This window comes from Dreissena polymorpha, chromosome 3 (genome assembly GCF_020536995.1).
Source record: "Dreissena polymorpha isolate Duluth1 chromosome 3, UMN_Dpol_1.0, whole genome shotgun sequence".
Lineage (NCBI taxonomy): Eukaryota > Metazoa > Mollusca > Bivalvia > Myida > Dreissenidae > Dreissena > Dreissena polymorpha.
In genome coordinates this window covers 48,396,057-48,458,910 of record NC_068357.1, presented here as the reverse complement: position 1 = coordinate 48,458,910, position 62,854 = coordinate 48,396,057, and the positions used below count along the sequence as shown (strand labels likewise).

At 35.5% G+C, this 62,854-nt stretch overlaps 4 protein-coding genes and 1 non-coding gene across 6 annotated transcripts in view; 3 read left to right on the top strand and 2 right to left on the bottom strand.

The window, feature by feature from the left end:
* Positions 1-2,141: 2,141 nt before the first annotated feature.
* On the bottom strand, positions 2,142-2,213 carry Trnaa-ugc (transfer RNA alanine (anticodon UGC)). The gene has a single exon. It is a non-coding gene; the product is annotated as a tRNA-Ala (tRNA).
* Positions 2,214-6,650: 4,437 nt separating this feature from the next.
* On the bottom strand, positions 6,651-9,082 carry LOC127873193 (growth arrest and DNA damage-inducible protein GADD45 alpha-like). The gene is made up of 4 exons (XM_052416937.1): positions 8,939-9,082; positions 8,538-8,642; positions 8,001-8,287; positions 6,651-7,847 (listed from the first exon to the last, which is right to left on the bottom strand). Exons 1-3 carry the CDS (start codon positions 8,989-8,991, stop codon positions 8,032-8,034), a joined length of 414 nt encoding a protein of 137 aa, XP_052272897.1. The 5' UTR covers positions 8,992-9,082; the 3' UTR covers positions 6,651-7,847; positions 8,001-8,031.
* Positions 9,083-26,807: 17,725 nt separating this feature from the next.
* LOC127874051 (growth arrest and DNA damage-inducible protein GADD45 alpha-like) lies at positions 26,808-29,483 on the top strand. Its single transcript, XM_052418164.1, has 4 exons — positions 26,808-26,957; positions 27,228-27,332; positions 27,652-27,956; positions 28,560-29,483. Exons 1-3 carry the CDS (start codon positions 26,884-26,886, stop codon positions 27,923-27,925), a joined length of 453 nt encoding a protein of 150 aa, XP_052274124.1. The 5' UTR covers positions 26,808-26,883; the 3' UTR covers positions 27,926-27,956; positions 28,560-29,483.
* Positions 29,484-39,612: 10,129 nt separating this feature from the next.
* On the top strand, positions 39,613-41,776 carry LOC127874052 (growth arrest and DNA damage-inducible protein GADD45 beta-like). The gene is made up of 4 exons (XM_052418165.1): positions 39,613-39,775; positions 40,063-40,167; positions 40,364-40,665; positions 40,843-41,776. Exons 1-3 carry the CDS (start codon positions 39,723-39,725, stop codon positions 40,632-40,634), a joined length of 429 nt encoding a protein of 142 aa, XP_052274125.1. The 5' UTR covers positions 39,613-39,722; the 3' UTR covers positions 40,635-40,665; positions 40,843-41,776.
* A 19,851-nt stretch (positions 41,777-61,627) lies between these two features.
* The window catches only part of LOC127874049 (growth arrest and DNA damage-inducible protein GADD45 alpha-like), an 11,195-nt gene continuing 9,968 nt past the window's right edge, over positions 61,628-62,854 (top strand). The window contains exon 1 of one of the 2 annotated variants that reach the window (XM_052418162.1): positions 61,628-61,788. Coding sequence is in view for 1 of the 2 variants with exons in the window: in XM_052418161.1 (XP_052274121.1) it covers positions 61,785-61,792 (8 nt within the window). In the remaining variant the exon portion in view is untranslated. Of the gene's footprint in view, positions 61,793-62,854 lie in introns of both variants that reach the window. The other variant, XM_052418161.1, reaches the window with a different exon arrangement.

Below are 62,854 nucleotides of genomic sequence, written 5' to 3'. Positions count from 1 at the left end.
AGTGCGTAAATTATACGAAACTGGCGTTGCGCATGCCTTTTGTAGATTGCAGTATGCACTTAGAGTCAAAGGCTATGTGTTATATTTAAGAACTTTTCCTTGTTATGAAATTAATTCGAATTGCTGCAATTTTTAATTTCACAATGTGTAGTCATGCTAGATTAACTCACGTACTGTCAAGACGGCTACAAATCACTTATACACAAGTGTATTTTATACATCATGTTAAGCACAGTTTGAAAACTATACTAACTTGCGGAGTTTGATCAAGAAGATGGCAGGTTCGAAAAACAGTGCATCATTAAACAATCCGGAAATACACACTCCGTAGATGTATTGTATTGTATCAATACTGTCAATGGCAATAATGCTGATGCGCTTATCTATGCTGCAAGATAGATGCTGATGCTAACGACGACTACGACGATGACGATGATGATGATGATGATGATGATGATGATGTTGATGATGATGATGATGGTGGTGGTGGTGGTGGTGGTGGTGATGGTGGTGGTGGTGGTGGTGATGGTGATGATAATGATGATAATGATGATGATGATGAGGAGGAGGAGGAGAAGGACAAGGAGAGGGAGAATGAGGATGAGGATGATGAGCATCATGGTGATAATGATGATGAGGAGGAGGAGGATAATTATTAGGAGAATGAGGAGCAAGAGGAGAAGAAGGAGGATGATGGTGAGGAGGAGGAGGAAGAGGAGGAGGAGGATGGTGAGGAGGATGAAGATGAGGATGGTGATGAGTATGGTGATGATCGATTCAATTATTATTGTCTCTTAAGTTTCAATAATTAACTCAGTACTGCTTTATGCACTCAATCATGCCATTTTTGACATTTAAAAACAATTCATAAATCTTCAAATTACAACATTGGGCCACGCGTTATGCAAATTGTTATAAATACACGTGCATTCAAGTTTAGCGTGCAAGCCATGCAGTATATATCATTTTTCCGAGAAAATCCGAACGATAAAGAGAATTTCCCGGTACTTATGCGCTTCCACGAATCTCATGATGACGATAAGCGGTGTTTTAAGTACATACCAATGTTTCATAATTATGCCTCAGGTCTACGTTGGTACGGACAGCAAAATAAGCTTTAACAGGATTCCCAGCGAACCAGGAAATCAGGGAAACCTGGAAAAAGACTTTCACTTTTTCCAGTCAGGGTGTTTTGGAAAAAGTTTCTGAAATCAGGGAAAATTCAAGGATTATATATATACATAGTGCCAGTTACGCGGTCTTGGTACTGTTGATCTTGTTACTGTTTAGAAACTTTGAATTACTTAACGATATGTTCCAATTATTGTTGCAAAACAAACATTAAATGAAAATAAATGAAAGGACGAAGAAATGAAGGCGAGGAAAGGATGGCTGTGAGGGGAGATGGGAGGCCATTGCTTTAAAAGTACATAAATATAATACGTGTTATTGTCTGCAACTGCTATTTATTGAGGGAGTCTAAAACAAGAAATAGGTCGAAATTATGCTCCTGGAATTTTTTTCCATCAGGGAAATACCAGGCAATTTTGTTCGTACAAAAAGCTAGGAACTCTGTTTAAGGCGATTAAAAAATTGTGAATGTGGATATGGCTATATTAATTGGAGTAGATGGTGAGTGCAAATGCCCCTTTAAAACGTGCTTATTATCAAGACTGTTGTTTAACATGTTTTCCAATGTCAAGCCATAAGCGACATTTTAAGTTATGGAACACCAGTTATTCTTGAGCAAAATGCAACGACAGTCACATTGCAGTTGCAGCAATACAAAATGGAGTTTAATCGTATATACTAGTATTTTTGTAATGCCCCGTTTTAAGACTGGGCTTTAACACTTTTAAACCATTTGATATTAAAGTGCAAATGCAAATACACGTTTAAACAAAACACCAAATTAATTGAAATCTTTTTCACATGCAATTTTAGTTTAAAGCCTATTTATTTAAGCTCAATGTTATCGACAGCAGTAGTCTTATTGAAAAGAAGCTATAAAGTCAGTTTCCTGGATGGAAACTCTACTGAGTGTTTTTTAAAGGGATCTGAAGAACGCTGCAATACGGATCGAATCCCTGACTGCTAAAAGGACATCAATTCCACTACCGCTTGGGGACTTTAAAATATTTTGGAGATGCGGGGGATTGAACCCCGGGCCTATCACATGCAAAGCGAGCGCTCTACCACTGAGCTACATCCCCACAGAACATATTGGATAATAGATTGTTAAATATACCGGAACGATGCTATGTGTGCATTTATCCTTCAAATTAAAATGATAAACATATATAGTTACGATAATTTTGTTTTAAAGTACACAGTCCACTTCTATTTGATATCGCATTGGCCATGCCACTCAAATAATTGTAATAAGGTTAATATTTATAAGAAAGACATTGATTAAATGAAAGGCTTATTTCAGATTATTATCGCATGTTTGCAACCATTAAGAAAACTGTATTTAATATATAACACGATTGAATGCATACACATTTGCATACTTAAACATAAAAGCATATTTAACCTTTTTAAAAAGCAAATAATGACAATCCAATTTGCGTTCCTTGGCAAGATTTCAATTCTACTCTTGCGATAGTATCTACGATTCTCGCCAAGCTTGTTTGGATAGAGCATTGTATAGCATACTCGTAATTTTCGGAAATGAAGTTATAACCGATATTATTTTCTTGAAGTATTTCTAATCAAGTACATCTTGTTTCTGTCCTGGAATTATATCCATTCAACCATAAAAATGTATTGCAAGCGATAATACGTATACTAGTCAAAGACTTTATAACTACTTAAAGGGGGTATTTCTTGCATAATAAGCGACAAAATTTGCCGACCTCTAAACATTCCGCTTTATGTAGACATTTGGTTTTACGTGTAGTGCTAGTCATAAAATGCATCACCATTGTCAAACAACACATAATCAAAACCAACGTCATACAGTTAAATGAAGTTGTCAAAACTCAAAAGTGCATAAGCGCGAGTGCATGTTTTGTCGAATTCATCACAACAAATGAAATACGTCCAACCTTTATCATTTTACTGTATGAACGATTGGCAAAGCGGACCATCGCACCTCGGTCGGTCGGCCTTATTTACCTTTCGTTTGGGGCGTTTAACGCAGTTAATGAGTCATACGAGCATTTTCGATGGCACTTCCCCTTGAATCGTGAAATAAACATACATTAGTGCATGATAAGTCGGAAATAGTTTCAACTGCACGAAAAGTTCAGAATTATCGCAAACCGTCTAGCTGTGCCCAATAACCGCAGTCCAAACGAATGGTCGGCGTAGAATGAGTACGCTGAGCAGTCCATAGACAAGTAAAAGCAAATATAAGTATGACTAGCAATATTTCGGTCACTGAGTGCTTTATATGTGTCTGCTAGTGTGTTATGACGACGAAATGTGTGTTGGCTACAGTGCAATCTGGAATGTGCTAGTGAGTGTAAAAATAGTGCGGCTTGTATGAATGAGCCGCAGTCTGGGAAAACAGGGCTTAATGCAAGTGCATAAAGTTTCGTCCCATTTTAGTCTGTGTAGACTTATCAGGGAATACACTATTCGTTTTAAGAAAATCTTTTCGAAACGAAAAGCCATTCCATGCGGATAGTGCCAATTTACGCACATGCATTAAGATCTGTTTTCCTAAAGCGCGGCTAAAATAGTAATTGAAGGTCAATCCTGGTTCTGAGGTTATATGTTCAGAAAGGCAAAATTATGTAAACATTATATATCGACACATAGACACGTTGTTTCAAACCATGTTAAAAGCTATTGTGTAGTTCTAACGCGTGATTTAAATTAATTTGATTGATATTGTTTTTATTTTTTTTATACCGCATTTATATAGCGCCCTTTTTATACTCGAGATGTGCGTTCAAAGGCGCTTTACAGTTGTTCCCTGATCACTGGGTCATAAGTCGTCCGTTAACATATTGTATATGCAGTCAGGATATGGGTCGGAGGGAGGGGATACATATGAAGATACGCACAAATAAGTAATATTTCGGTCAAATGAAGATACCTCAATATAAATACTTACGGTCTTATCGAGGAAACAAATAACGATACAATATTCCATTGTGAATATCATCTCATAGTATATCTACTTCTAGTGCTAAATTCTAACAAAGCCCTACCTGTTTTGCAGAAGTTTCGAACATGTACTGATTAAATAACTCATGTATTAGCTCGTCTTATATTTGTTTTGATATTCGCCGGCTTCTTTGTGTATATTATTACCCATAAACCAGTTGATTTAAACGCAAAGTTAGCGCGATATATGAAGAAACGGTGACACAATTGAGAAAGGCTATGTACGTGCCCCGTGAGTTATAAAACCGTATACGATAAGAAAAATACGTATGAAGCGTCCTCAAAAATAAACCGTCGTACCTTAAACTAACCTCGAAATTCAGCAATTACGTAATTTGCGTTCTTCATTTTAAACCGTACGAGTACATTAATGTAATATTCGCAATCCTCAATTTAAACAGTACGAGTTCAATTTTGTTGTTTGATATTTTTAATGGCCTTCATTGTTGGACGTTTAACACGTGTTTGCTCAAAATGATGTAACATAAAACAATTGTGATCAATCTGGCCAGGACCATTTTCGTAGTAAAAAAGCTACTGTTTAACCCATGTATGCCTAGTAGACTCTCCCATCCTTCTAAATTGGATCAATTTATTTCCAAAGTTAGGGATGTCTAGTATACTTATTTCTATATTTAGAATATTTCTTACAGAAATTCCTTTAAGCAAACAGCGTAGACCCAGATGAGACGCCGCATCATGCGGCGTCTCATCTGGGTTTTCGCTGTTTGCCTATGCCTGTTTTCTAGACGCTATGCATAAATGGGTTAAGGTCTCTTTTTTGAATGCGAGATCTTGATTTTGGTGTATGTATGCATCGTGTCGGGTAGTGTTTCATTTTAAACTTTATGTGAACTTTGTTTGTTTACATGCTTTCACTTCGCATCACAAACAAAAGGTTAACGAACCGGAAAACGTAAACGAAGATTTCACTTAACGTTCACCGTTGTCTGGACGACCGTTGTGGCACCAACGGTGACCAAGCAACCAGTTCTCTCCATTCCTCTCGTCTATCGGATTGTCTCAAGGCTTCGCTAACGGTGAAAAAGACTAACTCGGTTAAAAGCAACGCATGTTTATGACCGTTGTTTGTTTTCAACCTTCACCGTGTTTGACCACATCCTTCTTAACAGCGTTGGTCTACACTGTTTGCTTAAAGGAATTTCTGTAAGAATTGTTCTAAATATAGAAATAAATATACTAGACATCCCTAATTTGGGAAATAAATTGATCCAATTTAGAAGGATGGGAGAGTCCACTGGGCATAAATGGGTTAAATTTGCTCGGCTTATCCCAGTTACTGACTTCACAACAACACGATATGATATAGAGCAGGTCTGTAAATCGTCATTCATGCCCCGTGTTAAGCATCAATTAATATATTGACGAATTTAAATGGCTGTATCAGTCACAGTAAAATGGAATTAGAACTTGTAAGTGGGATCGTGGTCAAGACAAAAAAATGTGCAAAATTGATGGTTCAAACGTCAATAAACAAGTCATTTTTTATCAGACTTGTCAGTTTACATAACCACTAAACTTTCTAATGAAATGAATATGTTCATCTCTCTTTTAATAATACTATGTTTACTACTATTGTAATTGTATATAGTAAGTTGTGATCATGTATGGTATCTATATGGCGCTATAACACCGTTTACCTTCGAAGAATTAACCTTCAAGGAAATAAGGTTTTAAAAGATAATTACAACATTTTCGGTTTCGGCTAACGCGATAGACGCGTCCCATTTCTAGATTCGGTTTCTATTTTCGATACAGATATTGGTTTCATGTTTTTGTGTACGAATATGAAACATACTTTAATGACCAAACCAAAGTTTAACTCTATTGCTATCGTGTATTTTAACTTCGTGAAAATTGCAATTTTAATAAAATGCAAAAAAATAATCATATGCTGGCATGTAACAGTCGGTAAATACCCTTCACGGATTTTTTTTCTATTATTGGCAACATATGCAGTTACTATGTTTATTGCCTATTAAACAAAGCGTTTCTTGATTTATAGATACATCGTCATGATTGTCATTTGTCAAAACAAAACAACGCAGTTAATGCATTTCAATGCGCTTAATAATGTTAAATGGATTTCTAACAATATGATACAAGTTTTGTAGTGCATAACTTATTTCGTCAGGCAGTCACATTGTCCGTAACGTTTTCCTTCGAAATTTGATTGCAATGTATTGCCATAACTTTGAACAATCTGCAAGCTTTATCGCTGAAAATGTATGTTCATATTTTATATATTACATGTCCTAGATTAAAGTATAGATACTTCAATTTTTACGAGTAATAGTTATCACATTCTGTGTTCGACAATAAATTAAAAGCATGCTCCAATCTTTTATCGATTAATGTACTGTATAACCCGACGTTGCGGTCGCATTGTTCTTTATGCAATGTCTGCAATCTTAAATCAAGAGTCTATTCAGCGGTTGAATGCGTTTAAATATTAGTCGGCTTTGTTCAAGAATTTGAGCAATGTTTGGAATGCAATGACAAAAAACAACAGTTGGTAACGTTTAATATGATTTTATCAAATTGAACAACCCGGGAATGATATAAAACATGAATATTCACATGCAAAACTATATTCATATTATGAAGGTATGCACAAATAAGACATAAGATTTAAAAGAATTGTTCAAGCAAGTTTCGTTAAAATACAGAACAATTAATAGGCTTTTATGTTACTTTAATTAACTATAAACTCTTTAATGCACAATATCCTAAAGTAAGCTGTAATATGACTACTGTCAAAAAATCATAACCACATGATTTACATCACTCGAATAAGCATGGAAGAGGCACGAGTTTGTAGAGCAAGTACAACTAGTATGACAGTCGTACGGTTTAACAATACAATAGTAATCCCGGCGAAATGAGTCAGTGTTATATCTTTTACGCACACAGTGTCAAGTATAGCAAGCGGTTCGACACATAATACCAAGAAACTAGGTTTCTCATGAGAACCTAGGTTCTCAGAATGAGAACCTAGGTTCTCGCTTGAAGATTGCACATGGCTTCAAGAACCCAAGTTTTCAAATGGAAACCTAGGTTTTCGTGAGAACCTAGGTTCTCATTTGAAAACCTAGGTTCTCATAAGAACCTAGGTTCTCATTCTGAGAACCTAGGTTGTCATGAGAAACATAGTTTCTTGGGATTATGCGTCGAACCGCTTGCCATAGTCAAGTACAAACAGCGACCGTATGACAGTTCGTGATCACGTTGCAAAAGTGATGATCTGTGGACGTGTGAAGCACTCGTGATATAAGTCCCAGATACTGTCATGTGCGCAAAATCAACCAATAGTCACACCAGATAACTGTTTCAATGCAAACGATTCACATTCGTACTAACAAACCAAGACTCCAGAAGTATGTTTTGGATAATAATGATGTTGAGATTCCTTCATGATACTAGTAATATGAACTCAACGTCTACCCTATAGTCATTTCGACGTCACTTTGCCTCTGCGTTGCTTCGAACGGTTTTGCGATGAGCTTGTTCGGTGAACCATCCATTTTCTCAGATGCTGTCGGTTGCATCAAATGTTGGTAAATAATTTTTCCCTGCAGCTTACAAGAGCAATCGAAGTATGTCAAATCATCTCATAATGCAGATCCCACACGCATAATGCCATCTGTTGCCAATATTGACTAGCAACAGCTGCCGTTTGTGGTTGTGCTGAAATGGGTTGGGCTACCCTGAAAAAGAAAACGGTGAAAAACACATTAGTTTTCATTGACATTGATTATTAAATGTTATTAATTCAAAAGTTAATGTACTTAAGCAAGGAAGATTAAAAGTCAAATCAAAACCAGACCAAATGTTAAGAAAGAAACATATTTGAAACCTACCGTTTAATGTCTGCCTGGTGACAGGTCATTGTCAACCAATGCTGTTGTTGAAATTACTCTCATTATCGCAAGGCCAAGTGGTCAACAAGACGCAGGTAAGATCGGTGATGAAGGGCGTCTTTTTCCTGTTGACCTTCGCAAGACTTTGGAGGGTCTTTTCTGGGATGTTGACTACTCTTATGTCGTTCTCCCAGCAATAGGCCTCGATCAACTTCTTCTGAATTTGCGCCGAGATGTCATTGCCTTGCTCTTCTGGCAAGATGCACAAGTCAACCAGCTCCGGGGAACTAGGAACATAAACGATTAATTCACATTAAGGATAACGACAAGACAGCTCTTGAATACATCGACATTTTAAACACCTATCGAAATGAACCGAAATTATGTAAACGTTATATTTGAAACACCAATTATAAAAGTATTGAAATTAAATTGAAGCAAATACAAATAATAATAGATACACACCTAAATGTGGAAACTACAAATTATAAGAGATAAACACCTTTATAATCAGCCATACAATCAAGAAATACTTACTGCTCGAGAAAGCTGGCGCACTTGAAGACCCCCTGAATGCATTTCGCCTCTCTCACCGCCTGCGATATAACCCCCTCTAAGTCATGCACTACTTCATCACATGACCTGTAACACAGAACGAGTACAACATGGTTTGTTACAGCCTCTTTCTGTTTTCTCTCTGGAAGTCATTCAGTGCCCAAGATTACCAATAAAATCCTTAGTTCTTACAACATGATCAAATGCTTTTCATCGGTCGATTTAAATTTTGTACCAGTTTATGGTTTCATCTAACAGTTCTTTAGTTATATTTATTGATAATAACAAACTTTGCTTAATCATCACGATAAGATTGATTATATAATTGTATCATATAATAAAATAAAATACAAGTTTAAATAAAATTGAAAGCAAATGCTTACATTTCACTGCCAGATCCAGATTCCTCAGATATATTCCTGATGTAAGATTTCATTGTCACAATAATCCTTTTATATAAACGTTGCACATATAAAAACGATAAACTCAATAATGTGGCGTAAAGTTGTTGCCGGTGTCTTGCCTTTGATATGTCGTAAATGTCTGCGCTCGCGAGCTTTATACTTATGACCTGAACGAGGGCAGTTACCGTGTTTTCATTGGTTGTTCCGACGTAAACAAAGCCACGCGGTTCGTTCGACTGTTTTGGTTCGCTGTATAGTTAGTTTTATAATGAACGGCCGTTGTCGCTATCGAGTGCAACGTTCTACTTTTCAATATAATAATTTTAAGATTGGATTGTATATAAACATATAAAGCAGTTTCTTGGTACTTTAGTGGGACTGTTTGGACGAATATGAAATATACCCAGCAAAATCTCTGTATGCCTTGGGTGCATCATAAATAATAACTTAAAGGCAGATATTGATTATGCAATTTGTTATTCTTTCCTGAAAGTTCGAGAAACATTTCGGACAAAGAATCAATACACAATTTATATAATGGCGTCTAATTTACATAATATATATTACGGATATATGCTTTATAATTAAAATGTTTAATATCAATAATGTTTGAGCTGTTGCAGGTTTGAAAGATAATATTTGAATATTCGAGGCAATGACCTCTAGCGCATTGGTTCAATTTAAGGCAAGCACATTAAAACCAACGACCAATAGCTTGGGGTTTTATTTACACGGATTTGATGCCTAAGACTTCCACTGTTCCATGTTCGACGACATGTGATTCATATGACATTTAAATATAGTTCATCTGTGGGTTCATGTGGTTATTGAAGCTGATGTTTGTTCCACTTTCGCCGTACTAGTCGCTTTGAATGACCGATATATAAGGTCCTCTTATCCATTGGCCTTTGTCGGTGTTTGCACAGTCATGATCGAAAACTCCGCAGAAACAGCCACTGCTGAGAATTGCACGTTTTTTTAAAAAAAAAAAAACCTGTATCATTCTACTGATGATTACTGTTGTTATGTGAGAAATGTGTTTATGTTTTCTTAAATTAATAAACATTTCTCCTGTTTTAGAGGATTTGGTACTAATATGGGGTGTGGTCAAAACATTCCAATTTCCAATTACAGTTGTTCAAAGTCTTTGGGAGTTGCTTTTTTTATGTTTGTTTTATTTGTAGATTTGCAGTCGACCCGAGCTCTGTGAATAACAGATGTGAACCCAGTAATACATTAACGAGTTCTGCATCTGATGGCTGGCAATTTTCCGTACCTTTTTGACCCTTCAGACAAGGAATGAACTATGTATTTGTCATTTCAATGTACCTTGGTTGTGCTATTGTCTTGCAAGTGTTTCCATTTCTGTCGCTCCATGATGACTAATATCCTTGTGTATTTGACAGTTCTGTGAATAACAGATGTGAACCCAGTAATACATTAACGAGTTCTGCATCTGATTGCTGGCAATATTCCGTACCTTTTTGACCCTTCAGACAAGGAATGAACTATGTATTTGTCATTTCAATGTACCTTGGTTGTGCTATTGTCTTGCAAGTGTTTCCATTTCTGTCGCTCCATGATGACTTATACCCTTGTGTTTTGACAGCGTGAGTTAGGTTTGAATCGCTTATTTAGGAGTTGTTTGATTTTCAGCTGTGCTTTTGTCATTCGTTCGACTTTCATCTGTGTTTCGTTACTAGTATACTAACACAGTGCCCAGTTGAACTTTTTGACAAGCAGTACGTTTCGAATTTACATTACTGTTATGCAAAGAATTGTAGAAAAAGTCCTCCTATTGTTTAAATGTTGCTGTTTTTCGTAACTGTGACAATAACGCCCGTAGCGATTGAACCATTCAGTCATTCGGTACGAATGGAATTTACCCGAGCATTATGCATGATATAGTTAAACATGCCACATTTTTAATTAGTACATTTTGCGTGAATAATTGGAACATTCTGCTTGTCAGCTGAAAAGCGTTCAATGTTGGGTTCTAGATTATCGATCAGGCGGTACATGTATTTAAATCCCCGTGTGTTGTCTCATATGAGCGCCATATTACCTGATATTACCCGGTAAGTCGCTTTGTAGTTTCAGATATCAGGAAACCACGAGGTCGAACGAAGAAGACATTTAAACCTACCTACATAAGGGGAATCATGTAGTTTACATAAACGCCGAGTTACAAGAATCGGTTATTCGAAATTGATCTTGGGTGTCGCCGGCCTGTCATGTTGATATGTAGGCAATCTAAGCCGAGCTATTTATGGTAAATCATTGTACAACCACCCCTTGGATTACTTCGATTGACGTCAAGGAGTAAATGGCAGGTTAAATACCAGTATAGCAGAAGAGACAAGTGTGGATTTCGTGCCCTTCATAACGTTACTTGTGGGATTTTGATAATTCGGCGTAGGGGATTTTCCTTCTTGCTGGTGTAAATCATTGTTACTGGGAGCGTCTTGTCAAGGTTGAAAACATCGTTGGGTATTTCCTGATGTTTTATTTTACGATTTGCAAGTATGCAGGATAAGAAACGAATTTGAAATAATCAAATATGCTTAAGGGAAGTTACTACCGATTACTTTCAAAAGTGCTTTGTGCATAAAAGGTTGGGCACGCATGATTGTGCATTATATTATCAGCAGTGGACATGCACTTAAGTCCGCTTATATATTTCATATCTTATAATGGTTAATACTGGAGATTGGTCGACTTATAACGGGTATCTCACTATAAGTGTATATATTGATTACCAGATGGTGTGGGATGGTGGCGAGAATGCTTCAAATTTGATCCTCGCTGTAGGAAAACGGGGCTTATGCATTTGCGTAAGGTATCGGCCAATATAAGCCTGTGTTATTCACACAGGCTAATCAGAAACAACAATTCCCGCCTTAAGTGAATTTTAGAAAGCAATAGACTTCCTATAAACGAAAAAAACATTTCAGTCGGAAGCTATCGTCCCTAATTAGCCTATGCGGACCGCTCTCCAAAGTCAGCTCTGATTTCATCTGATTGTGATTACGATGACGCCGCTGTTGATGCTGATGTTGCTGATGTTTAAATGAACATGACACCAATGATGGTCATGATGATCCACTTATTGATAAACTATAAAGGGGCAATGAAACTGTATGATACACATTTTACAATTTATTAAAACAGGTTTTCAAACTATGTGTTGATAAATAAGCATTCATCAATTCCCCCCTTAACAAAACAACATTTAGCTAAACAAACAACAACAAGTCGGTTTTTCAGTTAAGCAATACATATTGTATATGTTTTCTGCGTAAAAATTGTCACTACATGATTTTTTCCCTATTGTTTATGTTAACATATCAATTTCTACAGCCTTTTTCATAGTTTCAAGTTGTTATGAGATCATGCCTCTTTACAAGTTCAGACATTAATTAACGCAAACACAAACACTTCCAAGAAAAAAAACAGATCTGTTTATACCTTTCCAACTCAGAAGCACATTGACAATGGCTATGTGCAAACGGTATAAAACCAGAACAGCCTGCGAGTAACTCGCAGTTTTTTCAGGTTTTATGCTGGTTGCTGCTCATCAGTATCTAATGGTATGAAATGAAGCCTTTAAATCTTGAATCTAGTATGAAAGGTCTTAAATTAAATATAACTTTCTAAGGGACAACAAATGCGTAGAAATACGTATCTATGTGGTAAATGTTAAATACGTATCAAAGTGGTAAAGGGTTGTCAAATAATGATGGGAAATTGGGTGAAATATTTGGGTTTTCTTTATGTACGAAATATTGACAAGTATATCAGTGGCGAGTATGCATGATGGTCAAAAGATTAAATATTTGGATCTGGTGTATGTTTAACAACAAAGGGGGAACGATGCTGTTGACACAAGCCTTAGGCTGTATTTGCATTATTTATTTGTATCACAATGCTGATTAGCGTGTACATACCCAGTCCTAGGTTGTAATTCAACCAATCAGCAACAAGCACGCATAGAACACTGACCAATGGGATTCATAACTGAGTTTCACGGGGCAGATGTTAGAGGGAAACGAGGAGTTAGCGTTTAGACTTGGAGGCGTACGGATCGAGAAAGATACAATCATGTAGCAATCACAACGTATTTGTATAACCAAAAATATTAAGTATGTTAGACATTAAATTGGACTATAAACTGATATATGATGTTGTTGAATATTTTATCCTATATTATGCAGAGAAACCAACATAATAGGGAGGGACCGACTTGTCCCATGCGTGACGCGAGAAAATGGTAGTTAATGCAAATCTCGTCATCTTGGCAGTACGCGCATGACGAGATATCGAATGATAGGCTACACACCGGTAATTTAAGAGTTATGAACATTGTTAGTAACTGTGTGTCGTCCATGAACTATGAACGATTACGGGACACAGTACGTTAAATGGTGCCGTGATCAGGATCTTAACGCCCCGACACAGAAGACAAATATGTCATCGATATACAGATATCTTCGACGACGATGTATCCGTCGAGAAAAAGATGACGTAACAGACGACTTCAATTAGGATCAACATTGTCGACATTGATCCCAATTTTGAATCAGCATCAGTACCATACAACGAATGGACTGTTAATGGACATTTCACGCGTCGTCGAAAATGATTTTTAAAGATACGATGATATGAATGGACTTGATGATGAAAAATCGCGCGTACTTGTACATATATTAGGTGAAAATTTTATTGTCTATATACTTATATATATGTGTGTTACCTTAATTACGTGTCCATAAACAATTATTATGATGCTACAGTCATGAGCACAGACATTCTTCAGAACTATATATAATAAACGTTTGAAGTATTCTAAATCGTGCGACAACCGAGGACCAACAGCTTCTCCGACTGACAATCATCGTCTTCATTCGGAAGCCGCCGTCTTCAATCGACTTCATGTTACCATCTACAACCAGATGTCACATACTCTCCAACCGGACGTCTCATCTCTTCACCAAGACGCCACATCGCCTCCAGCAAAGATGTCAAAAATGGACACTATTTGTATTGGATTTCCCACATCAGTGACGCATTCCACTTCATTGTGATTGACATTGACTATTTAAATATTCCGACATTTTATTATTTTAGCAGAAACATTCGTTAAAAATGTCATTAATAATTTGCAGATTTTCATCATATATATGTTTTAGTCACTGATGTTTTCATAGTGCGTGTTTGATTTTTTCATCGTATGTGTTAATATGTTTTCGTTTACTTCCATACTTAACTTCTTAAAGATTTTTCTGTATCCTAAAAAACATAAAAATCAAATTGAGAGGATAAGTTGTGTCAAATAATGATGGGAAATTGGGTGAAATATTTGGGTTTTCTTTATGTACGAAATATTGCCAAGTATATCAGTGGCGAGTATCCATGACGGTCAAAAGATTAAATATTTGGATCTGGTGTATGTTTAACAACAAAGGGGGAACGATGCTGTTGACACAAGCCTTAGGCTGTATTTGCATTATTTATTTGTATCACAATGCTGATTAGCGTGTACATACCCAGTCCTAGGTTGTAATTCAACCAATCAGCAACAAGCACGTATAGAACACTGACCAATGGGATTCATAACTGAGTTTCACGGGGCAGATGTTAGAGGGAAACGAGGAGTTAGCGTTTAGACTTGGAGGCGTACGGATCGAGAAAGATACAATCATGTAGCAATCACAACGTATTTGTATAACCAAAAATATTAAGTATGTTAGACATTAAATTGGACTTTAAACTGATATATGGTGTTGTTGAATATTTTATCCTATATTATGCAGAGAAACCAACATAATAGGGAGGGACCGACTTGTCCCATGCGTGACGCGAGAAAATGGTAGTTAATGCAAATCTCGTCATTTTGGCAGTACGCGCATGACGAGATATCGAATGATAAGCTACACACCGGTAATTTAAGAGTTATGAACATTGTTAGTAACTATGTGTCGTCCATGAACTATGAACGATTACGGGACAGGGTGAAATACGTATCTCAGTGGTAATGGGTTAAATACGTAACTAAGTGGTAAAGGGTTAAACACGTATCTAAGTGATAAAGGGTTAAATACGTAATTAAGTGGTAAAGGGTTAAATACGAATCTAATTGGTAAAGAGTTAAATACGCATCTAAGTGGTAAAGGGTTAAAAACGTATCTAAGTGGTAAAGGGTTAAACACGTATCTAAGTGGTAAAGGTTTAAATACTTATCTAAGTGGTAAAGGGTTTAATACGTATCTAAGTGGTAAAGGGTGAAAAACGTTTCTTTGTGATTAAGGGTTGAATACGTTTCTAAGTGATAAATGGTTAAATACCTATCCCCGTGGTGAATGGTTAAATACGTATATAAGTGGTAAAGGGTAAAATAAGTATGTAAGTGGTAAAGGGTTAAATACGTATCTAAGTGGTAAATGGTTTAATAGTATCTAAGTGGTAAAGGGTTTAATAGTATCTAAGTGGTAAAGGGTTAAAGTGCTAAGTTTCTACTTTGTTATTGTCATGTAGTTTCTTACAATCGATGTTTATGACGTTTCTCCGTGACCGCTATAACAATTTACAAAAAAAAGAATAAAGTATTAGCACTTCGCGCATACTGTAAAATATTGTTTAGCAATATTTTCAGTCCATGAGTTTCAGACTATTTTTGGCAACAGTATGCTGGACTTACCTGCACTTATTGATAGTTTTGGAAAATATTGTATATAGTTATACATGTGTTAATCTCATTGACGTATATATAAGTTTTTTTTCCGCAAACTGTTTTATTATGTTTTATAATGAAAAAAATAATGCACTTTATATTATTTTTGTCAACAATACGCTGGACTTGTCTGCATTGAGGAGCGTTCCTTACGCAGCAAGAGACGGTTAAAATCCTGCACCAACCATTTCGACTGAAAGTATGATCGGTCTGACTATTGTGCACATTCATCAAGGTTGATTCATTTGGGCCGTGCTCTGTAAAAATGGGGTTTAATGCAAGTGTCGTCCCTGATTAGCCTGTGCAGTCTGCACATAAATTACCGATGAATATAAAGCTTGATAAAGTATTTTCCTCTTTGCAGAACTAAGTATATCTCAAACAGAAGCAAATATGTCAAATGGAAGGTTAGTCATAGGCACGTTAGTCATGCACTCTGGAAACGCCTTCCAGACGGTATTATGTACAATCGCCAATGCATGTATTCAATGTTATAACTCTATAACATGGGGTATTCCTAGACTTATGACAAAATATAAGTCACAGTATTTTTCAGATCTTACAATATTCCTTTAAAAGTACATTTTTCTACCAGACGTTTTGTTATTAGTATATAATAAATTATATTTTGAATGCATCATAGTCATACGCTTTGAAATCAATAAATATATGTATGTAGATAAATATCCACGACTGCTTTTATTATATATATAGCAGCAGGTTAACCATGTTCAACATTGATCAATTATTAACCGCATAGCGGGCGATCGAAGCAATTACTTCTTGGTATGTTGGCCTTATTTACTATTTACTTATTAAGTATCTGCCATTGACTGCTCCTGCGTCATATCTACATTACTGGCAGCGTTTCCCTTTGTGTAAAATATACGTACAATAGTACGAGTGGGTTAAACTGCGCGATAAGGTCAAAATTATCCAAACCCGTGTACCGATGTATTGGTTCAGCCGCGTTTCAAACAAAGGTTCCGCGTAGAAAAGAGTTTAAAACTGTCGTATCTGACTAGCATTTCTCTATCAGCTGCGACAGTAACACACTTAAACCTCCGTATCTATTGTTGATATGAGTTGCGAAAATTCGGTCATGAAGTGCGTTTTCCATTTAATAAATATAATAACAAGATGTGTTTGTGAAACAATATGTCCCCCCATATATTTGACCTTTGACCTTTGATCTTGACCTTGACCTTTTACCACTCAAAATGTACAGCTCCATGAAATACACATGCATGCCATATATCAAGTTGCAATCTTCAATTTTGCAAATTTTGACCTTTGATCTTGACCTTTGACCTCATATGATGACCTTGAAATTGACCTTTCGCCACTCAAAATGTGCAGCTCCATGAGGTACGCATGCATGCCAAATATCAAGCTGCTATCTTAAATATTGCAAAAGTTATGGCCAATGTACGTTAAACTTTGACGCAAACCAACAGACAAACCAACAAACCAACATACAGGGCAAAAACTATATGTCCCTCAGTATAGACTGGGGGACATAAAAATATGAACCGCGATACATGGAAACGGGGTTTAATGCATGTGCGCAAAGTGTCGTCCCAGTTCGCACCGTCAAATCAGGTTCGCCAGTTTCCGCTTGGACTCAATTTTCGTTTAGAAGAGACTTGTAAACGAAAAATTACATTAAAGGGAAAAACGACACTTAACGCACGTTCAGTAAGCCCCGTGTTCCCAGAGCACGGTATATATACGTGTATTATAGAATATAGTCTGACAGATCTCAGTTTCTTAATGAGGCCTAAATGAAGATTGGCGTTTTGAACTGAATTTCTCTTTTGTGCTTTTGAATAATTTGGGAGAACTGACAAGAACGGTATAAGTATGTTGAATTTAGTGCAGTTGAATATCGGAGATGAGTTTTAATTATGGAAAAAATATGTAAACGTTAAATAACGACATATTGCAGCGTTAATCGGCATGATGATGTATGGACTGAATAAATTTCCCTTGTGACTCTGAATGTGATATTCATTCAGAATGGGTGGGGGGGGGAGGGGAGAACAAACAAGAGACTCTAAATATATGCCCCAATAATCGATATTTTAGGAACATTTGGACAGGTATCTTTCTAATATCGAATCACCTGCAAATTTAAATGACAAATTTTCCAGGATTAAAATATCACAAACAATTAAATATCAACTAATCCTGTCGAATAATAGAAATTTACCGCAAATTTTGCAATTGGTACACGTGTACTTGAATTTATGTTTCATTTATATCAGTGTCTTACATGTTGTTTTTATTTGTTTGTCAGTCGCGCGATACTATGTGTTCATAACGCAAAACCCAATTGTTTAAAAACGCTATAGTTTTGGTAACAGTTTTAAATCTAACAATGACTCAAACCATGTCTTTAAACAAATGCTAAATAAATACGCAGTTAATTCGTATAGCACGATATTAACTATATTTATCGTCCTCAAAAATAAACCATCGTCCCTGAAAATAACACCTTAAGTTTACAGTTTCGGTTCTTTATTATATTTTGATTTGATCGACTTACAGTTGCGAGTGAGTGCATGCTTTTTGGTTAAAATATTGTTTAATCCGGAATGGAACAAATTTAGTAACCATCCAGTATATGGGTCACATTTTGTCAACGTGGCGACTTTTAATTGATGGATGATTAGTGTTAAATTCTTAAAATTGTTTGTTCACATCCAGTCGATTCGCATCGCGGACACAAGTTAAATGAACCGAAAACCGTAAACATACCGCAACAGAGCCAAGATGGATGACTTTAAGGCGTCAACCTGGAAGCTCTTGAGTCGGCTGTGTTGTTATAATGTAAGTTACTGCATACATCTCATCACCTAAATTCGAGATAGCAATAACAAGGTAAGCCGAACTTGAGAAGAACACATTAATCGCAGCTCCAGACTATTCAGTACGCTGATGTAACTAGCAGGTTACGATTTGTTGTGACAGTGCATTGCGTTGTTTTGGCAGATTCTAATTACGCGTTAAACACAATAGGAAACCCGATACCTTGTGAGCAGTGTAATACCATCGGAGCAGTGCTCGTTATTTTAGCGTTAACTAACATAGGGAAAGTAAATTAGAAAAATTAAAATTGTCAAAGTCCAATTTGAAGCAACTGGGTATTTACATTGATAACAAAGGTATTGGCCTACATGTATGAAAAATCCTGACCAATTTTCTTAAATATGAGCGAAGTGAGGCTCCCTGAAGTGGAAGATCAGGCAAAAAGGGCCGTGTTAAGGCATTTTATGGAGAATACTTCTTTAATTTGCAAGCCACTACAGTAATTAAAGGATTTATACAAACTGACACATGTCTGCCATAACCTTTCAGCAGGGTTTCTCCAGAAAACTATATCTTGTGGAGAAATTTGCGTTTTTAATGACCATATTGGGAAATCGTGGATTACCATCTGGAGAAGACCAGAAAGCTTATGTGAGCAGTGACTTTATAATTCTTTTTGTTGACAAGAAACCTAATTTCCAGCCATTTTGTTGAAATTGCTTTGCTTTGTAGAGGCATAGAGTAAGTGTATGTGGGCACATATGCATACACATGTACTTTAAGATGCCTTCTGTATGATCAATAGTGCCTTTTCAACATTCTCGTGTTTTATTTCTTTTTACCAACACTATTTTGGAAATTCTTTTGACCGAATTTTATAACAGATTATAACTAGATCGAAATTTACAATAAACATAATTGTGCACGGGAAATTTTCATTGAAAATGACGACATAGTTTCTTGTTTTTCGATGTGTTTATGCGGAAAGTGAAGTGTTTGATTAGCCTGTTAAGAATGCAGAGGCTATTCTGGGACGACACTTAACGCATGCAGAGGCTATTCTGGGACGACACTTAACGCACATGCTTTAAGCGAGGTTTTCATAGTGCGAGGCCAATCTATTGATAATGACAGCACATGCATTTTTATACAATTTTTGAACAATCCCCCACTTCAACATTTTATACACTTTTTCATAAATCCCCCACATCAACAAAACAACAACACATATGTATTCATTCATTGAAACAATTAACCTTACGTTTTCTGCGAAAGCGAGATCACAACCGGATTGCTTGCTTAGTTTTTATATTGACAAATTAATTTATACAGTCTGTTTCCTAGATGCCAATTGGTTACGAGATAATGAATCTAAACTAAAACGCGATCAGCAATTCACGTGCACGTACATAACACGTCTCGGAAATTACCAGCTCTGTTGAACCTGTTTCGTTTCAACTTTATTCACGCACAAAAACATGTGTATCGCTTTTTTGTTCTTAAACTTACGTCGCAAGTACAGCAATTACCTTAATAATTTATTGTTGCACGTTGTAAATTCTGTCTAAGCTTCTTATGCATATATAAATGGTCCTAATTTATATTGTTTTCTCAGACTGTTTATAACAAAGGTGTTAAAAAAGCGCATTCATGATCTATACTATCTTCCGGAGTTTAATCGAGATGATGGCAAGTTCGGAAAACAGCATGTCATCATTATTCATCCTGGATATATACGCTCCGTTTACGTATATCGTCATTGACAACGACGATACTGCTGCGGCTGATCGTTGCTGTTAGTTCTAAAATTACTACCGCTGCTGCTGCTGATGATGATAATCAAGTTAAACATGCAAGCCATGCAGTACATATCATTTTTTAACAAATCAGATTGATAAAGAGATTTATAAATCTGCTTCCGCGAATTCCTGCACAATGATAAGCGATGCGAAAAGTACATGGCTGTTTTTTATTATTATAAATCAGATATGCCCACTGGCACGGACTTCAAAAAAGGCGTGTGTGCGATTTAAAAAGTCCTGTTATATTTTAAAGTGATATTGATTATATATTGGCGACGACTTTTTGCAGTAACGCCAATTTCCAGCAAAAGCATTTACGTAACCGGCAAAACATAATCGTGTAATTTTAAGCAGTAGAGGGACAAACAACAAGAACTTCTTTATATGAAGTAAATTGAATATAACTGCTTCAAAGTCCAAACTAGTAATTGAAAAATAATCGAATTTATAATACGATCAACGTTATTTCATTCGAGAATTCAAATGTGGCGACAGTAACGGAAATTTAATTTTTGATATAAAGCTGGTTCATTTTGCGTGTAAAATCCTTAAAAGCAATATTAAGCGTGAGCAACACTTGATATATGTCAATTTGGTTAATTTTAGGTGTTGATATTTCTTTTGATAAGACTTGTATTATGTATTTACAGCGGCGACGCAGTGTGCACCTAATAAGTGAGAAACCGTCTTAAGCGTTAATCATGAATTTTGCATTACGTTTATACAACAAAGCAATGCATGTCACAGCTTGGTCGGCAAGGAATTATATAGGTATGCAATTGTAGTCACAATGTTGCCACACTAAATAAAACGTGCATTTAGAAAATGAATGTGCGCCATGGATTATCGTAGTCAGAAATGAAGGCCCGTTGTTTAAGGTATTACTCATTTTAACTAAAAATATCAGAAAAGGCGATCGGCAAAAGCAATTCACCAATTAAAACTGCAAAATGTTCTTGCATTCGAACGGTCAGTTTTTGGCAATAATAAGTGTAAAGGTTCCCCGAAGGGCCCCTTTGTTCGTTTGATACAATGTTGTTTACACTGGTTCTAAGAAGAATGAGTAGTACAAGTAAGCCGTTGGTAATCCGACAGTTTCTTTGTGACATTAATTTTTCTATGGCGATCTTAAGAAGGTCTGCACTCGTATTACCAAGTAATGCTTCAAGAGCACATGCCGAAAACCATTGACTGACAGTGTTGTTTCGATGTGACAAGTACGGAGGCGTCAGTGTATCAAATATCGGTGACGTTCAATCGAACACATTGTCGCTCTTTTTTCAAACGTTCGTTACGGAAAATGTAATCAGCGTTGTTTTGTTAACATGAATGATGCAATGAAATGTGTACTTATAATTTTGAGCAGTACCCCAAGTGATTTGTTCGCAGTGCTGGGAAAATATGACTTGATGCATATGCGTAAAATGTCGTACAAGATAAGCCTATAAAGTCCGCACAGGCAAACCAAGGATAAAACTTTTCGCCTGTATTGTATTTGTTTCTGTATAAAAAGTCTCTTCTTAACAGAAATCATATCAAGTGGAAAGTGTTGTCCCTGATTAGCCAGCGTGGACTGAGCAGTCTTATCTGGGACAATTCTTTACACAATTGCAATACACCTTTTTCAAGCGAGACTCATGCTCATACAATGCATGGTATGCACAGTTTAGCCCATTTATGCCTAGTGGACTCTCCCATCCTTCTAAATTGGATCAATTTATTTCCAAAATTAGGGATTTCAAGTATATTTATTTCTATATTTAGAATATTTCATTAAGAAATTCCTTTAAAGCAAACAGCGCAGAACCAGATGAGACGCCGCATTATGCGGCGTCTCATCTGGGTCTACGCTGTTTGCAATGTCCTTTTTCAGGACGCTAGGCATAAACAGTTTAAAGTCATTGAAAACAACACGACGTCTGTTTTAAATATAACAAATAGATATCCGGTATTTTGATAAACAACATCATTGATACATGTGCACGGATATAGGAAGTGTTCAATTGTGACCCTTAACATACTATTGCTTATTCTATTATTGCGAGTATGCACGATTTTGTCAAATATTAATGCATTTATATGAAATGTGTAAACAACTTATTATACATATATTTCAATATATATTAAAATATAAGTTAAGAAGAACGTGTGTCGAAAAATGCGAAATAAGCCAGATATTTAGTTCTGAAATCGAAAATGTCTGTACAGTCGAATTCGCCAGCATGTAAATCATGCATTTACGATGTGAATCTAAATTAAGTTTTACGGATCATTTTAATTTCCTGCAACGATATCTATTCATACGACACACGAACACTAACTCCGGTCCTAATAAAAAGACGAATGCTTTGGTAATTGTAGGAAAGTATGTACAAAATGTATTCGTCACAATCGGCTCGAGCGCTATTTTGTCTTTGCTGCATTTTATGAAATTCGTCTTCAATATGTATTTTTTCTTGCCTATTTTGTGTTATTGTAACGTATTGTTATCAATTTAGTACAATTTAACATTGTATATAAAAATCGTATAATCTCACTTTAAATGGAACTGTGATAGCTATTTGATACTAATACAATAATCCCCTTATATGTACGTAATGTTGTCCACTGCTGTTCGCGCTTTGTGTTGGAACAAGGGAACTGTGTCACCCGGTTACAAAATATCTTTTATATTACTTCGTTAATGCGATGGAAATTTTTAATACCTGTAGTTTTACAACTTACACCCAGAAAATCACAATGTATGCATTATTATTATATTTCTGTTTGTAATTAAGTTAATTTTGTATATATTATTCATTTGTTGGACTATAAATTGTTTATATATAATAGCGCTATGATCGTTTTAAATTTGAGGAAAGCTATACAAATAATGCTGTAGGCTTAGGCTGCAGACGGTCATTGACCTAGCCTATAAATACGTGTGTTATATTGTTTTGAATTTATAAGGTTAAATATGACTTACATGCAGTTTGGCCAATGTTTTAAGCGGCCGTTTGAATTTCATGTTTACAACTATGCTTTTGAACGCACTATCAGGCCAATAGACGTACACGTGTTCAGTTGTTCACTATTTCGTTGTGCAGGCCAATAGACGTACACGTGTTCAGTTGTTCACTATTTCGATGTGAAGAAGTGCAACAAGTTCATCGGCAAATAGGTGAATAAATTCAATAGCAATCGGACAAATAGGTGAATAAATTCAACAACAATCGGCAAATAGGTGAATAAATTCAATAGCAATCGGACAAATAGGTGAATAAATTCAATAGCAATCGGACAAATAGGTGAATAAATTCAATAGCAATCGGACAAATAGGTGAATAAATTCAATAGCAATCGGACAAAATTCTCTCTACGGGATTGATAGACTAGAATAACGACATATCAGGTCATTGACAATTTGTATTGACTTTGGCATAATCTCGCAGAAAATGAAAACCATTCATGAACAATTGTGTTTTCCTTGTAACTTATTATTCTTAAATTGTCGATTTTATGTAGTCATCATTCTTTCATTATATAAACCTATCTTTGAGCTGGAATTGGAAACAAATTTTCTTTGCATGACGAAATTAGACACTCCCTTCCTCTATTTTTCCATTTAACGAGAATTTGTATACAATTTTTAGATACTTACATATATGACCTGAAGGTATAAAATATGACTAAAATACAACAAGGAAGGAAATTCTCACACGACGCCTTCCTTACAAAGAAAAAGGGTCGTAATGTTCGCTATAGAGAGGATTTTAACCTGATATATGTATATTATTACTACAATTCATAATGCTGTTTTTAAAATATATGCATCAACATTGTTTAAATAAAATGTCGAGAAGTCGGTCTCCTATAACTTTAGGGTAACGTTGGTCAAATTTAAATTTTAAAATCTGGAGTTAAATATTTTAGAATTCCATTAACAAAGTGTTACATGTTCTTTTCCAAGAAAATGTATTTTCTCTTCGAAACATCTGCGCACATATGAATTATTCTGTAAAGGTGTTTTTATCTTCAATTAATGTACGTCAGCAACATGACTTTGCAATCGAGTCTTTGCCAATGGCATCAAACTTGTTTTTAATGAACACAAATCTTAATTGAACAATAAAAAGAGGACATAAATATTTTTACCTGAGCACATTCTGACATGCAGTCTCTGGAGAAAATTTAACCTGGAAACTTTCATGCCCAATAATGCATATATTATGCATTGCTTTAAGCTTCAACGTCAATATGTGACTTAAGGGACATGGCACTCTTGAATTGCATTTGCGTGCAGCTCGACGTCATTATTATCGTCGCTAATTGTCAGAGCGCGTGTTTGCGACAGTACCACTAAAATGACCAACGTTGCTTGAAAGCAAAACAAACTTGACACCATGACATAAAACACACAGGAAAAAAACAAAAACTACAACAGCAACATTAACAATGAACGAAAAACTAGATTTACGTTAGAACGTATTATCAAACGCTGATTTCAAATCAGCGCCGTTACAAACGTACTCGATTCGCTGTCGTACATGTCAATACGCACATGCCACACTTACGTCCATTTTAAGGAAGCGAACAAGATGAAAACATATCGCTGTACATTAACGCAACGTCAAAGGAGGCATATGTTTTTGTCTTGAACACTCCGCACTATTGCAAGCCTTGCGTGGCTTCAACATTAAAAACAACACAATCATCACCGACTTCAACAACAACAAAACAAACCTAACGTCAGAAATTTGGAAACGGATTTTGAAAACAGTAGTACAAGTCAATGCTTTTCATAGTCATTTTGATGTACTGAGGCTTATAAATTGTTGATAGACACCGAAAGTACAGTCATGTAAATGGTTGTTATTTTTTGAAGAAGAAGTCAATAGACATGCGGACCCAATAACACAATAAATACATAGTTTACCCTGAGATGAAATAATTTGACTACAACCACTCAATTAAGTCTTCAAATCACAACATTCACATATAGGACAACTCACGTCAACAAAATGGCAACCTTTACATACAAATATTACGTTCATTATGCGTTGTTCTCTAAGTCGATGGTATACTAGCCCCGTGCGAAAAAGGAACGTTTTATTGATTTATGTTCTTCATATCATATAATGTTATGCGAACTTTCCGTCGGTCAGTAGCGCACAGGCGGCAATTGACCTCGCTATCATTATATATGCAGTTATTTCTCTTAATGTGCTGTCAAGTAGATAAACATGGAGTCAATATCATTAAAAATGTAATAAAGCCACGATGCCGCACTCATACGTGCCCGAGATCGAAAGGGCGATGCCTTCAAGCCTAAGTTGTTCGGTAAAGTAGAGAAGAGAGTAGATACTTATACCAATAACGATGTAATGAGTAGATAAAGTAGAGAATAGAGTAGATACTTATACCAATAACGATGTCATGAGTAGGTAAAGAAGAGAAGAGAGTAGATACTTATACCAATAATGATGTAATGAGTAGTTAAAGTAGAGAAGAGAGTAGATACTTATACCAATAACGATGTAATGAGTAGTTAAAGTAGAGAAGAGAGTAGATTTGTATACCAATAACGATGTAATGAGTAGGTAAAGTAGAGAAGAGAGTAGAAACTTATACCAATAACGATGTAATGAGTAGTTTAAGTAGAGAAGAAAGTAGATACTTATACCAATAGTAGAGAAGTGAGTAGATACTTATACCAATAGTATAGAAGAGAGTAGATACTTATACCAATAACGATGTAATGAGTAGGGTTATTATGGTAAATATACAAGCAGACAACACTAACAAAACAGACAGACCGTGAGATATTGCTGACCCAAAGACCTACATTCGAATAGGGCCTTAAGCTGAATAAGTTGGAGGGTTATGTTAATGACCAAGAGAACGATGGTTTTGCTAAACATACATCATGCCATAAAACGCAATATTTATTAAATCAGGATAGTTGATTTGTTGAACAAGAAGTGCTGATTTTAGATAATAAAGATACCGACGGGAATATTATTTCGAAATGTGCAACGCAAAATCTCTCTATGAATTATTGATACGATTTATACTATATAGCACACGTCATTAACATTTATTAGGTTAATAAGAAACCAATCTATACATTTCGTACTGAATTTTTCAAAAATAATTTTAACTTTCAGAAAATATTGAGACATTGAATAATCAATGTCTGGGTTAATATTTATCATGTGCCCATAACATATAAAGATTTCGCTTCGATTTATCAAATTTATTCGCGTGCAAACAGTCCAAATCAAGTACCTGGAAACTTATTAATGTATAATTATATACCTTCTAGTTTCAAAACAGGTAACAGCAAAGTAGAACGTTGCACCCGATAGCGACTACTTCTTTTGTTCGTTATAAAATGTTCAATATAAGGTCGATCGAACCGCGTGACTGTGTACATCGGTACAGCCAATGAAAACACGATAACTATCGTCGTAAAGGTCATTGATATAAAAGCCACCAGCTCAGTTATTTTTAACATAACGTAAAGCGAAGAGCTACGAACAAGAACACCATACGCAACATTGAGTACATCGTTTTGCTTTGTGCAAGGTTTATATTAAAGTATGAAAAGGAATATTGTGACAATGAAATCTTACATTAGGAATATGTCTGTGGAATCTGGATCTGACAGTGAAATGTAAGCATTTGCTTTATATTTTGTTTAAACTATAAAACAAAATTATATAAGCAATCTTATAATGTAACATTTTGATTTATTGTATTAATGATATCTTTAACTGTAAACAACTGTTAAATTGAAATAGAAAAAAACATACAAAAGTTAAATTAATAAGTACACAGAATTTCATCAGGATTTAATTTCGTTTATCGTGGGCATTGAATGGTTCTTAGAGAGGAAATCGAATGATGTTGTACCTAATCACCTTGTACCTGTTCTATGTTACAGGTCTTGTGACGAAGCAATAAACAACATAGAGGAGGTCATTTCACAGGCGGTGAGAGAGGCGAAATGCATGCAAGGGGTCTTTAAGTGCGCCAGCGTTCTTGAGCAGTAAGTTTTTCTTGATACTGTTAGTGATTACCTAGATGATCTTCTGATATTATTTGGAGTTGCTATTATTCAAAACTAGTTGGAGTGGAGTTGCAATTAAGTTGTTATTTTTCTGTTCATTATGATTAATGTTTGAACAATATCGATGCATTAAATAGCTCAGAGTTGCCATTCAATTAGAAACTAATGTTAGAGGGGCTGATATTAGATCTATATAATATATTATTCGGTTCATATAGGTATGTGTTTGAAACATGCATGCATTTAAAGAGCTGCCCTGGCGTAACCCTTAATTTGTTTTGATATTTTATGTTTTAAGTTCTCCGGAGCTGGTAGCCTTGTGCATCCTGCCAGAAGAGAAAAGCCAAGACATCTCGGCGCACATTCAACAAACGTTGATTGAGGCTTACTGCTGGGAGAACGACATCAGAGTTGCCAACATCCAGGAGAAGGTCCTTCAAAGCATCGCGAAGGTCAACAGAAAGAAGGCGCATTCCGTGACTGATCTGACCTGCGTCTTGTTGACCACTGTGCCATGCGACGCAAGCATCACGGATATCGATGATAGTGATATCAACAACAGCATTGGTTGATAGTCACCTGTCAAAACGCAATCATTTAATGGTAGGTTTCTATTGCTTTCTTTACTTTGCTCTCTGGTTTTGTTTTGATTTGTAATCAAATACGATATGAATATTAGTTCTTGCTTAAAGTGATATTATGGGCATTTTTCACTGTTTCATTGAGCTGAAAAGAATTAACAGGTCAAAAGAGTTAAAATGTGGTCACTGACCAATAATCTGCAACTCATCTTGCTACCAGTTGTTTATAAGAATATATTTTATATTCTAACATGACTCACCCAGTTCTTTAAGCCGAAATGATCCGTAAAACAAAATTGTGTCTTTGTATCGTATGAACGAATCTGCACTAAAACTAAGTTTAGTTTCGCATCGTACATGCATGATCAGTTGTCAAACAAAAGTACGGTTGTTATTCAAATGCATTATTTTTCTCTTTCCGTGATATTGTTTTAGTATGTTGATGCTGCAGTAACAAATATAAGTGTACATGAAGTGAAAACACCAAATATAAACAACGGTTGCGATAGACACCTATAAACTGATGCCCATACTATCACTTTAAGTCAATAGATCATTAAGTGAAATAACATTTTATAACACATGTCAATGAAAACTAATTGTATTTTTCGTTGTCTGTTTACAGGGTAGCCCAACCCATTCATCATGATTACGAACAGCAGCTATTGCTAGTGAAGGTTGGCAACCGATGGCATCAAACGTGAGGAATCTGCATTAGGAGAGGATCTGACGTTCTTCGATCACCCCATTAAGCTGGACGAAATAACAACTTTATTATGCAACCGACAGCATCGTCAGTTCAATAAACTGTTTAATCGTAAATCGGTTCAAGCAACGCAGCGTCAAAGTGACGTTACCTGGACTATGGTGTGGCCATACCAGGACGAGATCTTAACATCATCATCATCATCAAAAACGTTACATAACATTCAACAATTGCGTACGCATTTGAAAGAGCTTCTGGACAAATTACCAAAGCGGAGTTGTTAGAAAGAATGTGAAGCGATAGCATGGAGACAATTGTCTAATGTGACTCTTGGTTGGGTGTCTAGTGCAGATCCTATCAAGCGGCGTGGGGCTTTTATCACGAATGCAGAGGTAAACCAATCGTCACTTATACAACGTTGATCACGACTTGTTATTCGGTCACTGTCTGCACTTGACACTGTGATAAAGGTAGCCTAGATGACTCATTGCGCCTGGATTGAAATTGCTTTGTTTCACCATATGACTGTCAAACTATATGAACTTTTGGTATAGATTCGTGAAGACTCGTGTCTCGTGTATGACCATTCGAGTTATTTGAAGAATGTATTAATTCTGTATTAGCAATTTTTGCGTCAAAGCTTGTGTTATGAACTTTTACATAAATAATTTTACAGTATAAACAAATAATTGAAAAACATAGTATGTTTGTGTTTAACTGTAATTTGCAGAACAATGCCTTAAATCTATGTCGTATTTGCACATACATACCCTTTGTTCAAATTTGGAATAAATATGTTGTATACAATTGACAAGTTCTTTTATTAAATCGATTGAAACGTTACCAACTGTTGTTATCTGTCCTTGAATTCCAAACAAGGCTCACATTCCTGCACGTAGTTAAATGCGTTAACCGCAAGTAGAACTAAAGGGTGCACTCCTGTTTTAAGATTGCATAATAATGCGTCAAGAACAAATCGGCCTCACCGTTGAGTTATGCAGTACAGTAATCGATAGAATGTTGGAATATTCGGGCATGCTTATGAATGTCCTGTCGAATAATAAAGAATTGAACCACAATTCTTCTTAAATATAAATGCATATTTGCTTTGACGTAAGATTGATCAAGAACTTATCTTCCAAAATACATTTGCCTTATATATGTTGTAAGTGTTGTAGATAAGCATTTGACGACGTTAGCAATTAATGGCAATCATCATTGGTTGGAAAGCTTAGCCTTTCAGTGCGGGAACCGAATTTTAAAGGCCTTTGCAAACAGTTTGGATCCAGATGAGACGCCACAGAACGTGGCGTCTCATCTGGATTCAAACTGTTTGCTATTCTGATAGTATTCTTTGAAAAAAATGAAGAAAATGCTTATTTTTCAAATTCAGCAGACGACATTTTAGCAGACGACAAATTTCCCAGCATGCAAAGGGTTAACGGCAAAAGTGACTTAGTGACGGACTACGTTATGAACTTCACATCATTGGTTGCATTTCATTATAATGTTAAAAATTAAGCGCATTGAAAAAGCATTGCCAGCGTTATTTTTGGCATATGATAAATCGGACGCTATATCCATAAATAACGAAAAGCTTCATTTGAAAGGCACATTAACTGTATATTTGTGAATCTTTATAAGACGGCAATATTCAAAACGTGAAAGAAACACTAGCATAGGAAAGGTCAGTTTATGCCATTGGCCGTCTGTTATATGACAGCATTATAACACATTTACTGAATTTTGCATTTTGTTAAGAGGAGACTGTTCACAACGTGAAAGAAACGCTATAAAATGCCACTAAGCGACAATTACATGCCGCGCGTTGAAGATAATTTTAGTTCATACATACGTATATGAATGTACAGCATGAGTACTGCATTGAGGTACATCTAACAAGTACTGCGTTCAATAGCGTTTTACACAAACATTCACAAACACGTTTATTTCAGCTTTCTAATGTGACCTATGTTTATGTAAACAATAAAAGGGGCTAATACATGGCAGACGGATCATGCTTTTGCTACTAAGAAACATAGAGAAATTTATTTGTGTTTGAATAATATTTGATGAAAAAGCACGGTTAAATGTTAACCACTATAGGGCGCTTCTCTACTGTAAGTTTTGTCCTTAAATACTTTGGCTTATTCGTCAAAGCTTGTAATGTAAATGACACAATCCTGGACTAGAGCATTTACTATTTCTTGTCGTACATGCCACGCACAGGAATGTGATTTATCATGCAGCTGACAAGTCCAGGATGATTTGGTACTGTTTTATAAAAATTTAGTTCTTCTGTGTCTCTTTATTGCATAACATTCAATCATGCTTTAAAATATAATTAAATGGCTTAGTTTTTTTAATTGCATGAACAAACAATAATTATGCATGTTTCTTTTATGTCCACGAGGAACATTCGATAAACTTTAATAAATCAGCATATTTCCCATAATTTTATTCCACAATATTATTGTTATTGTTTTATTAATATTACATTCTATTTCCACAAAGAAAATGTGTTATATGTAAGATGACATTGTTAGAAATAAAACAGAAATGAAAAGTGGATATGATATGGTGTATCACGGAAACGTGCTGATATTCTAGTCTGAAAACTGTCATCATGGGGTGAACAATGCAACTATTACCGAGTGGGAGACTATAAAGAGATACAAAATAACTACACAACTTTTATAGCAAATAAATAACTTTCCTTTAATTTTTACCTGAAGCGCTAAAACTGGATTATAAATCAAATTTTTATGTGAGACCCGCACGACAAGTCCTAAAGAAATGCGAGACGTTCATTAACAGAATTTACAGGTCTAAAATGTGTTAAGGACACAATTAAATATAACGTTTTGATGAATTACGGCAAGACTCAAAAGGCCAAACTTACCTTGAAAAAAAAATTGTTAAATAATTTGTGTATTGGGAAGTGTGGACGCATGAGAGTCGATCAGCTCACCGAATAAGATTGCGAACTTTAAAGCGGGTATATACGATTTTTTATATGAGTTTAATTGTAATATATTAATAAAATACGTTACAATAACACACAATAGGCAAGAAAAAATATACATCAAAGCCGAATTTCATAAAATGCAGCAAAGACAAATTAGCGCCCCGAGCCGATTGTGACGTACATATTTTCCTACAATAACCGAAGCATTCGTCTTTGTATTAGGATCGGAGTTAGTGTTCGTGTGTCGTATGAATAGATATCGTTGCAGGAATTCAAATAAACCGTTAAACTAAGTTTAGATTCACATCGTACATGTATGGTATACATGCTGGCGAATTCGGCTGTACAGCCGTTTTCAATTTCAGAATTAAATATCTGGCTTATTTCGCATTTTTCGACACATGTTCTTGTTAACTTTTATTTTAATTTATATTGAAATATATACATAATAAGTTTTTTTACACATTTTATATAAATTCATAAATATTTGACAAAATCGCATATACCCGCTTTAAGTACAATTTTGTTTGTGCACTTTTAATATTTGTTTCATACTGGACGCAAACAAAAAAGCGCGCTATCTATATCGAAAATAGAAAACAAATCCAGAAATAGGACGCGTCTATCAGGTAAGTCATAACAGGACATTTTAGTATTTGTGTACGTGAAAGCAAATGTTCTTGAAGGTTAATATTTCCCAGGTGTAACGGTGTTGAACCACACTGCGTTTTGTGTTCATTAAAAAATAAATGATCACTACTTTGACACCAGAATATACTAATTTCTATAAAGTGTTTAGTCGTCATTTTGAGTAACCAGTCTGAAAATTGGACTTGTTTATTGACATTGACATTTGTACCATACATATATAATGTCATTGTTTGACCACGCTTCTCACTGACCAATTCACTGACCATTGTCCTGTTACCGATTCAGTTATATAAAAGTCATCAAAATGACGCGGTTGATTATCAACAAAGTGCATTAATGCCTTCTTTAAATAATTTCTTATTATAAATGCAAGTTCAGCTGCCGACATTATAATGGTATACGTACTTCAGGTAATAACACATAGGCGGTACTTATTTTTTACCTGTGTGCACTGCTTTAAAGCCTTTCTCTCTGCTGTATCGTGTTGTTGTGAAGTCAGTAACTGGAGCAACCCACGTAGATTGAGAACAGCTCGATGAATGTGTCTGCATAACAGACGGTGTAATATCTCAGTGTTCATCGATCACCTTTAGATGCGTTCTGCAAAATAACCTAACATTGAAATCGGACTATGAGCGATAGACATATAAATATGCTTCATAGAAATCGCTGATTCAAAATACTCAGTATATGAGTTTGATGTTGATTTAGACATTTACTTTTATGATTGACACTTTCCTAGCTCTTAGTACTGTACATGTATGTAGCAGCGAGTAATGTAGCTATATCGCGCGTCAAATAATTAGGTTTAAAACGTTGTTAATGTTTAAGGTAGCAAGAACTGTGATATGTATATCAACATCATTTCTAAGATCGTTTACAAGACAATACAAATTGCAGTTTCCAAACAACGTTCATGCATGTGTTAATGTTTGATTCATCTACTAAGTGAATATTATGTTACTCAAACTCATTTAATTTTATACAATAGCGCACACCTCTTTACATGTTTTATATAATAATTCGCGAAATATTAAATAGGTAAACACTGCATCATGCATTTCATTTTCGACCCTGATACAATATTAGAAGTGTTTTCTTTGATCAGACGATATAGACTAGCAAACCTCAAACAATACAAAGAAGCCTTAATTAAGAGCATTATATAAGTACTCAATACTGACGCCTCCGATAGCCTGCTTGTCGTGAGAGTGTGCTGTTTATTCATTTAACATTGCTAAAACGTAAACAATACTAAAACATTGCCCGTAGCGAACCAACACCCCCTCAACATACCAAGTAACACACTTGTCATTAATGAGTTCAAGTCTTATAAGTTCGGTCCTCCTTACTTAACCAATGGCGAATCCAATAATCATGGGAATGGAAAAGTTGATGTCCATTTTCTATTTTAGTGATTCAGGATTCTATATGTGTACGCGCATACAACAAAATGATACTTTTAAAGACAGTTCCTGTCATAGCCTTAATGGCGGTGAGATATGAAAAGAAAAAAGGAAACATTAAGGCAATTACTTATATTTGATGGGCATGCATTGTATTTATTTTAATTATTCTAAACGGACAGATGCCTGCATAACATATATTAATATAAAGCTTATCCATGATTTAAATCAATTTAATTGTTAAACGATTTATTGAAACTTTTTTATTCGTGTCTGTAGTATTCGTTTGAAGGGGTTAATTAAGTAACAATACATATTTTCTTATCCTTGTTAAAAACGAACCCATTAAGAACACTGCATTGAAGTTTCAGTTTCGAACAGTATGTGGCATTCAAAAGTGTTTAAACCTACATACGGATTGGTGCACCTCGAATTATGTCATATAGAATAAAAGGTAAATTATTCATCTGAACCAACCAAGTGGAAATCCGTAATCAGAAATAAAGATCAATTGTTTTAGGCATTGTATACATGTCCACAAATACGAAAAAAAGTGCACGTATTAACTGACAAATGCTCTTGCATTGTAATTGTCAGTTCGGTTACTTATGTTGATAAAAAAAAGGCAAAGGTTCACCGAAGCGCCATTTGTTCGTTTGATAAACATACTGTATCATGTTCCCAGAGAGAACGAATATTGCAAGTAGGCCGTTGCAATCCGGCAGCTCTTTGCGACAGTAATTATTCAAATGTTATCTTTAAAAGGTCTGCAAGCGTAATATCAAGTAAGCTCCAATGGCACATGTCGGCAATTATATCATTGTGTTGTGTCAACGTGACAACCTCGCATTGTCTCAAATATCGTTGATGTGAAATTTTACACGTAATCACTTCACTTTCCAACAGTGTTTACGGACAAAAGTAATCTAACGGTGCTTTTTAATCATTCCAAATATATCGACCAATGAAATGTTTATATTTTTTTGTTGTTGAACATATTCAAGTGATATATGTACAATTTTATGTGTGCCAAGGTGAAAGTCGTTTTAAACTATTTACGAGACAAGACGTTTGTCAACATCGATGGTGCATATGCACTGGTATGTGCAGTTTAGCTTTACACTTAAAGGCTTAAATGACCTTTTGACATTTTCGTAAATAAACAAAATGGAAAACATGACCTGTAAATATACTATGGCATACACACAGCAAGGGTTAGGGGTTCGAGTACACTTGAGGATTACTTTTTTCATTTCTTTAATTTTATTCATTTTTTTTTACTGGAGCTATTTCGTTCCAATGTTTAGATTTACAAATTTAAAGAATTTAATGGCAAACTTCAATACATTCCACAATATGTAACGAGGCCCTCTTTAACAGAATATTGCTGCTTCTATTATTGCACCTAGTGTTATTAAAGGTATTGTAAGAGATATTGGATACTTCTAGCATAGAGCCGTTTTAGTGAGCCGAAGTATATATTGTATTTGGTTTATAATGTTTGAGAATTAATTATGTCATGTGTATGTCACATGGAGTTTCTCAACTGTAATTTAATTATTTCCACCAAGAAAATAACAATCTAAACATTATGGTTATATAATCGGTTTTAATCATTAATTCATTTCGTATGCATCATTTCTTTGGATATAATTATATTGCGAATATATAGAGGATATTTGTTGGATTCGGTGGATTATCAATTTTTCAAACTTGCGATATAAAAAGCTTTAACATAATTTTGAAAACTGAGTTGCGTCTAAGATCATGCAAAAGGCGAGCAACTTCAGTGCCTTCAGCGCTTTGATGCTAGTATAATCACGTACATGGCCATTGGCAAATTGTTTCGACTTTGGCATTAATCTAGCAGAAAATTATTTTTTTGTCGGACAAGAACAATGCTTTTACAGTATGGTTGTGCTTTGAATTACTGATTATTCTTAAACTGTTGATTGTATATTTTCACTAAAATTTCATGATATAAGCATATAAATCAGCTGGTTTTAGAAACCCATTTCATGGATGAAGCTTTTATACACACTTCTGCTTTCTTTGTCCGCTATACGCGAATACTTGGATATATTGAACACATGACGGTACAAACTATTTCCGAACTTTTTAACGAATGACAATGTTAATTGAACAATAAAAAAAGAATACCTTGTGAAATGCCGACTCGTAAAGCTTCTGTAAGAAATTGAACTTTGAAACAGTCATGGTAAGAAATAATCATATTATGCATGTTAAAGATTCCAAAGAACATGCGCTATCACGCGATTCCAGATGCATGATATTCTTTAATCGTAATGATTTGGTCATTATTATCGTCGCTATGGGCTATACATGTTTGCAAATGCGCCAATTTAATAACCAGTTTTGCTTGAATGCACAAATTCAATAATAATAACATAAAACAACGCAGAAAACAACAAACAAGAATAAAAATAAACCAAAGAACAGAATGAAAATAAAAGTGTTATCCTCCGCAGTCTTCAAAACAGCGCTTTTACAAACGTTAATGCTTCGCTGCCGTATATGTAAATACACAAAACGAAACTAACGCACGTTTAAAGAAATTGAAAAAAGATCAAAATATATCGTTTTTCAACGACATTAATACATGCAAACGTTTTTGTCTTGAACACTCCGCACTATTGCAAATCTTAGAAGAGGCGACTTAAAAATTAATACAACAATAAAACCATCTCGGACGTCAACAACGAAACCAAAACCTGATTGTAGAAAGTTGAAAAGGAGATTAGGAGCAGTAGTTCATATCAAGTTTCTTCGCCTTATTTGTGGCATAGGGAAATCACAAATTGTTACAAGACTTGGCAGTTTAGTAATGTCAATGGTAGCGATTCTTGTTACGAAAAGAATGAGGACTAATGTAGCACGGACATTGCCGAATATTTTGTATTGACCAATTATGCTCCACGCCTTTCATGGGATCACTGCCCTCTTCTATGCAAACGCGTGCAGCAGTAATAACAATTCAATTGCAATATAGTTAAGCCAATGTAAGACTGACACGATACTATAACTCATACACAAAGAACAACATATTTAACCATATTTACTACTAAGCAGTTGAACATTTCTAATGTAAGCATAAGTAGCCTGAACGCAAATTGTCAGTGTCAAATTGTGTTATTTGCATATGCACTTAAATGTTATATATATATATATATATATATATATATATATATATATATATATATATATATATATATATATATACATATATATATATAAACAATTCAAGTTAAACAATTACAACAAAGACGGACAAATAACGATTTACAAGAATACAGACACATACAATGTGTCGCATCTTTGTCTCTCATCACATCTGATCTCTCGGTCATCAACCTTATTGATCAAGTAGAATTATGACAATTGTGCATTGAATTCTTGCGTCCCATCTGTGACTAATAAGATATCATGAATCGAATTCTTTCACTTTCCTTTTAATGATGTGTAACGTATTTTATATAGATGAATCGTATCGTCGAGCTATATAACCATTAATATTCATCGATGCATATTTTTCGGCCATTGTGTAGATAATCACAATACATATAATTGTATCGCCATCGGTGTTCGTATTTAAGTAGTTTCATGGTTTAATGCTGCAACAATTGAATCAGTTTTACGATGTATTCTATCATACACGAATGTGAGCGATATTTAACGGAAATGAATTAAACATTTGAGTATACCATTTTGCTTTGTTTTACATAAAAACTATTTGGGCGACATTTGATAGTCCGAAGAAATGAACGTTGAGTAGGTATATGTCTCTACGTTTTTTGTGTCTAAGTTAAAATCGAAATAGCTTATATTTTAAATACTGAACAAATTTTAAGGAGAGTATATAACTTTGAATAAAATGGATGAAAATTGGAATTGCACGTTGCACGTAATAGCCTATTTCATTAGACTAGCAGGAATATAAATAATACAGAGACAACTGACATGAAAACCATAACATAACATTAAAACTAATTTAAACAGCCATGTAAGACTTAAGCACAAATGGTAACCCTTATTTAAATTAAAAGCAAGATGCATTTGTTTACGCAGTGTATATTCCCCTGCGATGAATCAATCGGACAAAATCACCTCAACAATGACATCCTTGAATAAATCTTGCGTTCAGTGTTCGTTGTTCTGTATGTCAGTGGTATATTAGGCACATGCTAATTCAATGTCTGTATCTGTTGATTTATCTTCATAATATAATATAAAATGCTTACTTCCAGTCGGTCACTTGTATGCAGGCGGCCATCGACCTCGCATAGCCAGCCTTATGTATGTAGTTACTTCTCTCAGTGTCAAAAAGATAAACATGGAGTCAATACCATTAAATATGACAAAGAGCAAATCCTGCGGTAAAACGAACGTGCGACCTAAAGGGCGATGTCCTCAAAAAGGCAGTTGTTCGGTAAAGCAGAGAAAATAGAATATACTTAATATAAATCACGATGTAATGAGTAGGGTCATTATAGGTAAGTTTAAAACCAGACGAAACTAACAACAGCCAGACCGTAAAATATTGCTGATCTAAATACCTACATTTGAAGAGGGCCTTGAGCTGAATAGGTTGGAGGGTTATGTTGATCACCAAGAGAACATTGGTTTTGCTTAAGCTGAAATTAATTGCAATGGATATATCGCTCCCTTGGTGCCAACAGGTACCATGTGACATTGAAATAAGAAGGCAAATGGTACTTTTACGCACCAGTAGGGCGCTATGGTAACAATATAATAATATAATTAATAACTGAGTTTGCAAAAAAGCAGAGGATGTAGACAGTATTTGTTGAAAATATACATTATAGTTGAGTAATTGAATCAATCAGACATTTAGCTGTTTTACACAAAATTGTGAAAAAAGGACATCAGATCTAATACGTTTTTGTAAGAACATACGTATTCGTGAACGAAAAAGTACCTTCGCACATAATCTGCATTTATATTGGGCTCTTTTAACGGATCACCCATGAACCAAGATGATATAAAATGTTGACTTTTTAGCTCATCGAAGTCAAAAATTAATGGACAAAAACCGACGTTTATGATTTAATGACCGTGTTTTTCCTGTGTTGGTTCCAACAATACCCGTGAGTAATAATGTGTGTTATTTCATAATTCATGTTTAATATTTGCCTACCGGTCTGATTAAATTATTTAACTCTTGTTCTTGGAAATCGGCGCATATTAATGCGTTCCGAACGGGCTAATTAAGTACGACACTTTTCGCCTTAACGATTTTCTCTAAGAAGAGACGTTCTTTAAACAAATATACCATTAGGGACTGCACAGTCTAACCTGCAACGAAATTTTATAAACATTTATTCAGCCAAGTTTGCACAGAACGAGGCTCGTTAGATCGGCTGCAAATATTAATTTGGCTTTGATGGTGGGGACTTCATGGTGCATATCACCATAAAGCTAAAACTTTACTCACGAACCATTGTCCGCAGATGCGGCGTTTAACCCACGCGATAGTCATTCAAGACATTTGGACGTTTGCTTAAACGAGTCCACAATCAACTTTCAAGAACTAGAAAGCAAATAATAGAATGCGTACTGATTTCTTTTCCGAAAAATCTCTAACTTTCAGGAAATAATGACATATTGCATTGTATTTATTTACCATGATCCGTTCACATACATCGATTTCGCATCGCATTATCTATTGTATGTGGGTGCACACAGTGCGCATCAAGTGCCAAGAAACTTCTTTTTTGTATAAATACCATTCAGTCTCAAAAGAGGTCATAGCAAAGTAGAACGTTGTACTCGATAACAACTACAACCTCGTTCATTGTAAAATTACACGATACAATCGATTGAACCGCGTGACTTTGTTTACGTCGTAACGACCAATGAAAACACTGTAACCGCTCGCGTTCAGGTCATTGGTATAAAAGCTTCGATCTCGATTATTTATAACATAACGCAACACTAAGAGATACAAACTAAAACACCACAACACAACATTGACTTTATCGTATTTCATTGTGCAAGGTTTAAAGGATTATTGTGACAATGAAAGCTTACATTAGGAATATGTCTGTGGAATCCGGATCTGAAAGTGAAATGTAAGTATTTGTTTAACATTTCATTTGTTTGTTATCTTTGTATAAGACAATAATTAAAGCATCTTTGAATGTAGCATAATTTTGAATATTTTATTTTATTTAAATTAAACTGTAAACAACTTGTTATTTAAAATGTAATGACATACGAAATTAAAATCGACAAATACAATTCTATCAAGGTTTAAGAGCTCGGGTTTAACTTGGTTTATCGTGGGCACATAATGACTGCTAGAGAGGAAACCGAATGAGGTTGTACCTAACCACCTTTTACCTGTTTTCTGTCACAGGTCTTGCGAAGAGGCAATAACCGACATAGAGGAGGTCATTTTACAGGCGGTGAGAGAGGCGAAATGCATGCAGGGGGTCTTCAAGTGCGCCAGCGTTCTTGAGCAGTAAGTATTTATTGATAGTATAACTAAGCACTAAGATGTTAATCTATTTCTTTTTGGAGTTGCTATAATTCAGTTTTAATACTCATATTAGAAGAGCTGCGGCTAAGTAAATATATTTTGATAGGTGTTTGAAATGTTGATGTACTAAACAGATGACATGGCGTAAACCTTTATCTGGACTGCCCCATTTTTTCAGTTCCCCGGAGTTGGTTGCCTTGTGCATCCTGCCAGAGGAGCAAAGCAAGGACATCTCGGCGCACATTCAGCAGAAGTTGATTGAAGCCTATTGCTGGGAAAACGACATCAGAGTTGTCAACATCCAGGAGAAGGTCATTCATAGAATCTCGAAGGTCAACAGAACGAAAACGCTTTCCGCCACTGATCTGACCTGCGTCTTGTTGACCACTGTTCCATGCGACACAAGCCTCACCGATATTGATGATAGTGAATTCAACAACATTGGTTGACAATGACCTGTCGATAGGCGCACATTTAATGGTAGGTTTCAAATAGTTGTATTTCGTTACTGTTCTGTCTTTGTTTTGTTTTGATTTTAAATCATCGAAACGACATTTATATTATTACTTGCTTAAGTAAATTATAAGCTAAAATGAAATAACACTTAATAACACAAGTCAATGAAAACTTATGTGATTTCTTAATGTCTCTTTTCAGGGAAGCCCAACCCATTTAATCACCATCACGAACAACAGCTGTTGCGAGTCAACACTCACTGACAACCGATGACATCAAACATGTGCGATCCGGATTAGACGAGGATCTGATGTTCTTCGATTATAAGCTAGAGCGTGAACTAAATAACAACAAACGACGCATTTTGATGCGAAAGACAGCATCGCGGACGATGGATAGTTTACTGAACTGTTTCATCGTTAGTTCGTTTGTAGCAACGCAGCGGCACAGTGGTAGCCTGAACTATGTTTTGGACGTAAATATCATTTGATCGTGAAGAAAACGCAACATCGGTATAGTTAAAACGTCACAATGACATATAAAATGCGAATACGCATTTACATGAACTTCTGGAGTTATGGACAAAGTGGGGTGGTTAGTACGAATGTGCAGCAATTGCATGGAGACAGTTATCACTCATGACTTGTGGCTGATTTGAACTTACAGGACAGTAGCGCGGACTATTATCACGAGTGCTTTAGATATCTCATAACAAATACAACGTGGATAACTAATTGTCATTCGGTCACTTTCTATACCTGACACCGTGTGCGATAAAGATTGAGCTCATGATTCATCGTGTCGGTATTACCAGAGCAGTATTAAACCATATGACTGTCATACTGTGTGCATATGTGATGTCGCATCGTGCCTCTTGCATGGTTATTCTTTCGATTGAAACCACGTGATTATGAGTTATTTGCAATAACATATAACAGCTTATTCTATGATGGTACCAATTAATCATTTTACAGTACAGTTAAATAACTGCACAATCTAATTGTGTTTTTATTTGTAACAATGCGCTTTTAAAAATATGTTGTACTTGTACATACCTACTGATGTTGAATTTGGTGTAAACATGTTGATGTTGTATCTATGTGTCTAGTTCTTTGATTAAATCGACTGAAGTTAACTAACTGTTTTATCTGTACTTGAATTCCAAACATCCCTCGCATTCTTGAACAAAGCCCTATTTGAAAGCATTGAAACGATGGGTGCACTCCTGCATTAGGATTTCATATACACCGTTGGGTTATGCAGTACAGTAATCGATAAACTGTTGAGACATGCTGAGGAATGTCCTGTCGAACAAATAATACTACGACGACACTTACTCGTAAAAAATGAATACAAGTTATCGTTAACTTGTGAATGGGTAAAGATTATTATCCAAAATAGTATATAACTTTTACATTAGTAAGTAAAAATTACATTTCCATCAATAGTAGTAAGGAAGAGCAAAGTCAAATGTAACTGCCCGATGAATGACCTTATGCACTTCAAAAGGTTAATTACAATGTATGTTGTAAGCAGTTTATACAAAACTCTTCTGTAAAAATGGAACGCAATGAAAATAATCACCTTCGTAGTCTTTGAATATGAAAAAAGAACGATTCATTCATAAATCACGAAACGCGCAAATTAAAAGGCATGTAACAGATTACCTGAATAGTTATTAATTGTATTAACTGAACGAAACGCTAGCATGGAAAAGGTTAGTTAAGGCCATTGACCGAATGTAACATGCCGGGGCGGGCGTTAAAACGAATTGACTTGCGTGTGTTTCCATTTTACTGAAGGACACTATTCAAGAAATAAAAGAAACACTCGCGTTGAAAAGCTCATTGGCCGACTTTTACATGCCGCGCAAGAAGCTCGGTCAGTCAAAAAAACGATCGATATTGGCCTAGGCTAGTTTGTTGTTCTTTGGGCCTTCAAAGATTGTACCAACTGAAACTTTGGGACGGACGTTGCAGATAACATTATTAAATTAATAGAGTTTAGAAAATATGCATTGCATGAATATTTGATTGAGATACACGTTTCATGTACTGCATTAACAAAATCCCCCTTGTTGCAAAAAGGTACCACGTGACAGTGAAATTAGAAAGCACATTGTACCTTTTCGCACCAATGGGGCGAATTATACTAGCACATACACGATAATTTCAGCTTCCTTAATTGAGCGTTGTTAATGCAAAAGTTATTTCAAGGTATTTGCAAGACATAATGTCTTGTCATGTGAACTCCTTATTAGACCGGATACCAGTAACTGGATGGGCTACATTTAATTAGATGGCTTCTTTTACGAATATGAGATTGTTCGTTTTTTGTGCTAGATAAATTGCCTTCCAATTATATAATTTGTTTGTAAGAAACATTTCGAACTAGAAATAAAATTGTGTTTGCGTCATTAAGATATTTGTTTAATACCTTACACGACACTAGAATATCGTTATCTGTCTCGAAATTAGAAACCAAATCTAAAAAATGACGCCTCCATCAGTAAAGACATAACTGGGACTTTTCGTATTTGAGTGTTTTAAATGTTATTTCCTTGAAGGTTAATACTTCAAATGTAAAACGGTTTTCTAACATCCTTCTTTTGTGTTCATAAAAATAGCATAAAGGATCACTACTTTTACTTTAAATAGTAGTAAGCAGATCTTACTCATTCCTCAGTGGTCATTTAAGCTCACTAATCTGTTATGGGATTTGTGTATTGACCTCTGAACCGTGTACATCGCAAATATAAATGAGGTATCAAGGTCTTGACCACGATTTCTACTGACTAATATTAGACAAGTGTCCTGTTACCGATTTGAATATGAGCGTCGCTCTAGAAAGACGGGTTTTCATGCATGTGCGTTAAGTGTGTCGCAGATTAGCCTGTGCCGTCCGGTCCGCACATGCCAATCAGGTGCGACACTTTCCGCTTGGACTTACATTGTGTTATGGAAAGACTTCCTTACACAAAAGATACAATACAAGTAGAACGCGTTGTCTTTTATCAGCCGGTGTTGACTGCACAAGGTAATATGGGGCGAATCTTTCCGCACATGCATTAAGCCAAATTTTTCAACAGCGAGACTTATAATTTAATACGTCACTGAAAAAACATTAAACATATAACACGAATGCCTACATTTAATACAATCTGAAATATACCTGAATATAAAGGTATCGACATTTTATTTAGGAAGTACCCTAAGTAATGGCACCTACCGGGAAGCGGTACTGGTGCACTGCTCTAAAGTCTTGTTCTAAGTTGTATCGTGTTGTTGTTTAGTCAGTTACTGGAAACAGGCCAATTTCAAGGACAGCTCGATGTATTTGTCTGAATAACAGACGGCGAGAATATCCCTGAGTGTATTGATCACTTTCAGATGTGATCTGCAAAAAAGCGTAACCTTGACGTCGGGATATGTGCGATAGACCCAGATAAACGCTACACTTAATTCCAAGATTATTTACATATTAGTTTGATGTTTAATACGTTTATTTAACAATTGATAATAAAGCAGTTATTAGTACTTGGAGACAATATAACAGTGTACAGTTTAGCTATATATCGCGTTAAATAAATATGTTAAAACCGCTGTTTTTGTTTAAACTAGAACAAACGTTAAGATGTCTATATACCAACATGAATTCTATTATCATGTTTTGACATTTTATAAGACAATATCAAATGTAATTTTCAAAGAACATAACTGTTTGCGTGTTTTTATGTATGATAGATTTAGCATGTGAGTATTACTTTGCTTAAATGTTTAAAAATTCGAAACACACAGTTTGATTACATAAATAAATAGTGTGCAACTCAAATCACGGTTTTATTAAACCACTCTCATATAGGTAAACAGTTTTGCACTTTTAATGTGAGACAGATATTAACATTCATCTACGTGATACAGTATTAAAACTGATTACACTGAGGAGAAAAACACTAGTGAAACCTAAATCACTACAGAGAAACCTTAGAAAGGGCATGTTACTATTAAATATTACTAAGGAACCTTAGAAAGAGCATGTTACTATTAAATATTACTAAGAAACCTTAGAATGAGCATGTTGCTATTAAATATTGAAGCCTCCAATAGCCTGCTTCTGGGAAATTGTGTTCGTGAAATGTTAATGCCTTTAACATCGACGGAACTATTCCGAAACCTTGCCCTTAACGCACCAAGACCATACGCGAGCTTCTCATTAGTTAGTTCGTAAAGGTCTGGATCTCTTTGTTACGTTAGATACTGGCGTATAACTTTACCATGGGAAATGGAAACTGTGTCGTTTAATTAAAACATAGTCAATCTTGTATTTTAGTGGTAAAGGATTCTATATCTATTCGCGCATATTTTTGTAATACTTTGTGTGGTTGACAAAAATGGAAAAACAAAACATAACAAATGTACTTTTTTTGATTGTCATTAAACGACTTTAACCTAACATCATCAATGTGGCATCTTGCAGAAAAGGAACGAATATCACATATTAGTTGGTGATGAATTTCATAGCTTTTCATAGGCTTTATTAAAACGTGTATTATTGAATTCAGAAATAAAGGTCCATTTTTAAGTTATTCAACAGATTGCCTAAGATGATCAAAAACAGTGATCTGCAAAAAAGTCAAACAATAAAACTGCCAAATGACCTTCCACTTGAACTGTACGTTTTGTGCATTGGTTAAATAACAAGTCAACATTTTCACACCTTATGTGGTATGCTTCTAAAAAGAACGAATATTACAAGTAGGTTGTCTGTAAATATGTGGCTCTCTTCGACGATTATGGCGATTATCAAAAGGTCTTTAACCGTAATACCAATTAAGCTCGGAGTCCACATTTAGGAAACTATAGACTTTTGTTAGTTTAACGTAACAGTCACTGTCTCAACTATCGGTGTAATTAAACACGTTGTCACTCCACTTTCCAATGGTATTTACGGAAATATTATCAGCGTTGTTGTCTAAGAAGTGTTTATTTTTTTAGTAGTGTTTCAAGTGATATAAAAACATTGCTATGTATGCCAAGGTGAAATTCGATGTAAACTATTTACGAGACAAGATGTAAATTACATGTTATAAAACAAATCCGGTATCCTGGTAAACAACATCATATATAAACGTCCACCGATGTGTGACCTTTTCTATAGCTTTTGAGGAACCCTGAACATAAAGTGCTGCTTATATAATTGTACGCAGTCTTTTGGAAGAGATTGTAAGGGAATTTATACCAATGACATAAACCAGTTTTAGTTTACGTAGTATGGTCCATTAATTTTCGCGCTTTAAGCCAGAACGGTCAAAGTAAGTACAAATTGCGTGTGGGAATGTTTGTAAAGTGACCATGCCACTTGGTAGCAAAGTTTTTCTAATATTGTTTCTTTTATTACATGAACTTTCTTAACGACGTTAGTTGAATCACTTTAACCTAGAAAATCATAATATATGCATATATTTTGTAATTCAGTGAATTGTGCAAATATTATTCATTTGCCGATACAAACTATATCAATAATATTGTATAACTGCCTAAGGCTCCAGAGGGTCAATGACCTAGCATTAAAATATTTATAAATATTTGACCTCTTGTTTTGATACGGTTATATATGAATTATATGCAGTTTGGCCTATGCCTTTGTGGGCTTTTAAATTCTATGTTCATAAGAATGCTTTTGACTTGTACCATCTGGCAAAGACACGACGAAGTATTCATTTGTGTGTGTTTGTGTTGTGAAAAAGTGCACGTAGTTCACTGATAAATGATGAAAGAAATTCAGTAGTAACAGGACAGAAACTTCTCACTTGGCGTTGATAGACTTGGCATTATCGTAAACAGGGTAATCGGCGATCTCATGGATTTTGACGTTAATCTAGCAGACAAAGAAATCTTTCTCATAATTGTCCATGTATTTACAAAATGGTTTGGTTAAATCATATAAGTTAATCATTAATATGGTTTTAGAATAAAAAAAATTCATATTAATATATCTTACATATGTGATATAAGTATTGCAATCAATATTCAATTAATAAGATGTCGAGTAGTCTACCGCCTATAACTATATTGGAACGGTGGCCCAATTTTACTTTTGATTTCCTTCTTAGAGGTAATTATTTCGAATTCCTTTTAAGGGCATATTTAACTTTCAATGTGTTCTTTTACGAGCAAATCCATTTTCCTGTCAAAAAACATCTGCGCGTTAATGCATTTTCCTGTTATGGTGTTGAAATCTTTCAGCAATCTTCATCACCACCATGACTTTGAATTGGAATGTTTGTCAACGGCACTAACATTCCTTTTTTTAATTAATGGTAATGTTCATTGAACAACAAAAACAGAACATGAAGTTCACCAGAGCACACTCGTAATGCCCCTGGAGGAAAGTTAACCTGGAAACACTCAGTAATGCTGTCATATAAAGCTTCCAAAGTAACAACTGCAATAGTCCAGACGCTTGCTCTACTGAATCAGATTGACACACGGATCGGCGTCATTATACGTCATTAACGTCGCTAATGGTTCGAGCGTTTTTGCGACTTCTCATAAAATTTATCACATTTGCTTGAAATCAAAACTGGCTCGACTCTCGACACAACGTCATAGCACGACACGGAAAACAACAAATAAACAACAACAACAACAACAGTAACAATAAAAAAGTTCAGTTTGGCACTCATAATGTTATCCTCTGCTGTCTTCAGAATAGCGCCTTAAGAAAAGAAAACGATTCGCTGCACTAGATGTAAATAAGCAAGTTTGACACTAACTACCATTGTAAGATATTGAACAAAATCAAACTTTATCGCTGTGCATCAACATGACGTAAATGAACTCAAAAGTTTGTGTCTATTGAACACTCGGTACTATTTAAAAACTTAAAAGAAGTGGCTCTAAAATGAAGTATAACAACACAACAATCACCGACGTCAACAAACAGCAGCCAACAAAATGTTATAATGATGATATTGTGTTTAAAGAGCAGCAGTCCTACCAAATTTTTTCAGGCTTCGGTGTGGCTAAGGGAGGCTTATACATTGTTTAGAGACTTGGAAAAACATTAATTAAATGGTTGCGAGTTTTGGCGAAAAGTCTAAGGACCATTGTAGCATGGTCGAAAATCGTATATTCACCAATGATGCCTTTCATGACAAGCACATAAATCACTGAGTAATGTGTCTATGTGTTCTTTTGCAATCGCATCGTATGTAACGAGTACGAACAACTAATATTAATATGTGCAATAGAAGTCAACCAACCTCACGAAAGACTGACACATTTATAATAACATGCCCAAAGAACAAAAGATTCAACAAGATTGATTAAGCAGTTGAATAGTTTAAATTAAAACATAAGTAACTTGTAGTCAAAATGTCAATTTGTGTAATTTCTAATTATACTTGGCGATTGAATATAGATGAAGAATATAGGTTGCAAACAATTACGGATGAGTATCGATTTACAATAAATAAGAAACGTTTAATAATCCGCATCATCTTTCTCTAATCTCATCTCATCGCTCGGTCACCAACCTTATTGATCACGTGCAATAATGTTTTGATTTCTTACCTGCGTGCTTACTTATAAGGTTGTATGTTTCAGACATTTCCTTTCTGCTGATAAGGATGTGTCACGTAGTATATATAGATAAAACGTATATTCAAGCCATAAAACCATTCATATTAATCGGTGTAACATGTTATCCTTTGTGTTTGAAATCACAATTAATATAATAATAAAGCCATGGTTCTTCGTATTTAAGTGAGTGTGTGTATTAAGCCTGCATAAATTAATGAGTTGTTCGATTGATTATGACGTCCATTAATTTGGGCAAGTGAGCACAGAATAGATATATTTTGTCAATATTCAGTGAACATTTCACATCCACCCTTGTGCCTTTTTAAACAGTAAAACCATTTGGACGAAATGTCATAGTCAGAAATGGGGGCACGTTGAGTGAAACAAATCTGTCATAAAAGAAACACAGTAATATATAGCAATTAAACATAAACACGCCATTTTTGTTGAAGTGACCAAACAGATGTTACCGTGCTGTTTGGTCAAAAGTGTCACGAAAAACTTAATTTCTTTCGAAAATATGTTGGCCTTTACCTTAGCCAACCGAAGCAAAGTAAAAATGGCTATTTAAGGGTTGGAATTGAAGCCTTCAAAACTCGAATCTGGTATTTAAATTTAACTGTCTAAGTGGCTACAAATGCGTCAAAATACGTATCTATGTGGTAAAAGGTTTAAATAATGCAAAGGAGCTTCTTGGTGCAAACATTTTAACTGCGTGATAAATCGGAAACTGCGGTAGCAATATAAAATATTTTCCCAAGTTAAAGAAAATAGACAACATCCACTCAACAAAGTCTTCAAATCGAAACGTCCACTTATAAAACAGCTCACGCCAAGAAAATGCCATCCTTGACATACAAGTCTCGTGTTCAATGTGCGTTGTTCTCTAGGTTAATGGTATACTTGGCTTCTGCAAACAAAACGTACATATATATATATCTTTTGATTTATCTTCATAATGTATTATAATATGCGTACTTCATTTCGGTCAGTGGTACACAGGCGGTCGTTGCCCTAGTATTAATGATTTTATATGTAGTCACTTCTCTTGATGCGCTGTCGAGTAAATGAACATGGAGTCGATATCATTATACAGATAGTCATATACAGACAACCCCGCAGTTAAATGTCCCTGAGATCAAAAGGTCGATGATTTCAAGACGTCAGTTGTTCAGGAAAGAAGAGAAAAGAGAAGAAAACAATCATACTGTAATAAGTAAGGTCAATAGAGGTTAGTTTCAAAGCAGACAAAATAAACAATAACACACAGACCGTGAGCTATGGCTGACCCAAATACCTACATTCGAATAGGGCCTTGAGCTGAATAACTGGGAAGACTATGTTAATGACCAAGGGAATGTTGGTTTTGCTTAAGGTGGAATGGATGGTGAATGATAGCTTGTCAGACTATTAAAATGCGTTTGCAAAAGTGCAATGTAGTGGATAAAAATGATATTATTGTTGAGATATTGAATCAATAGGAAATTGAACTGCTGGAAATGAAAACCGAGTTTGAGAAATAAAAGAAACCGATATGTATTGATTGGGGAAAATAAGTTATCGTAACGCGCATTCATATGCTAGTAACTACACGTGAACAGAAATAGCTCTTAAAGGGACTGTCCAACAGTCAAAAGCGTCGTTCGAATCGATATTTTGGCGAACTACGAGGATTGCTTATTTAGCTAAAAAATACCTCCGCACTTGACGTGAGCGTGGATGGTCGAGTGTTTAAGTCGGGAGATATTCTACTCCAAAACTCCATGACACTAGGGGTCAGTGGTTCGAGCCCTGTGGAGGTTAACGTTTTTTCTTCTTTTTTAAATTGTATTCTTATTTTTTACTGGAGAGTTTTAGTTCAAATGTTTAAATTTATCAATATAAAGCATTTTAAGCAGTTAATGACAAGATTTAATACATGCCAAAATCTGTTGGACAGTCCCTTTAAGCATTATGCGTTTACAATTCGCGCTTTGAATGGATCCCATAAAAGCGATGACTATAGAATGTTTGAAAGAAAAAAAATACGCGTTTGACGCATTACCTTATTAAAGTTAATGATTTATTTAAAAAGCGCCGTCTGTGACTTACTGACGGTGTTTTCCTGTTGGTACTGACTAAACACGTGTACAACAATGAATGTTATTTCATAATTCTTGTAAGCTTATTGTCTCCCGTTAGGATTCAATTATTTGAACCTCATTCTTGAAAATATGTGCGTAAAATATCACCCCAAAATAGCCTTTAAGTCCATACAGACTAATCGGGGACTACATTTTCGGTTGCTATGAACTGTTTCGTTTAAAGAAAATCATTTCTTAACGAAAATCTAGTTCAAGCGGATAGTGTCGGCCTTGATAAGCGCACAACACAGGCTGATCTAGGACGACACTTTTCACTCATGCATTTAGCCCTGGTTTCCCAGAACGAGACTCATGCGGTCGGATGTGAATATGTATCTTGTTCTGAGAAAACTGGGCTTAATTCATGTGCGTAACGTGTCGTCCCAGATTAGCCTGTGCAGTCCGCACAGGCTAATCAGGGACGACACTTTCCGCTTTAATGGTATTTTTAGTTTCAAGGAAGTCCCGCCTTACCGAAAATCAAGTTTAGGCGGAAAGTGTCGTCCCTGAATAGCCTGTGCGGACTACACAGGCTAATCTGGGACGACACTTTACGCACATGAATTAAGCCCAGCTTTCTCAGAACAAGACACATATGATTTCGGCGTGTATGGTGGTAACAATATAGTGCATACCACGTTATAATGAACTCCACAAGCAATATAAGTAGAGATATTCTTATTAACATTTACGTTTAAAGGCACGTGAACAATCGGTTATACAAAACCAGACGATACATACACCAGGGCATATACAAAAAACAAACAAACAATTAAAGATGAATTTTCTATTTGTTGATCAAAATTGCTGATTTTAGAAAATCAAGTGCCCGGCGGGAACGTTATTTAAAATGTACAAACAAGCTGTTGCAAAGCACGTTAACGCAACGCACTTGAGCGTTTGCACTTACCGGTATATATTTTGTAAATCATAAACACCTTACCGAGTGATTTATTGTTACCGAATGTGATAACGGTTTAATATGAGAGTTACGCAAATGATGCGAAAAGAGTGTTTGGGGATCAACAGTTCAGAATGCATTCTGATGCTGAAATGTAAGTCAAGTCAACAAATGTTGCTTAAAATAAATGCAAAATTAAAACTAGTCCTGATGCGATCCAATTTACAAATTGCAACGGAAGAAACCCAACAACATCAACTGTTGCGTATTTCTTGTTTTGATTAAATTAATTTTGCGTTTTAAAAAATTGCAATCTAACCAGGTTTATTTAATACAAGTTCGTCTTGTCCTATTCTCTTAGCGGTGTTCAATGATGGTACTGGTTATACGGCGTCTCATCTGGGTCTACGCTGTTTGCCAAGGCCTTTTTTCTAGACGCTAAGCATACGTGGGTTAATTTCTCAAATATTTTCATCGATAAGACACTTTTAATGGCTTGTCAATAAGAAACTTGTAATGGCTTGTTTTGGTATGCATTCTCATAACAATATGGGCTGTAAGACATTGGCCTAGAGTACATTTTAAGTTAAAAATTAGAACTATTTTAGGAACATTTTTCAGAACTGCTGATGCTTAAAGGATCCAATCGTTTTCGCTAATGATGTTTCCGTTTATTAAGAGTCGTTAGCTTAGATTTTCTGACACCTTTCGAATGGTTAATCATGTTCATTGTCTTGTTCAATAGTATGCAGTTTCAATAATCTAAGACCTTTGATGCAAATATATAATTGTCACGTTTATAAGGCATTTGTTTGGAAAAAACGGATGGATGCCGTCATTGTGAAACACTATTTATGGGGTCATCTTTAGTTATGTCTTTTAATGCGGGTACATATAAACCCACAGCTGTTCACAACTGTGCCCCGATTTCACTGCCACAGTAGCTCAGCGCTTAACTCGGCTTATTTAGACTTGAAAAGACCACCTTTAGGAAGCTTTGCAACTTAAGCCCTTTATTACTGCATACTTATATGTAATTGTGTGTGGTAAAACTAGGTATGCTAATTGTTAAAGCGAACGTGTGGAACAAATAATCGCAAGTTTAAATACTAGTACCGACCGGCTTACATAACGCCTGTTCTCATTAACATTATCTAGTTTTCGGACAAAAGTTAACCTAAACTTTGCAGCAATAGAGGGCGAATTTAGTCATTATATAAACCGGCTGTTTACAGTAGTAACAATTGCGACTATTCTTCCCTTCACATTTTTGCTTAAAAACACCAGACAAACAGAGCAGGATGTATGTTATGCCTGCGTGTAAAAATGCTTAAAAATTGACTTGTTTCTTTTTAAATAGTCGCCACATATTGCAAGACTTTCAAAGAAATTATCATGATATTCGTTGAAGCCAAACATGTGATTTTTCATACGATATTTAATGGACGTTCTTACTTGAGTTAATAGCTTCGTTGAGTCGCATGCCACTGATTGAATTATTTGATTGCTTATTTATTTGAATTACGTTATTACATATTTTAAGACATTTAATTTCCGCCTTGCCTGTAAATCGTTTTTTGTTTGTTTCGGCGAAATGTACTTTATAGACGTTTCCGAAACAGGAAGCATAAACTATCCCAATAATTCGCTTCTTGTTTCGCTTCTATTTATATTACAGCAAGGTTAACGTTTGGAATGTTAGGAATGCGATAGGAATGTGACGAGCGCGCCTCGGTATGTAACCTACGTTGTGTGGAAGTAAATTATCGTTCTGCAAAAACAAAAGACGTTAACCTTACATTTTACGACAATGCTTCGTTCAAAACTGTTATAACTTGATTTATATTACACACGCTTTACAACGGTTTTACTCCGAGCCGTCGTTATTTTTAATTTCACATGGAAACCGAGACCTTGATTCAAATATTTGATATTGGAATTCATAAATATCCTTGTCGGTCTTGACATATATCAAAATTCCAAAGTTATCTTTGATACAAAAGTTGATAGATAGTTTTTAACAGTTCTCGAGTACCTGTACTTAATGCGTGATAAGATGTTATTCGATTGATAAGGAATGCCTCGTCGTATATTGAATTGTATATGGCGCACTATGTACTTTGGGACGATACGAACATCACACGCCTTCCTCAGACCGATTTTTGTAAACGTTATGTATTTTAATATATTTAATATGTCTACCAGAGTGTTAACGTACGCGAACGCATTAAAAAATCACCACGAGTACAGACCCCTAGATCCTGCTTAAGTATGTGTTTAACAGTGGAAAACTGCATACCCCGGTAAGAGTCCTACTTCTAAGGTTATCCCCCATGCCCCAAAGATCCTTACAAAACAAGGAGGACCGTTTGTTTAAATTCAGGACATATTGTGAAAATACATGAGACTTGTTTATTTCTTTACCATAATAGTCTATTACAAAATACCAAGAGCAACACCCATCTTATTTCAAACTTCAACGTGGCTTTTTGAAAACGAAGGCAGGCTGAAATATGGAAAAAGGCGCGACTCAAACCGTATACCTATAGAATGTAGATGCATTAAAGCATCAACCATCGAAAGTTTACGTACAGGACCGGTGCAGTTTAGTACACCGACCCGTATCCTCAATTTTTTATATGGACGACCTAAGATTCATAAAGTCTCCGACTGGTTCGTATCAAGGTCTCTTTGCAACAACCCTTCTTTGACAACTATCTAGGTCTCATTTAAATGTTAGATGTTTAACAAGTACCTAGTTCTCGTTTCAATAACAGTTTAATGTTCTTCATTTACAATTCACTATTTATTGTACTGATGCAAAACAAAATCCTCCCATGGTCTATATAAAACGAAAAACGTTCAAAGAGATAATACAACACACTTCGATTAACGTGTCCTGGTATTTGCAAAAAGGAGAACATAATAAAACGGCGGTTTGGGCGATTGTTTCCGGATGGTTCTCGTATCAACATCTAGTAAAATCGACGAAAAGACACGGGTTGCTCATGTGCTTAGCGTCCTTCAAATAGGATAGAAAATCGTGGACAATAATAGGTACATCGTACAACAAACGTGCCCCATAAGTGGCTGGCTCGAAGGATGATATTATAATAATTATACACTAAAACTCATGCGGTTTTAACCAGTGTATTATTTATAAGGTCCCTTTGGGCGCGATGGGTTATACGTGGTCCACATCGGTTGCCTTAATTTCTGTGGCGTGGGTTAAATTTTCAGATACATTGCTCGAAGCCAGTTAAATCCACCTTTATGCACCAGTCTCTGTCTGATAGCGATAGCAACCTGATTTTCTGACGTAGGAACGAAATGAAATGACGTGTATAATGTCCATATTGCCATCTATCCATGTTTCAAGTTTCATTAAAAGATATGAAGAACTTTACAAGTTATCGCAGGATCGAGAAAAGTATGACAGACTGACTGACTGACGGACACACAGAGCGCATTATGCGGCGTCTCATCTGGGTCTACGCTGTTTGCAATGTCCTTTTTTCAGGACGCTAGGCATGAATCGGTTAATCGTTGCTGCAAATAAATATGTATTATGTCATAACAATAATGCTTGATATAACTGTTTTAATTCATTAATTGGATTTATACTCTTATACATATACGTACACTTAAGTTATATATATATTTGGTTTGCATTACTTTGTGTTCGATGGGAGCTTTTGTGTTCTTTTAATTGTTGTGCTATTTGTCATTCATCGTAATTGAGAGGAATACGTTAAATGTACACCTATTTATTTGACTAGATTGCGTCGAAAGCCTTAGGCTTATTGACACGCTATCGAGTCCTTTTCCTGGGCCAAGAACCAGACCTGGTGTCTTTTGGGGAGATGTCAAAGACGGGCCCACAGTACCCGTGACCTCCCGATCGCTATGCGGACACAAATTCAATATCCATTATGCAACAGACCCCTTTATAAAAGGAATTAAAAGCATTGATTTGGTTTATCTCCTGTCGGTATAACTGAATAACAACGTTTCGCTGCTTAAATATGCGATACAGAAGAAACAAATATATCAGAATACTTGGATTGATTGTGTAACTGGCTCTGCGACAAAAAAGTCCAACCATTCCGAGGGACATTCGCGTGAATAAAATCCACTTACTCGAAAATACTTTTTAATGCACAGCTTTAAGTCAATGCGGTGTCAAGGTCTGCCCTTTCTTGTTATTGCTGGTTATGGATTAAACAGCAGTTATCGGTCACGTTCCGTATGTGACACACTTGCTTAGTTGACATGGTGTTTACTACCGTGTCTTTTTACTGTACCAGATGCAAAGCGAGACGGTACCGAGATTTAACTTTATAAATAAAAAAACCATGGATAAATCGTTTTATACGCCCATTTTTTCTTGATATAAGCTCAATTTAACTTAATGTTCAGATCAAGTAAGTACGAAGTATTTATATATGAGTTAAAGAAAGAAATGTTAAATATAGGTATGCACTTAGTGTACAAATGTGTATGCGTTATCGGCATACATTATTGCATCGTTATCGGCATACATTATTGCATCGTTATCGGCATACATTATTGCATCGTTATCGGCATACATTATTGCATCGTTATCGGCATACATTATTGCATTATGTTATTGCTCGGATTTAATTAAGTCTTGTTTACAATTTCTTCTATGCCATTTTTGCTGAATCACTTCTCTTGTCCATAAATGCAGCTGGGTATTCAGAAACAATATGTCTTTTAAGAATCACATTGTCTTTCAGTATATCAGATTAATATTGGCGTTTTTTTTTAAACAATCAACGACATTTAACAAAAAAAAACAACAACAAACAAACATGTGATCGTGGGTGAAGATAATTTTGCAATCGGTTGCTATGTACCATAAAATGAATAAATATAATTGAATTGTCCGTGAATATACGTAATATTGATAAATACATGTATCGATGTATTGATAAAAGGGTTAATTATCGCTAAGGTTTCGGTCTAAATTGCGTTTGGAGGATCGATTTGGTAGCTATGGCTTGAAATGCTGTTGAAAGTTGTGATGGTGATGATGTGGATGATGTGAATAATATTGATGATGTGGATGATGATGATGATGATGATGATGATGATGATGATGATGATGATGATGATGATGATGATAATGATTGATGATGATGATGATGATGATGATGATGATGATGATGATGATGATGATGATGATGATGATGATGATGATGATGATGATGATGATGATGATATTAACGCGTTTTCTAAAAACAAAGAAAATAACCTCACGTTTATTCTGGAATGCTTCCAACGTAAAATGCCTGACGTATTATAAACTGGGATATTGAAGGACATTTAATTAATTTCAGGACATATAATTACTGTATTTCTGTAATTATATACTGGCAAGCGCTACTTAATAGACACAATATGATATCACATTACTGGTTGACACTAAATACCAATTATATTGTTGACTTGTTTCAGATTGTAATTTTCTTGTTGAAGAAAACAACGTTATTTTTTGTGTGTATGAATATAAGTTTTGTGTTTCCTTGTTGATGAGGATGTGCTTTGTTAGTACCCATTTATGCCCTGCGTCTAGTAAAAAAGGCCTTGGCAAACAGCGTAGATGCGGCGTCTCATTTGGGTCTGCGCTGTTTTCTCAAAGGAATTTCTGTAAGAAATATTCTAAATATAGAAATAAATATACTATACATCCCTAATTTTGGAAATAAATTGTTCCAATTTAGAAGGATGAAAGAGTCCACTAGGCATACATGGGTTAAGTTCAAGTTTCTCTCCACATCCTACAGTACAAAACTTCATTGCACGTTGTTACTAATGATCTGAAAATTTTTGCACGTCAAACATCAGGACTGTCCAGGTTAATCTCACTGTCTATCATCACCACCGGAAATAGATAACCAGCAAAGCGAAATTAAACATCACGCAAGAGGTAGTGCTCGTGAAAAGAATAAAGTTTACCATTTTTATCGCGAACGTTTTTAAAAAACTGTGTGACAATTAATAGTGGACATATCAAATTTATATCGTAAGTAGTTGGGAATTCTTTATTAATACACTCAAGTGTTGAAATAGATCAATAATCAGCTACCTGGTACCGAAAATTATGTTCATTGGGACATCGTTTTTCCTTTTGTCCGAGGAAAATATAATAATTTTGCCGAATTATGCAATTGTGTGCAAATAGAATTATAGAAACTATCGGGTTTTGCCAGCTTCAGCCCAAAAATCTAGTTAGTATGCAAATGTTTGGCTAAAATATAAACTTCGTTTGTACGGCAAATAGAACCTGACGTGTACGGCGTATAGCAAAATAAAGTTAAATTGTGTACGGCAAATAGTTTTGAGTTTGTAAGGGAAAATAAATGAAAATTTGCAAATACTTCACCATCTTGGTATAAAACAAATAAATACACTTATAATCTTTACGATGAGACCGTATATGGCCAAAGAAAACGTCTGATGCATTGTTGATATTTAAAAAAATGCTTTGTTTTACGGGCACCTGCTACATAGAGAACAACAGGTTACTGTCCGATCTTTTTGTAATAAATCAGACAGGGCTTAGAATAATATATCGGCGAGGCTTGCCGAGCCGTTATTTTATTCGTGCCGAGCCTGATATATTACAAAAAGATCAGGCACTAACCTGTTTTTCTATTTATCATACCTCTACGTCCCCGATTTTTAAGAAATAATGAACAAATCGCTATAAACAGAAACACAGGTTACTGCCTGATCTTTCTGTAATATATCAGGCTCGGCGCGAATAAAATAACAGCTCGGCAAGCCTCGCCGTTATAGTATTCTAAGCCTTGCCTGATGTATTACAAAAAGATCAGACAGTAAACTGTTATTCTCTATAGATCAGGCACATATCAATGAGGTGGTATGATAAATCGATCGACCATTGTTCAGTCCGTATTCTAGTTTAATACGATTCTAGTGTATTTCATCGTAGTTATGTTTCAAAATCAAGATGAATCGATACAATATTTAGTTACAAGTGGATTCCAATCAGGATTTTATATTCAGCTCGTGTGATTATTGGAACTTGGCTGACTTTCTGTTCACAGCGTTGTAGCGTTCAACCGCAAAGTCAGCACATGTGCTGTGTTTGCGTGTTTATTCGGGGGCAAATACAAAGTATTAAATTAAGATTTATACATCATTAAATCGGGCAAAAGTCCGCTTTTAAAAACATATATGTACATTGAAAAAATATTTTCTTAAAATCATTTTAATTTGCGACAACTTTGGCCAATACGCTGCAACTATTCGCTGTACATTACTTTAACTATTCACCGTACACGACTTTTACCATAAACAACTATTCGCCGTACACTACAGTTATTTTAATTTAATAGATTTCCACGAACAATAATCAAACCAATACAATAAATAGCGTTAAGGTTGTATATATTGCATATAAGAATAGGAAATCAACTCCATACCCGATGGCAAACCATGTAATCATGAAAGAAAAGCTGTTTCTTTGAGAAGTTCCAATTTCAACCCGATACCAAGCAGTCATAAATGTGTGTCAATAACGCTTCACCAATACGAATTGCAAGGTAGATACACATTTTTAAACAGATTAATCTGTCTGTAAGATGCCTAACACGCACTGGTTATCCAGGAACGAGTTATTATTAGATATTTTAGGTAAATACTGACTGCACTCCATGGTTGGTTTGTTTACTTTCGCTTCGCTGGTAATCTATTTCCGATGGTGATGATAGACAGTGAATCTGGTACTACACTTTACGCACACGCATTAAGTCCCGTTTCCCAGAGCGAGATTTACCCATTTTTCCAATCTGCAAAAGAACCCTGCAACATTTGTTTCCTGATCGCTTGTTTCAGTTATCGTCCAAAAGGAAGTTAAAAAGTATGCATATTCAAAGAAGGCTTTAAAGAGAATAGTTTCCTCTTTAATGGTCCCACACCACCAAAAGGCAATACCGAAATATGATTCATAAATAAGTATTTTTCTTTGATCCTTGTTTTCCTATCTATTATATTTGACTATTCTAGCTGCGTCTGGGAAAACTGGGTTTAATGCATATGTTATGTTTGTTTCGTTCCATATAAGAATGTGCAGTCCGCATATGCTAATCAGAGACTGTAATTGCCGCTTGTATGGTGTTTTCCGTTAACATGAAGTCTTTTCTTAGCGAATAGGTAGTTCAAAATTAGCCTGCACGGACTGTACAGGCTTATATGGGATGACACTTTATGCAGTGCATTAAGCCCAGTTTTCCCAGTGCAAGGCTTATTTTATCAATGCTTTTTAACTGCAATTAAACACAAGCCGAGGAAAAATGTCAAATTATCAAATAGAAAGATACGATTAAATGTAATTACCTATTAAGGTACTTATTTAAAGAAATTCAAAGATCGTGCGTACAAGACGAGTGAAGAAGGGAAAGTCCCTCTGTGGACCGGGGAACAGAAACAAGTGTCTTGGTAGTAAACTTTAAATTAATTCACGTAGAATTACTAACCAAAATACGGAAAAAGAACGATTTGAATGTCCAAGAATAGATATCCAAGGATTCGGAATGAATGCAGTGGAGTATGCTCCCACGAGCCTTTGTGTACATGTGAAGAGTAAGTTACTATTACTTTGTCAAATGAGTCGTGTTCTAAGAAAACTGGGCATGATGCATGTGCGAAAAGTGTCGTCCCATATTAGCCTGTGCAGACCACACAGGCTTATCAGGGACGACACTTTTCGTCTTAATTGGGTTTTTGCTAAGAAGAGACTTCATCTAAAGGAAAAATGTCATAAACGCGGAAAGTGTCGTCCCTGATTAGCCTGTGCGGACTGCACAGGCTAATCTGGGATGACACTTTACGCACATGCATTAAGCCATGTTTTCTCAGAACACGACTCATATCATTAAATGTTCTCACCTAAGTCTTGAACTATGTTTTAGCCTGGTTGCATCGAAAGCCTAACGCTTATTGAAACACTATCGAATCCGTTTTCTGAACCAGTACTTGGTGTCTTTTGAGGACGCTCACACAGTATGGATATAACCTGTGACCTCTCGGTCGCTAGGCGGACACTATATGCACTGCGCCACGGCGTCCTTAAATGGTTTATTTATTCCACAAACCTTTCTAAAAACTTGTCGGTTATAAACCATAAAGTTTAATGAAACCGGATAAGAGACTGTGTGAGAATATGGTTTTATCTGGTGCTTTTATGTTTGTGTTTGTAAATAATAATAATCAAGTCATGTTCAGTAATCGCGATCAACGCAATATTGCATCGAATAATGGCGTTGTTGGTTGACTTATTAACCCTGGCATAAGAGGGCACTTTTGTTTATGTTACTCAAGCTCTGCATGAAATACATAACGTGACAAGGATACAATATACAAATGCGCACGCGGATTTTTTTAATACTTTTATCCATGTGATGATTCAGTGAAAGATATATTCGAAATGTGAGTAATTCAAGAAATTACATAAACAATGGACCCGTCAATGGTAATGCGCAATTTGCATACAAATGTCACACGAAATTATGACAAGGCGCTATTAATCTCTAACATTTAACAATTCAACACCTCACATCTATCAATGCTATATTTTGAACTTATATCAACGCACAGTGTCTATTACTAATACAAATGTTTTGATTTTTGTCTTAGTCACAACTTGATATCACGCCTTCCTTTAGTCAGCGTGGTGCTATCTCCCGGCTAAACCAAGGTCATATGAATGAGTAGGTCTGACGAATAGTATTTTGGAACAAATTTACGCCGTTTGTAGCGCTATCCATAATTATTGGACAGTCTCGCGGTCGTACGATCCAAACATCGAACGTATTCAATCGTATGTCCTGATTCACTGTCACGAAGGATCTAAATTATGAACCTACCGAGTTTTGCCGATGTGCGTAATTAAGCCCAACGTCGTGTGGTAAAGATCAAAATTCGGTTGATGCGTCCTAGATTGTCACATAGCAAAACATTTTGTTTAACCTATTTAGAAAAGAAAATATATATTATCGTTATTTGTTCGAACTTTATAATTTATGAAAACACTAATATTTATTAAATATAACGTTCATCATAAAATATGTATTGTACAAGCTAGCGGAATCAACGAGTGTTTACGGAAACTACCGACTTCGGAGTACCAGAAAAACCTGAATGTAGTAAACGGGGAAACCACCGATTTAAATACACCAAGCGACCTTATATATTTCAAGGGGAACAACTCCATGACACACTTAATTGTACCATCGCAGTGCTTACCATACAAAAGGGAAGTAAGCACACATAAACCAAACCGCCTAATGAATGAAAGAAGCTCGATAACCATTGGCCGATGAATCATAGACACAAATACGTTGTTGACTCATGTGTATTAGTAACCGCCCCGCATTCCTGATCATCAGACGACAAAACTGCAGAAGAAACACACCTCTGTGAGGCTGATTATCGACGTTTAATTCTTAATTACAACATTTATTGTGCTTTTGGACCTATTTTAGCATGGGCAAGTAAGTTACTTTCTTGTTTCAGCCTTTTATACATTGTCGTCTGCTTAGATGGTATTACAATGTCGTGCGCGTCTATTTTGTTATTCTGTTTAAGGGTGTCGACGTTATTTCTTTCTTCGTAGCTTTTTGCGAACCGACTCTTCAATTCAAATTTTCGGTCAGCTGCTTTCTGTATGCGATGAAAAACAACAACGCAATCATTAACACATAAATAAACAAACAAACGGACAAACAAATAATCAGAACGCAATTAACACTTTAAAAGTTGCATTCATAAGATACTTGCATCTTGCTAGCAAAAGGAAAATAGTCAGAAAAAGTATGCGTTTTTTTCGACCGATTTCTTCTGAAAGTCTAATTTTGCAAACGTTGTACTTTACATTTTATGGGGCGAAAGGCGCTGCAGTTGCACCCATAAATAAATATTATAAGCTTTAAGTATCTGAATAATTATGCTATCTCTTACCACGTGGTCACACGAATATTGCTGTTGTAAGAGTACAATGGCCGTGAACATGCACTTGTCGGTACGACACTCTGTACGTCCCGAAGCTTGTGCTTTTAACCCATTTATGCCTAATGGACTCTCCCATCCTTCTGAATTGGATCAATTTATTTCCAAAATTAGGGATGTCTAGTATATTTATTTCTATATTTAGAATATTACTTACTGAAATTCCTGTAAGCAAACAGCGCAGACCCAGATGAGACGCCGCATCATGCGGCGTCTCATCTGGGTCTACACTGTTTGCAATGTCCTTTTTTCAGGACACTAGGCATGAATGGGTTAACTCCTCTTTGTATTGCAGTTTGATCTCGCTTAAACTTCATCAGTTGAATGACCTTAAGTGTAAATGATCGCAAAGAAAGGATTTTGGGCTGCGACGATATTTTGGCAAATTATTTGTGTTACCTATTTTTTCCACCATGAAACTTAAAAGTCGCACGAAGCTAGTGTTTTCAACTCCGCATACACCTGGGTCGATTGCGCTCAAACTTCCACTGTTGAATGACCTTAATATAGAGACGGTAAGGTCAACAGTTCGCAAATAATCTCGTCCT

Excerpts from the sequence above, each read along its gene's own strand:
- LOC127873193 (XM_052416937.1), bottom strand. The coding sequence starts at position 8,991 with ATGAAATCTTACATCAGGAATATATCTGAGGAATCTGGATCTGGCAGT. Across the intron at positions 8,643-8,938 it reads TCTGGATCTGGCAGTGAAAT|GTCATGTGATGAAGTAGTGC; the intron begins GTAAGCATTTGC and ends TCTGTGTTACAG. Across the intron at positions 8,288-8,537 it reads TGCGCCAGCTTTCTCGAGCA|TTCCCCGGAGCTGGTTGACT; the intron begins GTAAGTATTTCT and ends TTATGTTCCTAG.
- LOC127874051 (XM_052418164.1), top strand. The coding sequence starts at position 26,884 with ATGAAAAGGAATATTGTGACAATGAAATCTTACATTAGGAATATGTCT. Across the intron at positions 26,958-27,227 it reads TCTGGATCTGACAGTGAAAT|GTCTTGTGACGAAGCAATAA; the intron begins GTAAGCATTTGC and ends TCTATGTTACAG. Across the intron at positions 27,333-27,651 it reads TGCGCCAGCGTTCTTGAGCA|TTCTCCGGAGCTGGTAGCCT; the intron begins GTAAGTTTTTCT and ends TTATGTTTTAAG.
- LOC127874052 (XM_052418165.1), top strand. The coding sequence starts at position 39,723 with ATGAAAGCTTACATTAGGAATATGTCTGTGGAATCCGGATCTGAAAGT. Across the intron at positions 39,776-40,062 it reads TCCGGATCTGAAAGTGAAAT|GTCTTGCGAAGAGGCAATAA; the intron begins GTAAGTATTTGT and ends TTTCTGTCACAG. Across the intron at positions 40,168-40,363 it reads TGCGCCAGCGTTCTTGAGCA|TTCCCCGGAGTTGGTTGCCT; the intron begins GTAAGTATTTAT and ends CCATTTTTTCAG.